The sequence below is a fragment of the Hesperophylax consimilis genome, chromosome 24, assembly GCF_061612785.1.
Source record: "Hesperophylax consimilis isolate HC1 chromosome 24, BYU_Hcon_1.0, whole genome shotgun sequence".
Taxonomy (NCBI): Eukaryota; Metazoa; Arthropoda; class Insecta; order Trichoptera; family Limnephilidae; genus Hesperophylax; species Hesperophylax consimilis.
Window position 1 is genome coordinate 22,026,347 of NC_142859.1, and position 70,029 is coordinate 22,096,375.

The 70,029-nt window shown below is 35.1% G+C and overlaps 2 protein-coding genes and 4 non-coding genes across 6 annotated transcripts; 1 reads left to right on the forward strand and 5 right to left on the reverse strand.

Annotated features, from left to right (window-relative positions):
• Positions 1-2,467: 2,467 nt before the first annotated feature.
• LOC149412085 (GTP-binding protein 10 homolog) lies at positions 2,468-12,082 on the forward strand. The gene is made up of 8 exons (XM_089646305.1): positions 2,468-2,787; positions 5,142-5,305; positions 6,919-7,052; positions 8,007-8,225; positions 8,630-8,734; positions 8,945-9,078; positions 9,884-10,007; positions 10,950-12,082. Exons 1-8 carry the CDS (start codon positions 2,749-2,751, stop codon positions 11,186-11,188), a joined length of 1,158 nt encoding a protein of 385 aa, XP_089502431.1. The 5' UTR covers positions 2,468-2,748; the 3' UTR covers positions 11,189-12,082.
• Positions 12,083-15,978: 3,896 nt separating this feature from the next.
• On the reverse strand, positions 15,979-29,717 carry LOC149412086 (protein cycle-like). The gene is made up of 8 exons (XM_089646296.1): positions 29,662-29,717; positions 22,406-22,736; positions 21,596-21,713; positions 20,525-20,710; positions 19,223-19,511; positions 18,379-18,713; positions 17,401-17,552; positions 15,979-16,170 (listed from the first exon to the last, which is right to left on the reverse strand). Exons 2-8 carry the CDS (start codon positions 22,694-22,696, stop codon positions 15,979-15,981), a joined length of 1,563 nt encoding a protein of 520 aa, XP_089502422.1. The 5' UTR covers positions 22,697-22,736; positions 29,662-29,717.
• A 4,627-nt stretch (positions 29,718-34,344) lies between these two features.
• On the reverse strand, positions 34,345-34,463 carry LOC149412087 (5S ribosomal RNA). The gene has a single exon (XR_016304778.1). It is a non-coding gene; the product is annotated as a 5S ribosomal RNA (ribosomal RNA).
• A 322-nt stretch (positions 34,464-34,785) lies between these two features.
• Positions 34,786-34,904, reverse strand: LOC149412088 (5S ribosomal RNA). The gene has a single exon (XR_016304770.1). It is a non-coding gene; the product is annotated as a 5S ribosomal RNA (ribosomal RNA).
• Positions 34,905-40,920: 6,016 nt separating this feature from the next.
• Positions 40,921-41,039, reverse strand: LOC149412089 (5S ribosomal RNA). Its single transcript, XR_016304779.1, has one exon. It is a non-coding gene; the product is annotated as a 5S ribosomal RNA (ribosomal RNA).
• Positions 41,040-41,361: 322 nt separating this feature from the next.
• LOC149412090 (5S ribosomal RNA) lies at positions 41,362-41,480 on the reverse strand. Its single transcript, XR_016304771.1, has one exon. It is a non-coding gene; the product is annotated as a 5S ribosomal RNA (ribosomal RNA).
• Between the last annotated feature and the right edge of the window lie 28,549 nt (positions 41,481-70,029).

The following is a 70,029-nucleotide window of genomic DNA, read 5'->3' on the forward strand; positions in this document are numbered from 1 at the left end:
ATTTAACTAGACAGGGCTAATCTAGTATAATACATCAATGGTGTTCGGCCATGATCAGAGACTATCAGTCTATTGCTTTTTGTCGAGTGTGCAAAATTTCATTAAGAACTACTATCAAAAAAGAGGGTGTGGTGGTTTTTCGAAATATCTCATAGACCTTCATCCTGTTTAGAAGGTCATGTGTGCAAAATTTCATCAATCTCGAAATAAAACTGTTGATTTTTAAGAAACAAACCCACACCGGGAAATTCTCTTTTCATATACAGATACATTTATAGATACTAATATGCTTATACACATTACATTACATTATCAATGAAAGTAACTCCACACAGGAGAAGGTTTTCTTTAGAGGCTGTCATTTTCAGAAATGTCGTGGAAGATCTTGACAAGCGAAGTGAGTAAAGAAAATAGGTTTCATGAAACCAATATAACATATTATAAGGTTGAAGAAGCAGGCAGCAAATCATTCTAAACTCATTATCATAGAATAAACCGTGAACAATTTTGAGCAACCATTTTGCATTTCTCCTTGTTGTTCGTCTTAGCACTTTTCATTGATGTCTTTGTTCTAATTTTAAAGATTGTAGGTACTTAAACAGTTCGTTGACGAGTCTGCAGCTCGAAACTATGCAGCGGAACTGCACTCGTACCGGTCACGAAGATTTCGAAGCCAGGAGTTTTGGCTTCTTCCTCTGCATATATAATATCTATCTTTCATCAATCTTCTTGCTGGGTTGGTTTAATCTTTTACGTAGGTACTTTTTATGATATGACCAAGATATTTCTAGATTTTGTCTAGATTCTTTTAGACTTTGGGGTGACCCTCATTCAACAACGGATATAGAACGGCCGATGATGAGTGATGACTAGAGACCTGAAAATAAAGCGAATTTCATTTTTCGTTTTTGAAAAAAAAAACGCGATGTACATGGTGTTCGGAAACTAGTGGTACAAGCGAGAAACTGATGAATCTACATCACATTTGGAGTCGAGTTTGAAGTTGAATTTTTTGGCAAAGAACGTTCGTTTGAGGGTTATTATCAGCTATTGTCTTTCAAAATTCGTCAAACCGTAGATATGGCTTTAAAAGTTTTTTTTAACCCTTTAGTTGCAGAAAAAAAACGAGCAAAATATGTTCCATGTTATGTAGATTCACCAGTTTCTCGCATGTGCCACCAATTTCCCGACACCGTGTATACACATAAATAATCAGGTCCCTAGTGAAAACCACAATATTATATGATTCTTACTAAAACTCAGAACGCAAACCACAAGCAGTAACCGTGATTGGTTTATTTATGCAGTAACCCACGCCACTGGAGTGAAGCAGTGCGTGTGATTTATAATTTATTTTTATACTGTTTTCTAACCTTGAATGAAGAATTCGCGAGGCCTTCCATTGAGATAACTTATTATTTATACCATAACTACAAAGCGTACCTTAAAGCCGTTAGCCACGACGAAAGTCGTTATTAAGAAACATAACAATAAAACCAATTATTGTTAAATCAATTTGTAACGTGGCGCGTCGGTTTTTAATCATCTACTAAAGTAGGTACCTAGTACTTGTTTTTTCAAACCACGAGAATTTCATAGTAGAGCGCGTCAGACAGGAAAGCTGGGCTCCGAAGAACTTGTGTTATTGAACGTTTTGCGTCAGTGGACAGTCGGGAAACACAAACGCGTGCCCAACATCTGTGCACGGTTGACATTTACCCCAAAAGAAAAAGTCATTTTCGAAACTAATAACTAAATACTCGACTGAGTAATGATTCTCTGGTTTTTGGATTTCCTCTCTCCGAGGACTAAAAAGACATTCTTTTTTTTCTATATTTTAACTAAATTGTATTATTGTTACAGTAGGTATAGCCAACACGTGTACCTACACGTGTATTGTATATAAAAAGTTCATTCAATGAGTGGCTCTTGAAAAGAATATTACAAAATTTCTATTAGCCTTGACCGAACGGAGCACCAGTAGTATTGCAGCCACTTATTTATTTATTTATATATATATATATATACGCCTAAAAAGGCTTTTACATTGTTTTGTTGTTTTCAAAGACGTTGTTTTCTTTCCAAATTTGCCTTCCAAAAGATGAAATAGACCCAAAGGAAAGCCTTAAGGATTCTTTTGTGGAGTTATAAAGAGTAAAATGTAATAAATTGAAATAATAACTTTGAGTTTGATGACATAGCATAGCTAACATTATTGTGGAATACCTAAAAGTTAAGTTCCTTAGCTGATAATTTGACAAAAAGCATAGTTCTGTTCATCACAATAGGAAGGAATACGTAACATTCAAGATGAGAGATAAAATAAATATTTCAACCCGTTTTAATATTACGGCACTGTTATGTTTTTTGTGTTAGTACCTACTTATGCAAATATAATAATAAAAACACCAACTTCCTCTCTTCGTAAAATGTAAATCCAGATATCTATGCACATCGCAGTGTACGATATCTATGGTTGTCAAAAACATTTTCAATAACATAACCTATAATTCTAGTTCCTTTATTTCCATTGCGACGAAGTTCAATAAAATATTTTATGCATTATTAAAACTGTTTCTTAAAATTATCGCGTAAATTTAATACAGTTTTTCATAGGTTTTAGCAAGTTTTAGAATCAACCAACCAATGCGATGAAATTCACAAAACTTTTTAGCTATAACCTAAAATGCTAGTTAGGTGTAAATATTTAAATTTTGGGTGTTTTACGTGAAAAGCTATTCTAAAAACATGGTTTTGCTAGGCAAATCACTATGGGCGGGGAAAAAGGTAAATATGAATTTTTTTAAATAGTTATTTCATGTCTTTTATGATCAGTTCTGTGCAATATTGGTTAAAAAATATATTGAGTATTATGAGTTCAGGATCAACTCTTGTACCTACATATTAATGTTATGATAATTATTTAAGCACAGATTATGGAAATTACACCTCGTTTCAACAGTTCTTACAAGAAACTATTAAATGCACAAAATAGGTTATGAGATTCTTATTATGGGTAAATTAGGTGATTTATGCGTATTTAGATTGAAACGAAACTTTCGCAAATGTCACTCCATTCTAAAAAAATTTCCAAAATGGCGGTAAAGGGATAATTTTATAAGGGAAATTTTGAACTTTAAATAAAAATGGAACTTTTAATTCATCTTTTACCATCTCTCTAAACAGAATTAGCTGTTTCTTGTAGTTTCAGAGTGGAAGATACTCTCAGTATCGCCCTGGTGTAAGACCACCTTTCAGAGTTGAAAAGTTACTTGAAATGGCTTTCGCCGTGTTTGGTGACCAGATCTGAATAGCCAGGTACTTCCCCATCTTCCTCTTCCCCTCCCCACTACCTTCAGCCTCACAACATACCTCACTAGGGGATGACAAAGTCTCATTGGCTCCAGACGGTTGGGAGCAGTTGGGACTCTTGTGCAGTTTCACATAAAATTTTAAAAAGGAAGTAATTATGTTTAATTGAAGTGTAATTGTATATATATCTGTGCCCATTTAAAGTGCGGTGGTTAGGTAAATATTTACTCGTAAATAAACAATCTAAAAATTAACTAACATACATGTGTCATCATAGCTACAACTTTACGACAGTCTTGGCTGCCTTCACTTCTGCTGGTCTTCCAATCCTTCCCTCTAGTTCCTCATGTCGAATTGAAGTCTTGCATTATTATTTACGGATATCTCACCGATTTGTTTTATTAAATGACTCCTTTTTTTGGTTTTGATTGATTCAGAGTTGTGGACAGTGAAGTAGTGTATCTTTCTTATTATTCAGGCTACTGGAGACGTAGTAAAAAGTCCCAAAGAATATTGCTTCTGACTCTTCCTGTGTTAGCAATGGGTAGAGTTGCATAAATGGTGAGATAATCTCTTTTCCACGTGGCGAGCAGTCTAAGAAAGGCTTCATAGGATTAATAACTATACAGACTTTTAATGTTTATTCCAAAAAAATAATGTACACAAAATATAAACATTATTTCCCATATTTTTATACGTAAGATGTACCACCATAATAAAGCTAGGCTTGTGTGTATGGGGATGTGTCATTTTGTTCATTATTTTTCATGTAATATGCCAAAGTATTCAGTTTATATTTTCTGTGTGTTTTTAACGTGAAGTTTGAAATCTTTGTTGTTATTTAAATTTCAGATACTTTCTGGTAATGAATTATAAAATTTTACTCCAATATATTTATAGTTGAATTGCCCCATTGTTTCTTTACATTTTGGTGTATTATTGACATTTGTCTGAGTAATCTATTGTTTTTGAAAGGTGCATTTTTATTGAATGGAATATTATCTTTGTAAATTTGTAATGTTGCATGATAGAATAATGTATTTAGTTTTCTTACTATAAACAGAAGTTCTGATGAATATGTATATGGCTTAAATAGAATTGTTTTCAACATTTATTTTCATGCTATATATCGGTTGTGTGGGTGTTTTAAAAGGCCCACCCCATCCTATAACGCCATACTGTAGTATTGATTGGCAGAAAGCAAAGTATGTCATTCTGAGTAAATCTTTATTTAGTATATGTCTTAGACATCTAAAGGTGTATGTTTGTTTCCTCACTTTGAGTATGTTTATGTGTGTGGACCATTTTAGGCACTGGTAGTGCCTAGGTATTTTATTTCGGTTTTGCTTTCTATTACTAAACACAAAACACTAGTTATTGCAGTTATGATTTTTTGTGCTAAATGGTATATAATAAGTTTTTTCGAATTTTGTGTCAATAAATTTATATCAAACAATTTTTTTTGTTTGTTCATATTCGCATTACCGATGTTGTCGACTTCAGTCCAAATATTAGCTTTTATTAGCAATACTGTCTCGTAAATAGATTGTTAACATATATGATAAATAGCAAAGGGCCTAATACTGTACCTTGAGGTATTGAGAATTCACTATATTCAGAGTCAGTAGAGTCTGTAACTTGATCAATTACTTCTAGGGGTCTTTTTTTTAGATAACTAATTTTCCATTTATTCCAATGGCTTTTAATTTATTTATTAGTCTTTAAGTGATATACTATAGAAATTTCAAGTTCAATAGACAATCATAGGTCAATATGTTCATTACAATAAATTTATTTGCTGGGTTAACAAGTGTGTTTATGTTGTTTAGATGCGCAACTTTCTTCGCGTGGGTTTCATGGACTCCCTGCGAGTGCACGTGGTTGGGGGAAACGGGGGTTCGGGTCTGCCGATGTACGGGGGTCAGGGAGGCCTTGGAGGTTCCGTGGCCTGCGTCGGGGTGCAGGGGGCCAGTCTGGCCAGCATCAGGAGACAGTGAGTTCCTTAAACATTTTATTTAAAAAAATAATAATATATTTTTTATTTTTTTTTATTAATTTTAGGGAAATTGACAGTTTACATTTATTTCAGTTTTATACGTAAGTATTATATAGCCAAAATAAACCAATTATGGATTTCCTCCTTTTGACTTGACCTCTATAAGACAGGATAATAAGGAATAATTAAATTAAATTTGAAAGAAAGGAATATGAATTCAAAAATTTATACAAAACAAAAGATTATATAAAACGAAAAATTTACAAACCAAAACATTTATCAATACAGTTATAGCCATGGAGAGAGGTTGTAGATATAAATCAAATCATAATAGAAATATAAACAATAGAGACTTTATTCACAAACCATCAGAGAAATATTCTTTGTATTTGGTAAGTTCGCAACTGAAAATATCCACCTTGGATAATATGCTATTGTAATTATTGCATAGTCTGTTCAGGCAAGAATTCTGCTTAGAGTTCTTTTTGCATCGATCCACCCTGAACAGGACAGAAGAGAGTGAACACGCAGGTACATTGAATTGAATCTTATTTAGCAACTCTGGGCATTGAATATTATTGTTAACTACTTTATACAGGAATAGTACATCCTTATGATGCATCCGTACACTCAGTGAATCAATTTTAAAGTATGAAGCTGCCTCTGCTTAATTATTAAATCTTACAAATGACTTGTAACAAAGATATTTTAGGAATTTTCATTAAACATTTCCGGGTTACTGATAACTGGACAATATTTAAAACTGTTGTAATAGATGGAGTACTTAGTTAACATATGAATTGAACGCACGACGCCTGGATAACTCGGGCACTAACCGGTTTAACATTGTTTATCATATCCAGATATTACCAAATGATTTTTTTTGGACTCAGATTGATTGAAATTTGCGTAGTTTTCTATTTTACTTTTCCTATCCTTATTCATTTAATGACCTCCGGGGGTCTAGCAGTTGAGATCCTCGGGAACGAATCCAGAAGTCGCAGTTTCTAATCCTGTTGTGCAGATAAATAATATGATAATATTAATAATATGACATGTCATTTCGCCTATTAGTATAATGTAGTATTAGTTTCAGAATGGTAGTTACTCACAATATCGGCTTGGTGAAATTCCACCATTTAAAATCTATATGTTAACTAACTAACTAACTAACCAAGAATCAAGCTGTTTCCTCGCAGGGTAGGCAGAGAGGATGGACCGCCAAACAACTCGGTCTTGGCACAAACTTCTTGCCTCATTCACATTCATACATCGTCTTATTCATACTCTTCTATTATTCTGACTCTTGACATGGTCCGACTCGAGTATCTGATTCACTTGATCGTGCCATGTCTTCCTCGGGCGTCCCCGACTTCTGCTACCATTTGCATTTGCATCATATATCCTCCTTACACTCCTGTCTTCGCTCATTTGCTCTACATGCCCAAACCATCTAAGCGTCCATGTTAAGTACTTAAAATAGCTTTATCTGTGTATTTATTGAATAGCCAGTATTACAACATATCCAAATCCGAGGCTTTCTGCAATCGGGAGTTTTATGCAGTATTCACATAGTTAAAAGAATATATAATGTTTATTATCTCTTCCAGGTATCCCGAGAAGGCGATCAGAGCTGGTCACGGGGCGAACAGTCTCCACAAGATGATCCTGGGACCCCCTGGTCAGGATGTGATCCTCGAGGTTCCCGTGGGGCTGACGCTCATTCACAATACCACGGCTCTGGGTTTGTATGCATTATATTATTTGCTGATTTTGTGATGATCTAAGAAATACCCCACCCAGAGGCAGAATGAAGAAGAGGTGGAGAATTTGTGTAGAAGAGGATTGAAGAACGGAGGACTGGAGGCGGATGACGAGGAACCACAGCTGGTGAAGAACATTTATGGAGTAGGCCAAATTCCACCTTGGAATGCAGCTCTGTGATGATGGATGGTGAATTGGAAAAGAATCCTTGTGGTAGTTTTATTGAGTTTACATGCCCAGCATTGTTTTCACTTGAGAATGGAGATTTATATGGTTGCGTCTGCAACCTTTTTATGCTTCAAGTAATCTTTTAATTTAATTTATTCATTTTTCATGGTCTCCTTAAAACAATTATCCACCAATATATTATTACAAATAGAATGCATACAGTAAATGAGATATGGTAAAATGGGTTAAAAATATAACATAAACAAGTAGCAGCAACATTAAATAGTAGAATTAAGCAAATAACATGTGTACATTGTAGTAGAAGTAAGTAAATAACATGTGCACATTGAAGTAGAAGTAAGTAAATAACATGTGTACGTAAAGTAAATAACATGTGTAAGTAAGTAAATAACATCTTTACATTGAAGTAGAAGTAAGTAAATGACATGTGTACGTAAAGTAAATAACATGTGTAAGTAAGTAAATAACATGTGTACATTGAAGTAAAAGTAAGTACATAAATAACTTGTGTACTTTGATGATTTAAAAATACTAAAGACCACAATATCAAATAAACACTCAAGAGGTGACATTATTGTGATATTTCACATTGGTACAATTTGATCAAAAGCTGAAACAGACCGAAAACCGGCATTTAATGGGACCATTCAAATGTCAAAATTTGTATATTTAGCTGATCTTCGTTTTGATGAATGAATGTGTTCAATCATATTGTTTTTAGAACATGCTAAATTTACTTTTCCAGGTGAAATTAACGAAGTGGGCGAACAGATCATCGTGGCACGCGGCGGCGAGGGTGGCGGGCCTAAGAATGGCTGGATGGGCCAACTTGGGGAGGCCCGCTCCCTGGAACTGGAGCTGCGCCTCATCGCAGATGTGGGCCTGCTGGGGTTCCCCAATGCGGGGAAGAGCACCCTCCTGCGTGCTGTTTCGAGAGCCAGGCCTAAGGTTGCCAGCTACCCCTGTAAGTATTACCTTGTAATTGTTTTTATCTCGTTATGTCTTTATGTCTCGTGCTGAAAAAGATTCGCCAACCGAGAACTCCAACCTAGAGAAGCTCTTGTGTCAGGCAGAGGAAGACCAACGATACTTTAAACTGATTAAGTATCACAGATAACAGGGTGGTATTCTGGAATGTTGGTATCTGTAGCTCTCCGTGCAGCACTGTACCGAGAGTAGTGAAGGATTCTGGTTCATCAGGGTGGATGGAAGAGGTGTCACAATCCTCAGTAATGAGGCAATGATTCAAGAAGAAGTGAGGCTAGCGGTCCACAAAGGAGTGCCGATACCATGGAGGTCTTCCAGTAATTTTTTTTTGTAATGTCTCGATATCATTTACAGTGACAGTATTCTTTCTTTGTTTTTCAGTCACAACGGTACGCCCACACATCGGCACCTTGGAATATGATGACCTTCGTCAGATCACCATGGCCGATCTTCCTGGTCTCGTAGAAGGGGCGCATCTTAATATAGGTAACAAAATTTCCAACATAAACTCTTGTTAGGCTTTCTGTTAATTTCATGAGATAGTTATGACCATAGAAGGTGTATTCTGTTTATTTGGTGAATTATAATTACTTACGTATGTGTTAAAAACGTGTGTCAAGTTGCTGTGTATAAAAACATATCTTTTTAATTTTTCTTTCTGTTTGAAAATTCAGTTTGAGTGTATTGTGTTTAAAGGAATGGGCCACAAGTTCCTCCGTCACGTTGAGCGCACCAAGCTGCTACTGATGCTGGTGGATATCAATGGATTTTCCCTCAGCGCCCACCACAAGCACAGGTCCTGCCTGGAGAACATACTGCTCCTCAACAAGGTAGAATTAATAAACTAATACCATGCACACCATTTAGTAGCAGCATTATGACCAAAAAATATATACGGGGGAAAGTCAAAAATTATCTACAATTTATTTACACAAAGGTAATTCAACATGTACTGACATAGTAGTGCGCTTGGTCCAGCTGTCTGCAAGCTAGCATACTCCTTCCAAGAAGAGGGTTTTCGGTTGGTCGCAAACTCGCTTTTGCACCGATTCCTGCACGTACAAATCTGTGGAAAATCCACGACCTCGCAAAGCATCCTTGAGCAGCCCAAACATATGAAAGTTGGAGGGAGCAAGATCTGGGCTATAGGGAAGGTGTTCCGGTATATCAAAATGTCAATTTTGAGTTAATATTATGACTTATTTCAAAGAAGATGCTACATCACCAATGAAAACTCGTCTATTCGCTAAAAACATCTCTCGAGCTTGCTGAATCTTGTCATGCTTCACTCTCGTCCGGCCACTTTCAAACTTCTCGATCCACAAAATAAACAATGAATTTCAGCCCCTTTCACACCCTCCGACCAGAGAAAAGGCATGACTGCTGGCTGTTTCTCCTTGGCGCAAACTGCTAGTGGAGCAGACATGCTTTCACTCTAATAGTTGGAAGGCAAATGTCGTGATCGAGATCAAATTTGGGATAATTGACAGCAGTCGTACCAACTCTAAGCACACATGCGCAGAAGGCAGTATGACAACCTTGTAGGTATGTTATGAAAGTGTAGATAATTTTTGACTTGCCCTTGTACGTACATGAGTAACATATAACTAATAAATGAAAATGATGTGTTCCCAGGAACTGGAGATGTATAACCCAGAGCTGCTGAGCAAACCCACAATATTGGTGGTCAACAAAATGGACACTCCTGATGCTGATAAGAATTTCGCCATCCTCAAGGAAATGCTGGACAACTTGGAAAGTAAGTGGCTAGATTATTTATCTGTCAAATCAACTCCTGCTTTTAGGAAATGCCTCCACTCTTAATGGTATCCCGTTGTTTCTCTCCATTGTGTATGCAGCAATGTCCCAATTTTACAAAAATACACTAATCTGTCCCTCGATGACAACTACTATAATTCATGTATTAAATTCAGTAGTCTGCCGCATGCTTAATCTCGAGCGTAAAGTTTTGTACACCAAAGCGACGGGTTGGGTTAATCTTACTCCAAAACACTCGGTTACTATACCGCCGTCTAGCTTGACGGCCGGCATAGTCCAGTGGTAAAGCATTGGACTGCCATTCCGAAGGTCGCGGGTTCGAACCCGGCGTGCGCAAATAAATTTTATTTGATTAATTTATGTTATTTCACAATTAATTAATTAAAATAATATATAGTATATTTGCGGCACGTTCCAGAGTGGAAGATACTACCAGTATCGCCCTGGTGTAAGACCACCATTCAGAATTGAAACGTTGCTCCAAATGGCTTTAGCCGTGTTTAGTGACTAGATCTGAATAGCCAGGTACTTCCCCACCTTCCTCTTTCCCTTCCTCACTTACCTTCAGCCTCACAACATCCCCCAATTGGGGATGCCATAGTCTCACTGGCTCCAGACGGGAGCAGTTGGGACTCTTGTGAGGTATTCACTATAAAAAAAAAAAAAAAAAGCTTGCTCACAATCTACCAGTCACCAGGGTTAATAATAATTATTATTGTTGTTTTAGGACGTTTCGGTTAATTCACTGTGCGTTCTAGTAACTGTTACATGTGTTCCTGTTTGTTTCGTTCTTTCCCGTTTTTTGTTTGCGTAAGTTAACAAAATAAAGTCTTCTTGCAAGCGTAAACACAGCATCCTAATTGGACCCTTACCCGGTTTTTGAAGTGGCAGATTAGTATATTTTCATCCTTTTTTATTGTAGATATCCGCGACACCATTCCGGCAGGCATGTGGCCCAAGGAGTTGATTTCCTTTGAGGACATTGCCACCATCTCTGCCAAGGAGGCCCAACACGTCCTGCAACTCAAGGACAGGGTCCGTCTGGTCCTGGACCAGCTCGCCGATAGGGAGGCCGAGGAAGCTGCAACTCTCGTTACCGGAGAACAGCTCATTGAGGAACTGCACTCTAAACTTAGGGAAAGGGGGCCCGCTTTGACGTGAAGCGATTAAATAGTTATTGTGATTTATTTTTGGGGTATAATGCCGTGTTTCGATTCTGAATGGTGTTCATTCACCAGGGTAATACTGAAAGTATCTACCACCTTTAGAAATAAGGAAATATTTTTGCTATCTCTTTAAATATCACAAAAAAGGCCCCCCAACAGCTGCCCATAACAATCGACAATAAAATTGCTTCACCACTGATGCTTTTATCTGTTGCTTGAATATTTGATTAATTTTTCTGTTAAACATTTTTCGCTGAACAAAATTCTGCACATTTATTTTTATTTTGATGTGATCTGATAGTATAAATCTGTTATACAGGGTGTCCGGTGGGGAGGTTAAAGGGCACAGATTTCGGCAGGTGATTCTACATGATGATTGAAGTTAATAAGATAAATAACTTTTTTGCAATTCCATCACATTTCTCCATTAAAAATATTCAATTTTTTTAACTGAAAAGTATCATAAAATCATTAGAAATTCGAAAAAAAGTTATTTATCTTTTTTACTTGTACTATCATGTAGAATACCTCCCAAAGCAAGTGCATTTTACCCCCTGACAATATGTATATTGCAAACGGTGGCTTTGCAGCAGATATGTATTTTATATAAGATTGTGGAAGAAAGAAGTCAGAGACGACCGAGACACGGATGTGCAATGATAAAGTGAATTATTGCTGAAGTCACGTCAATGTCCGAATGACAGGAAAATGTGTACATATAAGGTGATGTATGAATGTGAATAGGGAGAGGTATGTGAGCCTGGACGGAGTAGTGTGGTGTTCTATCCTCTCTGGCTACCCCTGTTTGGAATATGTGTGATGATTAATTATTTTACTATGTTATAAGATATGTTATGTACCTATATTTAAATATATTTTTTAATAAAGTTGTTAAATGAAGTAATTGATTTGTTTATTTATAAAGTCCGAGTTTACTATTCAATACTAGAACCTAAGAATAGTGGCTTTATATATCTGATAAGTTAGCCGAGTTTTCTAGCTTTTGCAAATATTTATTTATTATAATGTACAGTTATTGAGAGGATGATGAAATACCCTCTTGATATTTTTTATTTTCCTTAATTTCTATTTAATCTATATTTATCTGAATATCACACAAGAGACCCAATCCTGTCTGATTACGTCTAAAAGGGATCCAAATGATAATCTAGTCTCCTTCAACGGAAGCAATCTTCCGAACAGGCCTTCCATTGATATGCTTGGTATAACTATAAGTGACCAGCTCAGATACGGGGGCTCCAGAGTAAAGTTGGCCTCTCAGAAGCTGGGCGTACTGTACAGGGCCCGCAGATACTTTAATAGTACACAACTGCTGACCCTGTACAAATCGCAAGTGCGCCCTACTGTCGAATTTGGCAGCCATCTCTGGTACGGAGCCCCTAAATACCTGAAAAAAACCCTTGACTCTGCAAAAACGGGCGGTCCGTTTGATAGATTCCCCAATCTTAACAAACGGACTGCAATCTTTAGAGCACAGGTGTCAGGTAGGTATGCTGTCCTTGTTCTATCGGTATTACAATGGAAAATGCTCTGAGGAACTAGCGTCATTGATCCCTTCGGCACCGGTGCGTAGTCGGGATACACGCCAAACGCGCGCCCAACATTTGTACACGGTTGACATTTGTCACATGAGAACGGGTCGCTTCTACGATTCGTTCTTAAGTTCAACAGCTCGGCTGTGGAACGAACTGCCGGCCTCTGTGTTTCCACCCTCCTAGAACATGGGACTCTTCAAGACCCATGTTCACTCCTTCCTCTCCACAAAAAAACCCTCCACACAGCATCCCCAAAGATGACATAGGCCCTGAGGGAAATTATTTTCTTCAGGGCCTCCTGTGTGGAGTTAATATAAAAAAAAAACTGCTCACAACTGTCTGGAGCCTATGAGAATATGGGATCCCCAATTAGAGTATGTTGTGAGTCTGAACGAAAGGAGATTGGGAGACGGTTGGAATGTATGTATTTTGCTAGTCAGATCTGGTCTAAAAACTTACCTTTTTAGACTCTCAGACCCTTAAATTCACCTAACAGAACCATTCTTGTATTGGCTATATATCCTAATAACACGTTTTATGAATTAACAGTATTCGAAACCATACACCCTGACCCAAACGGTGCCTGGCGCTAGTAAAAACCTAAAGATCGCTGTGTTAAGTGTTAGGTATTATCAGCGGCTTGGCTCCTTAGCTCCTTGGCAAGTCAGCACCCGGAGCAGACTGCTCCAATTGCACCTGCACAGGGCCGGCCCTGCTTACACCACAATCTGTTTATTATCGAGGGAATGAATCACATTTAAGAAGATACATTCCAATCAAATCCTTGTACTGCACCGCCATAGAATAAAGATGAAAACCAGAAGTGCCTCACATATTAATTTAAATGCAAACAAATGTGCCACCGGCTTAGTACCTTTTGGTTCTAGACCATTTAGCATGCGGTCTGTCTGTCTTACACTTGTCTGATATTGTACAAGGTGGGGCAAAAGTAATCACCTGATGTTCTTTTGCTGTAATTTTTTTTTTAATGATAAACTTTGGTACTGCTTGTTATTCCGCATTCTTGCGGAGTAAACCGATTTATGTCTTGTCAATTTATATTCTGCGTTTGTTTACTTCACAAATGTCAAAACCGAATTGACATTTGGCGCTATTTGCAAAAGTTATAGCGTTTCCCAATAGGGTGATTACTTTTGCCCCACATGTCTTGTCGATTTATATTCTGCGTTTGTTTACTTCACAAATGTCAAAACCGAATTGACATTTGGCGCCATTTGCAAAAGTTATAGCGTTTTCCAATAGGGTGATTACTTTTGCCCCACTCTGTATATTGCCATCCTATTTGAATTTCCTAATCATGGAGAAACACAGTTTTGTATAAAATGTAGCCTTATATTTGGATCACGAAACACGTCCACAAGGCACTTCTTGTTTTATTCTTCATTTCAAACGAGTCGTGTTTTATTAAATATTTTCACCATTTTCGCTTAATTATTATCGTTTTTTAATATTCTCCCTCTAACATTCGTATTTACATACCTCTTTTTCAAACCATATTTGAATGCTTACTAACGGGCCTTAATACAAACTGAAAGCGCTGTATTCTCTCTTTCTAAAACTGTTTAACCCTTCAACCCTCGGAAGGACATTACTAGCTACAAACATATTCTATTAGAGCCCCTGAAGGACAGATCTGACCGGGGCGTCCATACATTATAAAAGATTTTTTGTTTTTTCTATAATGCGTTGGATAGGTGATTTGTTTGTCTTTGGAAAGATAAATAATCACTATTCTCAGTTTATCTCAAATATTTATACATACTTGATTATAAGGATAAAATCCAAAAAAATTGTTAATTGTACAATTATAAATTGGCAGGATTTTTTCATTGACAGTTGAAAGTTAAAAAAATATTTACTTATTTTTATTGTATAAACGGCATAAAAATTGAAGTGACAATTTTCTTATTAATTCCCCACTCAAAAGTAATGTGTTCTCTAAATACATATCGAATTCTTTCAAAATTATAGACGTTCCGAGTCAAAATGTCTCGGTAAGTTTTTTGTAACAAATTTCATTGTTTATTTAAAATACAAACATTTCAAAGATGATTTTATCTAGTTTCTAAAATGGTATTTATTTTAAGACAACTTACATTTGCTTACAGCACAATTTAGATACTTCGGGAGCATTTCGAAATTCCATGAAAATTCACTGTTTCGTTGGGACCGGTAGGTTTACATATTTTAAGAACTGAAGGGTTAAATCGTATTTCTCACCATAATACAAAATGAGATAACACAACTTTTATGAGACCGTGTCCGGCTGGGAGATATATCTCAACGGCAGTTTGTTGTCTGTGAAGAATATCTCCCAAAATTGCGCAAGGGTTAAAAATTTATATATGTTTGCACGGCACCGTCGAAGTCATTTTTCACAAAAACGGCACTCTACAAATCATCAAATTTATTAGTGAAAAAGGTCCGTACTATAAATCTTAGTGCTTAAAGCTTTATAAAACTATTTATAACTCTAATGGAGTGCGTTTAGCAGAACAAGACTTAATAAAACACACTTCATACAATAATATTGTTTAATAATATTTAAGGTAACCTGCCTTAAATCACATCAATACACAATAATGTTATCAACACTTCCATCAATATACGACTTCTACGATAAGACAACTTACAAAAATAATAGTTGGTTTAAGAATAATTAAAATAAATTGTATTATTTTTTATTCATTTATCACAGTTTTTGCTGGCTCAATCACATGCATTTTTACATTAATTAAATAATGGGCTTAATTACAATAATTAGTTCGTTTTTTTTGGCTTGCATTAGAAAATATATACACAATAATATACCAGTAGTTATTTCTGTGAACAATAGACCTCGAGTGAAATGAATTGTGTTTCTAATTTCTAATTTAATAAATCGGAACCAAAATTTGGCAAATCTCTAAAAATTCTCTGAAATCGTAAGATTTGTAAGTAGGTTATAAATATACATACTTAATAATTTTTTTAATTTATTTTCATAGAAAATGTATGGATCGTAAGTTGTCCGGATATCTTAAAGCATTTCATACGGTGGAACAGAGCACTCTTACCTTAGGTCTCCATGTTTAGAAATACAGGAAACACCTGCACCCGAATCACACTGTTCTGTTTCATAATATGACTAAAACAGACCAAAATAGATACGCATTTTCATAAAATATATGTCTTTTGATGATGATTACTTATTATGCCAATAATTTAGTTAAGGTAATGGCCAGGGCAGGCCCGAGAAGTCCACTGGCCCCCCGAGCCCCCCGTCGGCCTCCAACAGGCTCATGAGGACCGCCATGGCCGCCTCGTCACTGCCGTCAGTCGGGGGTCCCTCCACAGAGGGGGCCATCGCGTTAGGGGGCGGTAAAGGGAGCTGAGGAAGGGAGGAGGATAACTCTGAATCCTGAAATTAAAATGCACAACGAATTAGTCATCAAAATAACAACATTCCAGGAGGGTTTCCACGATACAATGGAACACACCCTATTATTTTATAATGTTCTGTTTTATCCGGTTACCCCTCAGGAGACTGAACTTGTTCGGGTAAGAAACCATTAATAGCTGTACGAAATACGAGTAGGTACCGATGAAGAGGATGATAAAACGTCTATTCGTTTGTGGTACCTGGGGAGTCATGTTGTTTAATCAAGAGACATTGCCAAACATATAATTAAAATGTGATTGGTGGGCAACAATAAACAAATAAAATAAAATGTAGTGATTTATACAGTTGAATGATAGCTACCCATATTTAGGTCCCATCGCTCTAGGCCTCGAGCGATGGCTGCCTAAATTAAAGTAGACAATTTTTTACACAACTTATTTAATTTTTTTTTAAATACCGCAAACAACTCAATTATAAAATCTAGAAATATGTTGTAAAGGTTGAAATATAGGTTGGTTCATTGGCTTTAAACCACAGAAAACAGTTTATATATTTCAATATTAATATTCGGAGTTATGATTTTTTTAATGAGCCCTGCCAAATTCAAAACTTAATCTCCAACGTTTAAGGAATTTATTTTGTAAATACTCCATCGCTTGAGTGGTTAGCTGTGTTAGCACTATAATATAGGTATGAAAGGAAACGAAGGGGGTGAAAAAACACCCTTTCATTTAATCATTTTTGCTTTATGCTGGTACTCGTTTATGGAGCTAATGTCTCGCTTTGTTGGGAAAATGGCTCAGATTCCTGTTGAATCAACAGAGATTGAAAAACACCCAATGGTAACCATAAAAACTTCTTTAGAAGGACTGGGCTATAGTTATAGGAATCATGGCTCACTGACAACTCTGGTGAACTTCTTTAAAATAAGTAGGCTACTGTCAATAGAATAAGGAGAAACATTGAAGATAGCATAATGACAACCTCGGCAAAATTCAAAGACTGAAATAAGTATGATGAAATCGGGTGAAGCGTAAAGCATGTGTGATAGCATAATGACAACTCTAGCGAACTTCTTTAAAATGACTATCCTACTGTAAATAGAATAAAGAGAAACATCGAAGATAGGACAATGACAACCTTGGTGAACTTCTTTGAGGACTAGGCCACTGTCAAGGGAATAAGGTGAAGCAGGAGAAAGCAAAAATAATCACCAGGGTTCAGGTGTAAGACTGCGCGCCAGCTTACCTGCTCAGACTGCAGGCCAGGATTGGGACTACTCTCAGACGACGAGGAATCTCCCCTGCGCTGGGTGGAAAGCACCTGGTGCGCTATTTGGCTGCCGATCTTGCTGGATTCCACGTGGCTGCTGATGTACTTGTACATGTCGCTGCCACTTGCTGCAACATATAAGAAATCAAATGTGTTTATAAATGTGAGCAAATTATGATGTTAGAAAGACAATAACTCTTGTCAAAATAAATATCTGAGCACATTTTGGTCGAGGATGTGACAAATAAACAAAGATATTAAATAGTGAAATATCAGAAGGTAACGGAGAATCTGAAGGAGCATTGATTGATGTGTATAGAGAATCTGGATTGACAGATGAACCCTGTGGTAGAGTTTTTTTTACATTAACTCCTCACAGGAGACCCTGAGGAAAATAATTTCCCTCAGGGCCTATGCCATCTTTGGGTTTGCTGTGTGGAGGGTTTTTTGTGGAAAGGAAAGAGTGAACCTGGGTATTGAAGAGACCCACGTTATAGGAGGGGCGAAACACAGAGGCTGGCAAGTCATTCCAAAACCTTGCTGTTGAACATAAGAACGAATCGTAGAAATGACCTGTTCTCGTGTGAAAAATGTCAACTGTGTACGATTGTTGGGTTTGGCTTTGTTTCCCAACTGCACCTCCAATAGTTCTTCGGAACATCTTCCATTGGAATAACAATAGAACAAAATTTATTTGCTTCATTTGGTGTCCAGATATGAATAGTTCCTGTCTCCTTTTTTCTTTTTCTCCCTCACTTCCTTCAGCCTCAACACATTCTCGAAATGTGTACCAATGCCATAATTCCACTGGCTTTGGACAGTTAATAATCCTGTATAATAAGTCGTCGACATGTTCTGAGGAAACCTACCTAACAAATAGAACATCTTACAATAGCACCACCAAGTTCAGAACAAATAACTTTCCGAAATAATATAAATAATGCAAAAACTTACATTGTCCCAAGAAATCAAATGTAGTCGGCGTTTTGTTCCGAAGCAGTTGGCCGGTATTAAAGAGCACATCTTCCGATAGCACCACCGAGTTCTTGGCAACTAGATAGTCCAGTTCCTTGGTCCAGGGATTGCGGAAGGCTTTCCACTCGCTCTGCAAGTGAGCGAAAGAGCCGTCCTTGGTGCGGACTCGGTAAGGCGGGGTAAGGGCTCGAGTGGCACCCAGGAGGGCCAGCTTGTGAGCTTCCGCCAGCCCGGGGATGTCCTCGCGATGGAAGTATTCATACATGCTGGTGCCTAACAACTCTTGGGGGAGGAAACCCATCACAAGTGTTGACCTGGAATTTGAACAAATATTGAAGGTATAAATCACATGCCAGTGAAAAGCGTGCTTTTGGCGAGTAACTGGTATGGTAACTACTCGCCTACTTATAGGTCAGTAGAACTGGCTGAGATGGAGGTCACGGAAAAAATTAGAAACAAACTGCAATTTCATTTTTGTAAAGTAGTGAATCTGTATTCCACAAGAATTAATAGCTGCGATAGTGCATCATGAATTGCAGAGTCTTTTCACCACCCCACCGAGCCATTTTGATCGCGAAAATATCAATTTGATAAAAGCAACAAAACAGCGAACGCAAGTGTTCACCTTCATGCCTGGACGTCCTGGAGTTGGTATGTATTAAGAATGAAAAGTAGATATGTAGGTAGATATTATCTTTCTAAATCTTTCAGGAATCTTTATGGAGATACGTAAGAGAGACCAAGAGACTGATATGGAAGAGGAGGATTCACATCGTGGAAGAATAATTTAGCAAGACGGGAAGGCCAAGAGAAAGGTGCATACCTTTGATCCACGAACAAGAACTTCCCATCCATGGCATGTCTGGATATGAAGTGCAGCGGGCGGCAGGGGGGCGGCGGGTTGCCGAGCGGTGCAGGGGGCTCTGGGCGGGGGCGGCCCACCGCTACCAGGCATGACAGATTGCCATCCCCGCTGCACTCTGCCTCCCCTTCAGTTCCCCCCTCACCGCCCGCTCCGCCGACTCCGCCCGCTCCGCCGACTCCGCCCGCTCCGCCCTCGCCCGCCCAACTCTTCAAGTAGCCGCTGCATTGAATCACGAGGTAGCGTTTATCTGAAAGCAAATATTGGAATATCAGTCATTTTATGTAATATTTTATTTATTAAAGCGGAGAGTGAAGACGGTATACCTAGTTCCCGTGAGGCCATCTCCCATTTCACCTCATTCTTTTTAGTTTGTTTACAAGCCCCCTTTTCTGGAGGATCCTGTAGCAGTAAGTCTCCCTTTGTTTAGGTTCTCCGAAGGCCCCACGAGGGAGAAGTCCACCGAGATGGCCTCAACTCTCCTCTCTCCTAGGTTCCCCAAAGGCCCCTCGTTTTTTGTTGTTGTTCTTGTTTGAATGGTTCATTTTTGGTTTTTATATGTGTATATACTATATTAAATTGCACTAAAAAATAGGCTTCTGATGTGTGAATGGCGTCCAAAATCGACACATTTGATAGTCTTATTTTAAAAACTAAATCTAGTATAACTAAACTAGTTATAGTAGATATAGTCAATAGAATTGCCACCGGAGTGCTAATAGCTCGGTTTGAAGGTAATTATACATCTATCCTAAATCACTTCATCAGATTTTTATTTTTCCGATCTGTTTTCAACAATTTAACAACACTGCTCTTCAAAACTGACTTATTACTGTCAATTAGTGACGGTCAAACGAAAAAAAAATCCACATATGAGGTGATCAAAGGCTCGGTGTTTAGTAAACTCGACTAGCGGGAGACGGACCGAGTTCAAAAACAGCGTTTCTCATTCTATTTCAACAGAAGTTTTTACGGCAAAGGTCTCATAATCGTTTATTTAAATAAATAAATACTTCATCCCTGACATTCATAATAAATTGTATACTTGATTATTAAATGTATACATGGATAATAATTGTATGCAAATATTGAAAGGTATGAGCTTGAAGAATGTTAACAGTAAGTGATGCTGTGATTGTTATGGTATATTAACAGTATGGAAGATCTACACAGTCACTTTTGTCACATCTAGTATGAATGAAGGATGTATATTATGTAAGCAAAATGATTTAACTATATGATGGTTGTTATGATGTTAGTTACCTGATCCCGTTTGCTTTCTCTTTCGATGGCACGAAGTCGATGGGATGGTGGACATGGAGTCGGACTCCTCCTTGAGCGAGATCGGGTGCGAGGATCGGCACTTCATGCGACAGAAGAAAGAGCGTCGTGCTCCAGGGCACAGCTTGCTAGCGCCCGCGGGCAGGTCTGTTTTCACAGGTAGCATTGCTGCCGAGGAAGGAAAGCCAGTTAAAACAACAACAGTTAAACCTTCCTGTAACCAGGATTAACGATAGTCTACCACACTCTTAAAATCTTCCATATTTTAATATCATATCAATATTTATTCAGGTAGGTTATCCTAGACCAGATATTTTAGCATCTACAAATGATATGAACTAATTAAGATCAACATGTCAATATAGAAATTGTAATCAAATTTTTCAGACTTTATATCTTGTTTAAATCTTCCCCACAGGAAAAACTAAACCTTTCCTCACACATTTCCACAAAATGATCATCTAATCAATCCACATTATATAAACAAAATAAATACAAAACAATACAAGAACAACACGTCAAATCACCAGAGATCAAATGGGAAAATAATTCACCGACTCCAGATATTTTCGGTGACCGGATAAATCATCACAATGATAATTCATAACATCTTTAAAAAGTTACATAAAGTCATGGAAAGTGATGAAACAAAAACTTTATTAACTGGGTTAAGTAGGTTAGGTTAGGTTAGGTTAAAAAAAATTTTTTTGATGAATTGTCACTGTGTTGAGTTATCATGGAACCAAAACAGGTGCATAATACTAAAATTTTATTTTAGAATGATCTTTGTTTAGAAAAATATTAAAAATGAAAACTAGTACTAAAATTTTGGAGGAAAATGCGAAGTTGCACTAATCATGTTAAAAATGCATGTTTTACGATAAACGATGAAAAAATGAAAAAAAATGCACATTACACTTTTTCCAGTCTCTAAAAATATGATTTAAAACTCGCATGGTTACATCTCGGGAATACAAAGGTATTTTTTTTGCACGGTAAGGGGGAGGTTAATTAAAATGTAGAAATATTTAATAATTTATTATCACAACATACTTTTGGCATCTATGAGCCTATCCCTTGGGTTGAGATCGGACGATGATAGTTGTTCCTTGACCTTGGCGACGTCTTTCGGGTGGAGAATATCAAACCAGCTCTGGCCCAGGAGATCTCCCTGGAAAAGACTGCTCATGTTAATTTGTCAATGCAGGCAGTTAATGCAGACAAGCACTCTAGTTTGTGGAAATAATTATATGAGCTGGAAAAGGAAAGGAAATTTTAAGTTGACTAAAGATAATCCCTATAAGGAAAATACCCAACATTTGATGACAGTTTTAAAAACGCAAATTTAGAAATACATTAATTTGGTATTTGATACTGCAGAAGGATCTAAACTGCCCTACTATTGGACTACGGCATCCACGAATTGGAGATGAAGAAAACAAATTGAATTAATGTCTGGCTTTCAAAACTGGTCACCTAACACAGCTAAAGCCAAAACAGGCAACACAAAACGAAAGTATCTAGTAAATTCTGGTAGATTCATCCGCTCTATTTCGGGATTTAAAAATATCACTTTTAAGGGAGGCAATTTCCGAATCCAGAGCCAAATTGCTACCGCGTCTGCCACATAGATGGCACTAAACTAAATTAATCTAATCCTTACCGTGAGTGATTTATTTATCTCCTTACCGGAGATTAGTTCAGAATATGCTCCACAGAATTCGAGACATACAGCAGCCTTCCCTGATGACACCCAACAGAAATTAGTAACCCATCCTCCCTCTGCAAGACCAGGGCTTTAAACCTCGCATCAGATAATTGTATGGGCTTGTAGCTGACCTCAGTGAATCCAACAATCCTTACCGGAGAGTAGTTCAGAATCTGCTCCACAGAATCCGAGACATACAGGAGTCTTCCTCGATCACATCCAACAGCAAATAGAAACCCATCCGCCCTCTGCAAGATCAGAGCTTTGAGCTCCGCATCAGACAAGAAGCTGGGTTTGTAGCGGCCCTCTGTGTAGCTATGGACAGCACCCCGCACGCTGCGGAGATGTTGAACTGCGAGTCGAAGGACTGTCAACTTGTCCAGTTTTCGAGACATGGCGTGGCACATTGGTACCATGGCCGATAGTTCTTGAATGTAGGTGTTCATCTTGTCGCGGCGGCGCTTTTCAATCTCGCTGTGATTCTGCCTGGAATACAATACAATTTTTTGTTATAAATAATAATAATAAATGCTTTATTACCTTCCTTTTTTATTTCAAGTAGATAAAATATAAATATATATTGTTTATAAATAATCAAATTTAATTATACAAATAATAATTTGGTGTCAGTATGTTTTCTATTCCTGAAATCCTTACAGTTTGTATCGAGCTTTTTTATTTGAGTTTTAAATGTTATAGGTAATGTTGTGTTTTTGAACGAGAGTGGAATTGTGTTGCAGAGTTGAATACGTTAGTATTAGAATGCTTTATATATCCATGTGAAAAACATATTATCATACATGAATGCCATGTTAACATTGGGTGTCGCAAAGTTTCCGCTATCTTTTTGTGGTGTTTATGTTAATGTGTATTAGTGCAAGCGAGATAGTAAAGTTGCGAGATTATATAAAAGGCGATGCATGCAAGTAAAGTGTCTCTTTTGTTACAAACAGCTCCCTTATAAATACCAATTACCAAATACTTGATCACGTATATTCTTTACTGAATTAGGTACTACCTGACACGCCACAATGAAGGCACGACAAGTTCATCAGTATCACATACATCAAACTTTTTCTAGCCAACGACGGTCTCAGCAGAGGCATAATCTGACTACGTGGAAGAAGTTTAAAGCTGGATGAAATGGAGACATCATGAATTTATTTCTGTGTTTTATCAATGGCACTGCAACCGTGGGATAGTATGTGCCACCTCTAACAAACGTTTCCACTCCTTCTGGTCTGATTCTGTCATTTCCTAGATTCTTATGTTAGGTTAAGGATGCGATGTTCACCTACACGCCATCTTTCTACCTAAATTTAGATATCCTAACACTTTTTCGTCCTGCAGGCTTATTACAAACAAGTCTCTTTGATTGTCGACTACATTTGCTGTACTCGCTGCTGGCGGATCTTTTACAGCTTTATTCGTCTTCTTTTTAACAAATCTTCTAATAGCTCTTGGTTGTACGTCTTTCGCAATCACCATTTTAATTTATACTAGCTGATGTAGTAAAGTTGTTAGGTTGTGAATTCTAGTGTACCTTCCCAAAAACTGGGTGCATTTTTAAGGTGGAAATAATATTATTGTAGAGAAATGAAAAGTTACCTTTTTGAAATTATTTTTTCCATGTATTCCTTGCTTATTTTTCATACACCCCTTTCTTCATTCATTACATACGCCACATTTTATCACAAGTAATTATTTCATATAATTTGATCGTGCCATGTCCTCCTCATGTCCGTCTCTAACACTTTGTGCCATTCTCTACTGAATACCATCTGGTTACAGTTAAAAAGCCACAATACACCGACTTTAATTTGACTATTCCAGTGGAGAGATAATTCGAAGTCTTCCTCGGGCGTCCTTGACTTCTTTTACTATTCAAACCTCTCTCTAAATACTCCTGGCACGAATAAGAATGAACTTTGAAATTTTCTGCAAAATTGGTCCATTAGTTTTTGTGCCTATAGGATAAACACATACGGACATTGTATTTTATTTACACAGAAGTTGTTCTTCAGTCACCAATATCTCGTTTGTCCTACAAGCCTTCGGATTTTCACTCCGCCTTATTTCAATTACATGTCATTTAATCCTACCAAAGCAGGCAACCCCTATTTAAAATGCTTACTTAACATGCTTAGTGTAGAGAATGTCACAGTCTGATAACATTCTTGTGGGTGATGTAAGGGTGAGTAAGTCGACATTACATAAGATTTAGTTGTCACCTTCCGTGACCACTGGTGACCTTGCATACTGTCCTGTGTTGGAGCGTGTGTCTTTTTTCTGAATATTTTGTGCTATGGATGACTCTTTTTCTTGTTTTTGTTACATTCTACTATTTTATTAAATATTTCAGTTTATTAATCGTAAGTGTTACATCCGATAGCAGTAAAGTGTCGTAAAATATAAAGTGAAGTTTTCGTTTTTGTAGGTTTTTGTAGGTACCAGCACTCTATTGTAGACTGTTAGCTTCGCTTCTTTGGACATTTTTTGTTATCGCCAACTGCGTTCAGTCCTCCATTAATGGAGTTACCTGCATTTGCACTTCTTTCAAAATCTCTGTCAGCCTTCCCATTTCTCGTAAACATACCCCCTAAATACACAAACTAATCCACTTGCTTTAAGTATTCCTCATTCACAACTACATTGCACACTGTTATTGTAGAGAACTCTCGTTTGTACTCTCTCTTTCAAACACCATGACTTTAGACTTACTTACATTCATCATTAACTCATTCTTCATAGATACTTTGTTCATCCTACACACGAGAGACTGTAGATCTTCTATTCTGTTAGCAATCAGAACTGCATCATTAGCATACAACAGGCAACATACTTTCAGATTACTCAAATTCGCGCCCAATCCCACCTTTTTCAATTCTCGCGTACAATTATCCATGTATAGATTGAATAACCGTGGTGACATTACGCAGTCTTGTTTAACACCTTTTGTGATATCAAACCAACTCGTAAAACCACCGTTCATCCTAACACATGCAACACTTCCCTCATACAGAGACGCAATTGCCTGTGTGAGATTCGTTTTCACTCCATACTTGGACAACACCTTCCATAGCTTTTTCCTGTCGACTCGGTTGTATGCTTTTTGCAGATCTACAAAGGCACACTTTTTTGCCTGTAAAGTTACAGGCAGAAAAATTTCTGGTTTTTTGCCAGAAACTTCTCAGTGAGCATCCGCAATGAAAAGATCTGGTCCATGCACCCCTATCCACTCATAAAAGCACCTTATTGTTTTATTTTATCTTTATATTTATTCTTGTCACCCAGCAAATGATTAAACAGGTTTGGATATCTGGTGTTTTTTTTCTCCTTACTAATGAAAATTAGTGATCTAACCTAACCTAACCCTTTGAGGCCTAAAATAATTAAACGGAAAAAAATTGTACTTACACTAAATTTTTTTTAAGGTGTTAAGAAAAGCACTAAAACACTAAATATGCTCTGGAAACAGAAATGCTAGGCTGAAAGGGTTAAGCGGTGATCTCTGGCATCATGCAAATTGAAATTCAATTGAAATTTTCTATAGTTTTGACGTACCAAATATACATCAAATGTATGCCAAAAATATACTATTGAAACTATTCAAAAATATTAAATACTCTACTAGGCCGCGTATCCATCACTCTAGATCGAATCAAAATGACATAAAGTACATTCCGAGTTATAAAACCACATTGGGACAAAGAAGCGAATCGAAATGACATAAAAGACATTCCAAGTTATAAAACCACATTCGGACAAAGAAACGAATCAAAATGACATAAAAGACATTTCAAGTTATAAAACCACATTCGGACAAAGAAACTACATACATTGTAAGAAAACTCCACTACACCCTTCCTCCAGATATAAAACGGATAGAAAAGTTTAATGCTTGTAAACCACGAATAAAAATCTGCTGTGAGAGATCAATGAAAAAAAAACACTAAAACCGACAGAAGATAAATAAAAAATAATTAAATACTTTTGTCTGCACAGGACATCCTAGAAAAGAGGATTAATAAATACCATTACAATACTTAAATTCACTACAACATTTTGAATGTACAAAGTTTTATATAGTCGATAAAATAAAAATAAATTGATTGCACAACTTTTTTTTCGGGAATTTCTGGATCAGCAACCATTCTATGAAATATCATTTTAACAATACAAATACGAGAGGACGCCATAATATTCGTTACAAATCTATAAAACATATTCCCTAATGACCGGTTAGTATCCGAGTTCACAATTGCGTCAGGTTTCGACCATGACATCGTGAGTTCAATTCCTCCATCCATAGCAACATTTTCCGCTAATTATGTTAGTACCACCCTAAACAAATTATTCAATTACGCATTATTATCATTTATTAGTTGGAGTTTTTCAAATATTGTAATATTCGTTATTTATTTCTGTCTCACTCCAATTTATTGTGTCTTCTGTTCCGGTGTTTGCCTCCACACCGTCCAGCCTGCTACGTCTAGGTTTTCCAATACATCTTCGTCCTGCAGGCTTTTGAAGGAGAAACCTCTTCCTGCCCAGCAGAGCTGTCTCAGTTTTATAAGAGACTAGCGTGCTGACAATTTTTCTGCGTTCAAACCATCTATCCAATTTCTTCGACTAGTTGTTGAAATTATCTTTATCCAGTGTACAGAAAGTTCTTTTGGTATCCTTGACCGTTCATTAATCCGGAAGCCCCTCGCAGCCGCTATACCACTGACCTCGTTATTTCATAATCTTCACATGTATGGCTTAAGTCTTACCTGCCAGATACTCCTGACAGCTGCTGAAATAGCAAATGAAATAGAAATAGTCGGTAATACAAATGATACCCAATTTTGAAGGGTAGATCTTTTTTTTCGTATGGTGGAGGTCATAGAGAGATGCTGGAGTTGTTGGAAAAAATGGAGCACTTGACGAGCATTCCAAGGAACATAAATAAATCAATGTTCATATTTTACAGCAACATGTAGAAAAACAACATTATCACGAATTTCTCTTCAAAATCAGCCATCGTAAACCACGACGGGAAAACACTGCGTCGGTAATACGAATGATACCCAATTTTGAAGGGTAGATCTTCTTTTTCGTATGGTGGAGGTCACAGGGAGATGCTGGAGTTTTTGGAAAAAATGGAGCACTTGACGAGCATTCCAAAGAACATAAGTAAATCAATGTTCATATTTTACTGCAACATGTAGAAAAACTACATTATCGCGAGTTTCTCTTCGAAATCAGCCATCGTAAACTATAAGTAATACTAAAGTCTGCTTGGTGATACAGAAGAATTCTAAAAACATTCGCATTGTAGTTTTAAAATTCTATTAGAAAAGGGAAGATTTTTTTAATGTGAAACCGCACAAGAATCTCAACTCCTTCCATCCGTCTGGAGCCAGTGAGACTATGGCATCCCCAATTGGGGTAAGTCATGAGGCTGAAGGTAGTGGGGAGGAGAAGGATATGGGGAAGAGAAAGGTAGGGGGAAGTACCTGACTATTCAGATCTGGTAAGCAAACACGGCCAAAGCCGTTTCTAACAAAGTTACAATTCTGAATGGTGGTCTTACACCAGCTCGATATTGAGAGTATTTTCCACTCTGATGATAATTCTAGACAACTATTAAGAGCCAAATTCCGCATGACACGAAAAACATCTGTTTTCGGTGCAAAGTTTTGTATTTTGATTTCTATTTTGTTTATCACAAAATAAAATAATGTTTTAAAAAAACAATATCTTTTTCTATACATATGCTAGGGGATTGTGTTAAAATGTTTAAATAATTGCTTAAAAAATATATTAACAAAACGTGAAAAATAGCTTAAAGTTCTATTATATCGTCTAATTCTAAATACAGAAGAATTAGAAATATATTCTTTGTTACAAAATCAATGATGTCTAAACCGTTTGTTAGTCAGATTATTTTAAAAGACACTCCTTAAATAAATAAAACAGTATTTTAATACGTAAAAAACATCTCAAATAATTTCCAACCTGTAGGTGAGCGAATGTCGTGGCGACGGGACGTTCATTCTTAATATGGGCATGAGTTCCGGGGCACCCTCAGGCCGGGTACCGTAAGGCTCCTGTCCCGCATGCTCATAGGGTAAATACAGAACTGCTGGGAGGGGCCAGAGGGGCCAAGCAGGGGGGCCTAGTCAGCATTTGCAAAAATGCTGACCGTTAGATCCACTCCTGCTTTAAGGTAAGGTAAGACTGGGACCACGTAAGCAACGTATGCAACGCATCAAGATATCTGGACAACTTACGGTCTATGCATTTCATATGAAAATATTTGCTTTAGAAACACACTTGTCACACACAACACATTCATACGCTCCCCACGCAACGCCGATCTGCGCTGTCCAGAACCGCGTTGGATGTGTGAAAGGAAGATGGTAATGGTGGAAGGCCTTCCATCGAGATGAATTGATGTTTAAGGTTGTATTTTTTTATTTTATTTTTATTTAACGGCAGTATAAAGTAAAGTAAAAAAGATACAATTTTAAGTAACATAAAGATATAAAGTGATGTAGTTTGTTTTCAGTCCTCCTCACTAGGTATTCCTGTTCCGAGGCGGACTGTAGGTTGTTGCATGTGTGTTGATAATGATTTCCTCATCTACTAATTTGTTAGTTCCCGCAAAATATAAAATAAATTAAGCAAAAAGTATTTATGTTTGTTGTCTGTAGGTTGCGTTGGGGTTACTTCATAAATTTAATGATTTCCTCATCTTCATGTTTAGTAAGCCATAATTTGATGTCTTTTTTAAACTTTTCTATATCTATGGTGTTTTTAATTTTAATAGGAAGGGCATTATATAATTTTATAACATGGAAATAGTGGTTTTTCTGGCCGAAAGATGTATTTAATTTTGGAATGTTTAGTAGATTTGAGGATTTCATCCTTGTAGTGTAGGTGTGTTGTTCAGCAAGGTACTCATATTTTTCTTTAAAATTGAGTAGTGTATTTTTTTAGTACAGTTTCAGCGTTTGGCATTAATGACTTTAATTGCTCGGTTTGTTGTTAAAATTAAATGGGACATAAATCACGTAAGATCCATTGAACACCGCGATACTATGATTCAAATTTGCAAGTGTGCAGGTCGGCCGGTACCCTAGTACCCCTAGTGGGTAATGCATGCATTGCGTACGTGGGCCCAGTGTATACTTACCTACCTTTACATCACTCATTCATAAAATTAGAAAATTATAACGATATTCGAGTGTGTGACTGTATGGGTGCCCCAGTAGAAGCCACCCAGAGCTGGAGCAATGAACTATGTGGAAGAGGATTGGAACAGGACAACTGAGGACTGCCTGGAGGGAAATGGCGAGAATGTGGAGGAGGTCAAATCCCATCCTGGGATGTACCGCTGTGATAATGATTTATAAAAACTCACTTTTTATTGTCATCCGTGGTCCTGACAGACTTGTCATCTCCTGTATCGTCCTCGTAATCCTCGCTGCCTGCACTGCAACATACAAATACCGTGCTTAGTCAATTGATAAAGGACCTTAAAAGGACTAAATCTTATTTATTTACTGATTTTTTTCAAGCCCAGCTTTCACATGATAACGAACATCCAATGCACAACAACATATATTTTTTTACTTTGCAATGCAAGATGGGAATATAGTACATAAGATAATATATACATTGTGAAAAATTGCAGAAAAAAATTATTAAATAAATAAGGCGATAGTAAATTCTTAGTTTACTAAAATACTTCAGTGTTTGTATCTACATATGGTAAAGGTATCAATCGCACAATAAATAATTAAAATAAGTCAAAGGAGAGCTAGGCAGTTGGTTCGACTAGATTTTTTGTTCACTTTAGTAGCTGTTTATATTTAGTAATTGGTACGTTCGTGCGGCGAAACGGAGTATGCAATTGTGATTCCGTGTTGGAGTTGTTGCAATAATACGGTATGTAATCTCTCTTGATATTGTTTTTCGAGGTATATGGAAAAAAAATCAAATATAATAGTCCAGGGCTGTCAATTATTAAATTTATGTAAACAAGTTATATAATTAATTTTTCTACGTTCTGATAATTTTAGTAAAAGTTGACACAGTAGATAATCATAATTGATACGTTCTCGTGTGATACCTACTATGAAGGTAATAAATCTTAAGAATTTATTTAAAATCTTTCTATCAAGAGTGAATGAATAACATAACTTCGTGCCCACACTGTACACTGTACATACGCCGAAAGTCAATAATTCTTCGTCTACATTAATTTTGGGAGATGGATATCAGAAATTCTTCTCTTTTCTTTCCTTATAAAAAAACCCTCCACACAGCATTCCCGAAGATGACATAGACGCTGAGGGAAATCATTTTCCTATATGCCTTATCCATTACATTAACTTATCATTAAATCGTTGATAATTTCAAACTGAAAGTTTTTTGAGAATATCTGAATGATTATTATTACTTTTTAATGTTCCGTATTTATTTTACCTAGTTTTGACAAAAAAATTTACATAAGTGTAATTTTTAAATGATTAGTGTATGTAGTTTTGAACTTTAATTGCTACATTTCATTCTACTTTGATATGCAACCATTATACAGGATTTTCCAATAAGAGGTGTTATTTTGATATTCAATCGTAAAAGATCAGTGGTTTCGTTGCTTGTGTGCCACATAGCGCCATCTTTTCGAAAGTAAACGTTGTCCAGATCAATACCATCCAATTCCGACAGTAAAAAATCATTAATCATCTCTCGATAGCGCAATCCATTCACCGTAACTGTTGCTCCAGCCTCATTTTCGAAAAAGTAAGGTCCAATGACTCCACCGGACCATAAACCGCACCAAACAGTCATACGTTGAGGATAGAGAGGCTTTTCAACAATAACTCTTGGGTTTTCCGAGCCCCACATGCGACAATTTTGCTTGTTGACGAAGCCACCGAGATGAAAATGGGCCTCATCACTCAAGATGATTTTCATTTGATTCACTCAAGTGAATTTTAATAATTTCACTGCATTGTTAAAGCGTGTATCGTTCCATTTTTATTAATGGCGTAGTTTTTACTTGTCAAATGTCAAAAAATGACATCTTCAAAAGTAACATCTACCGAAATAGCGTGCTAATCAAAATAACACCTCTTATTGGAAAATCTTGTACATATATATATATATATATGTACTATTTTAGGTTAGATAAAAAAAATACAAACTAGAGGTACATTACCTTGTAAATTATTTATACTGGTAGATGTGTAGAGGTAATTTTTTTAACAATAATTACAGGAGATTTAGCGAGGCTCAAATTTTGAATTAAAAAACTTTTATAGTTTTTTTTACTAATACGCAAAATTTTGTAGTCTTCCCGTAGGAATTAATTTTTATCACAAAAGCACGCGTAAAATAAAAATTCATAACCTAAGGTCAGATTAGTCAAAAGCATTTATATTCTTTGTGGCTTTCCAAAAACTAAAATACCTACACTAATAACACCTTTTATCACTGTATTCATAAATAAAAATTTTAAACAAAGTTTTAAGAAAAAATATTTTTATTATCTTTCCCAAAGGCTTGCTGCCAAGGTTGCATTATAAATACAGGATGCAGCAAAACAGACAGTGGAGTTTTGAAGGGTCTGTGACGATAGGAATCTGAGAGTTGTCTCATTGTGTCTAGAGGGTCGTGTCATTTTCTGACGTTACCACGTCCGCACGTTTTTTTTAAATGGCCGTTCTTTCGTCACCACCGTCATGATACCGTCCCTCACCGCAATTTAATCGCAGGAAAACTCCCTAAAAGTGACCGTGGAAGTGCAATTTACAAATTTGGGGTGATTGGGAATTATTTTTTTGAGTACAGTGGACAAATCACGACTGTCGGTTATTAACGCTCAACGTTATGTTTCCATGTTGGAAATTTTTTTGAACCTCAATTGGAAGAACTAACGGAGGAAACAGATCTGGGAGACATATGAATTTGGTCGCCCAACTATTGAATTTGGGAGCCACCTTTGGGCTGGTACCCCAAAATACTTAATAAACCTGCTTGAATCTGTGCAAAGGAGAGCGATCCGTCTGATTGACAATCCGTTGTTAACAGACCGATTGCCTTCTCTAATGCATAGACGCAATGTAGGCATGCTGTGTCTGTTCTACAGGTATTTCAATAGAGCCTGCTCCAAGGAGCTAGCAGCATTGATTCCTGATGCACCGGTGCACGTGCGCGAAACTCGACGGACACGAACTGAACACCCGTTCACGGTTGACGTTGGCTTCATGAGAACGGGCCGTTTTTACGACTCGTTTTTATGTAAGTCGGCTCGTATGTGGAACGAGCTACCGGCATCTGTTTTTCCTCCCTCCTATGATCCGAGCCTCTTCAAGGCCCGCATTAACAAATTCCTTCCTACAGCCCCTACCTTATTCCGCCTCACAACGCCGCCCAACCGGGTGGTGACATAGTTCCCCTGTCTGTACACTGCACAGGCAGGGACACTCTTGTGAGGTGTCACATAAAAAAAAAATTTGGTTTCAACAAGACGGTGCTACGGCCCATACCGCTCGAGTGACAGATTCTTTTCTCTGATGGGTGACGTGGTGTGCGCTAACCTGATTTGAGCATTTGCGACTTCTAAGGACGGGTTGTTTCGGAGAATTTGAACAATTCATCATATTTCAACGTTGATTTCCGGGTTCTCTGAAACTCCTATTCAAGTTCTGTTAATATTTCAGCATAGGTTAGTTGCTTGACAGAACTGAAATAAAAACAGAACTTGGAAAAATCTTTCACAGAACCTGCAAATTAACTTTGAAATTTGAAGAATTGTTCAAATTCTCCGAAACAACCCGTCCTTAATGTTGAGCTACTTGAAGGAAAATGTTTTTAATATCGGCCTCACACCTTGGAAGAACTCAAGGATTGAATTCGGAAGGAACCGAAATGTGTTAAAATGCGATTGAAAACTTCAGAAATCACCTTCATCAATGTATCGCTGCTGGGGGCCACGATCTTCCCGATGTCATCTTCAGAAATTTATGCATAAAACGGCATAATTTTATTTTATTATTTATTCATTTATTTAACGCCCAGAGGGCTTTTACATGTAGGTGGTACAATTTTAATGACAGTTTTGAAACATGAGATAGAAATAATAAAAATAAAATTACATTTAAAAATAATACATCCAAGTAACAAAATTAAAAATAACAAGAACATTAATTAAAAAATACAGCGATTTGACTGGTTTACAAAAATATAACTTCCATTTAGGAATAGTGTTGAAATAAATCTTTTACGTAATCCACAAAATTCGCAAAGTTAATATTAAATATATCGACATCACCTAAGTATTGGTTTCCCATAGTGTGAAACCGTTGTATTGGGGAGTTCGCAATGTAATTGCGCTTATGTGTGTTGCAGTGGAATAGTGTATTTTGTGCGTGTTGTTATTGTAGGTATTCGTAAGTTTATGAGTTGCAGAAGTTCGCAACAGTCGAATTTAGAGTTTAGAATCTTGAATAAAAAAGTTAAGTCGTTTATTAGAATGAGGGTAAGGATAAGAAGCTCTGGAAATATCCTCACTATGGAAGCCCGCCTCACTCCATCCTCCAGCATTGACGCAAACTGGAGAAAAATACTAGCGCCTAATATAGTCACGGCTCCCTAAAGGCTTCAACTTTCTATTATTCTATTTATTTTATCATTTTATTGAAGTGAAACTTCTTTACGCGCGTCATGCAATTTCGAGGAGTAAAACCAACTCATGACCGAAACGAAAATGCGGGACCGATTAAAGTTCATTTGATGTAGTAAAAGTTTTGAAGTAAAATATAAATGCTTCTTAGCTCATCTCGACAACTGGCGTTGGTGGTGTAATGGTCAGCATAGTTGCTTTCGAAGCAGTTGATCCGAGTTCGATTCTCGGCCATGGAATATTATTTTTTTGTTTTTAAGGAATTTTTTTTTTTTAATGGTTGACCATAATATCAATCCACTAAGTAATATTTTAGGCCTGTAGCATAATTGAAAAGTTAAAGAATGATATAAAATTTTTTATGATGTTAACGATAAAAAAATGAAAAAAAACATAAAATTAAAATAAAAAATGGGCCAACGGCACGCGGTGTTCCCAAGCGGTCACCCATCCAAGTACTGACCGCGCCCAATGTTGCTTAACTTCGGTGATCGGACGAGAACCGGTGTGTTCAAAATGGTATGGTCGTTGGCAAAAGTTAAACAATATTAATTTCTATTCTACCTGCCAATAAATATATGAAAATTAGTATAAAAAAGCCCTAATAATATTGAAAAAATTAGCAAGGTGTGTGCGAGGTTGATAAAAATAATCATTACATACGCGCTTGAAAAAGATCGTAATTACATTAATAAGTTTGTAGGAATTTTTTTTTTCAATGGTTGACCATAATATCAATCCACTAAGTAATATTTTAGGCCTGTAGCATACTTGAAAAGTTAAAGAATTTTATGATATTATTAATTATAGTAATGATAAAAAAATAAAAAAAACATGAAATTAAAATAAAAAATAGGCCAACGGCACGCGGTGTTCCCAAGCGGTCACCCATCCAAGTACTGACCGCGCCCAATGTTGCTTAACTTCGGTGATCGGACGAGAACCGGTGTGTTCAACATGGTATGGTCGTTGGCAAACGCTAAACAATATTAATTTCTACTCTACCTGCCAATAAATATATGAAAATTAGTATAAAAAAGCCCTAATAATACTGAAAACATTAGCAAGGTGTAAATATTATATACCTAGTTTAACTCACTCTCCTAACTCATCTTCGCTGTCTACAGGCAGAGCGCACGACTGTGGTCGTGAAGAACCGAGGTTCGATCCCCGCTTTAACTAATTTTTTTTTCTTTTTTTATAACTTTTAATTTTTTTTATCACATGCTACTTATAAATATGTCAATAGACAGAAACAAAGAGAGAATGAAATGAAAAGAGAGAGAGAGAAGAATACTAGAAGTTTCACTTCTGTCTTGCGTAGGCTTGACACACCCATTTTTTTCTATTTTATTTTCAATTTATTCCGTTTTCTTTTCTTTGTTTTTCTGTTCTATCTTTTTGTTTTTGATCATATTTTTTTGTATCTCTATATGGAATGTGTGGGACTGCACTAACCTCCCCACATACCGGAATAAACAGTTTATTATTATTATTATTTATTTTACGCCTGTATTCCAATGTGTGTATTTTTAGAGTATTTAATAAGAAATGATATTGTAAGTCTTCTAGTGGGATATTTAATTTAAAATTTATAAAACGTTAATAAGGTTCCGCATAGGATAAAATAAACCCCATTTTTGTAAGTTGCGTAGTTTTAATAGCCCTTCAAAAAGGCGCTGTCTGTTTTGCTGCACCCTGTACTTATAAAGAATAACGGTGTGCAAATTGATACAGACCTGTTAACTGTGAATATCAAGCCTGATTCAGTTGGGGTGTTTTGCCCCCACGCCAATTGCAAGAGTTATAACTTTTCCAATTTGTGAAGTATTTTTAAGGATTCCTATATTGTCGTTCGGCTTGATTAATTAACTTGTCGCGCATTTGTCTCCGACTGTACACAGGTAACAATAACACCTAACCTGCTACTAGGTACTGAAATATTTCAACTGCTAAAGGATTGAAAATAATGGTTAAAGTGACCCTAAAAGATGTAGGGGTGCGAATGTTTCTCTCATTGAAAACATGTGGCATTTAATACCTTACAATTTTTATGATTTAAATTGAGCGGAGATTTTAAAAACAATTATTTATTTATTTTAATATCAACGGTATAAACAGTGACATCAGAAAATATAGGTACAATTAACAGAAACTCTAGATGGATATAAAAAGTTAGAGATACAAGTACATGCAAAACTTGTAGGTAGACTAGGTTAGATTAGTATTGATTGAAATATATGATAGTATAGATACATGATATAATATATTACAATAGCTAAAATGTATGCACTTATTTTCAGGTTTTGGTTGAAAGTAGTTAAGTGCCAATCAAGCTGTTGGTTCACAGTATTGAATATTATTATTGACCCAAGTTTCCTCAGTTGCCCCAGGCAGTTCATTTTATATACATATTTATTTGACTTTTTACGTAAGTATGAGTAGACTTACATTTTATTGGTCATGATTTAAAAGATATGATATTAAAGCATTTTTGTACCTAGCTTCTGTGCAGTTAAAAAGATCGGCCACATCTGCGTACCTATTACTAATTTCATGTAATCAAGGTACAAGCGAGTGTTTGAAATGTTCAGTCTTAGAATTGTTACAATTAAAGAGGGTTTTAGAACGAATAGCTCTTATGGGTACTTGAAATTCAATGAGGTTAATTAAATCAAGGCTGTCTACACTACCATTTACAATTTTGAACAAAAATATTATTATTTATATTATCGAATCCAATGAAAACCGAGTCACCGATCAACAATATATACTTACTTGTTGCGACGAACTAAAACTGATTTTCTTCAAGAGATTAACAATATCGGCAAAATCTATTATGGGAGTATTTTTTTGTGATGCGGCACAAAATTCAACTGCTTAGAGCCAGTGGAACATCGACACCCCCCTTCGTAGAACTTTGTGAGACTGACGGAATCGGAAAATGGGAAGAAGATGAGATTTGTTGAACCTACCCTCTCACCTATTATGATCGCCTGTTACCTTACAAAGCAAAAGCTATTTCAAAATGCGTTTTTGTTATATGCGCATTACTGAAAGAATATGAAATTGCAAACAAGACATGCTGTTTTGAAATGGCTTTAGCTATATTTAGCGACCAGTTTTATAAAGCCATGTTTTCATTTCTCCACTTCTCTCAGAGCATTTCTCAAGTGGAAAGAATTTATCCCATTGCCTATAATATAAAAAAAATGTTACACAAATTAGAAATAAACTAACTGCGGTGTATGATAATATTTAGAAATAATATGTTTAAGCCACTTTTGCGACATGGGAAGACCCAAAACGCACCAAGCATCCCTAATGAGGGGAGAAAATTGACGGGGCTAAGCTTAACTTCTTGATTTTTCTCGTTTAGATTTGTTAGTATTATTTGATACATTGTTGTTGAATATAACCGTGAAAAGAAAAGTTGTTCCAATAAAAAATGGGTCAAACGGTTAAATGTAGGTGGATTCATTCGATTTAAACCACTCTGTTTTAGTATTAACTTTCGGAGATATGATTGGAATGAGCCCTATGAATGAGTTACATCACTCGACAAAATAATTGTCAGTTTACAAGCATATTCCACTTGGGAAGAAAATTTCCTTTTGGGTTGGATAATATTCATTGGAAAGGTGAGGGGGGTTATTATCACCCCGGGTGATTCATAACACCCCCCATTTCCCGCCCTTCCCTTGCAAGTATTGGTAGTAACATCGCACTTCTTGCATAATGTTCTTACGGAGAGATTGACGTCAAGGTTTGAGAATCGATATTATTTTTTTGAAATATTTAAGTAACCATTTGCTGAATGACGGCATGACTCCATAATCACCTTTCCAGCCATGAATTTGAGTATTTATAATATTTTTTTGTTTTTTTAAACTTTCACCACCCTAATTCAAATTCAGGAAATTATATTGCATGACTATTTCATACTAAAATATTAATCATTCAGAATACATCTGAATACGCGTTCACGCATATGGCCTTGTCTGAATAAATATAATGGACAAGAACACGTGTTCCAACTTCCTCATAACATATTCATGCTCTACTGATAGTTTCTTATGAAATTTGTCAAAACATTCGTTATAGGCCTCCAATCTCGTTTTTAACAGGAAAATTAATAATTTGACCAGATTGCATTTTTATAAATAAATTCTTTGACAGATCTAATACGCCTAAATTTTTAATGAGAGAATAGCAATAATTAACAATATTAATATATTTGTAATAAGCATTTACTTTGTGGCTCGTCATAATTTACAATAAAATATATAAATTTGTTTTAGACCACTTTAAAGTGGTTTAAAGTGGTCTTAAAGTGGTCTAAAACAATTTTATATCTTTAATTGTAACAATATTAAACTTCCGATTTTATGTCCGGGTTAAATCTTCCCCATAGGAAAAACTAAACCCTTCCACACACTTTTCCACAAATGATCATCTAGTCAATCAACATTATGCAAGTGCATTATATAAGCAAATTAATACAAAACAATACAAGAACAACACGTCAACTCACCAGAGATCAAATGGGAAAATAATTCACCGACTCCAGATATTTTCATATCAGAGGGTTCGGTTCGGTAGAACTCCTAAAAGGACCTATAAATCCTACTGATCCCTCAACATAAATATTTAAAAAAATCCTTCGTTATCCTATATGTATTCAAAATGGCCGACTTTTGCATCTTTATATATAAATTTTTTGATAGATCTAATACGCCTAAATTTTTAATGAGAGAGCTATAATAATAATAATATTATTATTATTTTTATTTCGGCCACTGGCATTGTACCTAGCTCTCTCATTCAAAATTCAAAAATCAGTCATTTTAATTACATGTAGGATTACGAAAGATTTTTTAAATGTTTATATTGAGGGATCAGTAGGATTTATAGGTCCAGTTTGAAGTTCTACCGAGCCGAACCCTCTGATATGAAAATATCTGGAGTCGGTGAATTATTTTCCCATTTGACGTGTTGTTCTTTATTGTTTTGTATTTATTATGCTTATATAATGCACTTGCATAATGTGGTTTGACTAGATGATCATTGGTGGAAAAGTTTGTGGAAGGGTTTACTTTTTCCTATGGGGAAGATTTAACCCGGACCTAAAGTCGGAAAATTTATTAAAAAAAGAAGAACTGTATTTATCAACAAGTTCTGCTGTGTAGTTATTATTAAGTGTGGCAGCTGGTTTGCCTTCTGACGGCACTTTCTGTAGGGGAGACCGAGGGGTTTTGAAACAAAGGTGAGTTGAAACAGTACCGATTTTTCCGAACTTAAAACCGTTGGCTAATTGGCAACCTCGCTTTTCAACCGTTTACCTCCGCCTGCTGGCTCGTCAGTTCGCTTCGGTGCCGCGAGTCGAGCGGTTGTGGAGTTGTGCGTGCCGTGTCTCAAAAATCGTCAAAAGTAAGTTTTTAACGTTTTTTTACGATGCCTATATTTTGATAATGGTTTTGTATTTTGGTTTAAGTTATATGTGTTTCGAAAGCTCATTAACTAACGATTTATTACATATGTTTGGTACAATTGATTTTTGTGTATTTGCTTCTTGATTGTGGATTAAATAAAAAATGGGAGGTTTTTTCGTACTGAGGAGATTTGAAACAGACTGTTTCAACTCTCCTCTTTTTCAATTTTATTTGTTTATTATTTTACGGGCACAAAATAAAATGTTTTTTTTGTTGATTTAATTTGTTTATTTTGTTTCAGAATGCCTACTTTTTATAAAAGAAAGACTGACAGAGGTATGACGAGTCTCGAAATATATGATCTCGCAGCAGAAGAAGTAACTTTGCGACAGAAAAGTCTCCGTGACGCGGCTTCGAGTTACAACCTGAACGATACCTCCCTCTACAGGTATATTAAAAAAAACTGCTTATGAAGCTAAGGAAATGGCGACTGCTCCAACGATTGGATATCCCGAAAAGACCGTTTTTTAAATCTTCAATTTACCGGCTACTCCTCCTCAAATCAGCTACGAATCAGAAGACGTACCCAAGTCTGCAGAAAACCCTGATAAGAATTCACCTGATCTGGCAATATCTGAAGTAATGCTTAATACTATCACGATGCCTTCAACCACTGAAGATATAATACCTGTAGCATCTACATCACGAGATACTTCAGTTACTGTGACAGCAATTCCATTCTCACCTGAAACTCTTAGACCCTTGCCAAAAGCTCCACCAAGGAAAGGAAATCAAACAAACAGACGCAAAGTGAAATTCGCTGTCTTAACCGACACTCCCGTAAAGGATGAACTAGCTGCAATCGAAGCAGCTAGAACAGCTAAGAAAAAGGTGAAAAAACCTAGCTTTAAAGAAACAAAAAGATCAAAACCAGGCACTGAAATTAAAAAGGTCAAGTTTGTCAAGAAACGAAGAGGAAACGAAGACAGTGCAGAAGAAGAAGAATCCCTTTGCCTTTGTTGTTTAGAGCCATATTCAAATAGCAGAGCCAAAGAAAAGTGGGTGCAATGTCTGGAATGCAGCAACTGGGCTCATGAAGCTTGCACTAGTGGGGAACTTTCTTATGTTTGCCACAACTGCTTTTCAGACTGACGTTTTTTGAAGTGAAACTTCTTTACGCGCGTCATGCAATTTCGAGGAGTAAAACCAACTCATGACCGAAACGAAAATGCGGGACCGATTAAAGTTCATTTGATGTAGTAAAAGTTTTGAAGTAAAATATAAATGCTTCTTAGCTCATCTCGACAACTGGCGTTGGTGGTGTAATGGTCAGCATAGTTGCTTTCGAAGCAGTTGATCCGAGTTCGATTCTCGGCCATGGAATATTATTTTTTTGTTTTTAAGGAATTTTTTTTTTTTAATGGTTGACCATAATATCAATCCACTAAGTAATATTTTAGGCCTGTAGCATAATTGAAAAGTTAAAGAATGATATAAAATTTTTTATGATGTTAACGATAAAAAAATGAAAAAAAACATAAAATTAAAATAAAAAATGGGCCAACGGCACGCGGTGTTCCCAAGCGGTCACCCATCCAAGTACTGACCGCGCCCAATGTTGCTTAACTTCGGTGATCGGACGAGAACCGGTGTGTTCAAAATGGTATGGTCGTTGGCAAAAGTTAAACAATATTAATTTCTATTCTACCTGCCAATAAATATATGAAAATTAGTATAAAAAAGCCCTAATAATATTGAAAAAATTAGCAAGGTGTGTGCGAGGTTGATAAAAATAATCATTACATACGCGCTTGAAAAAGATCGTAATTACATTAATAAGTTTGTAGGAATTTTTTTTTTCAATGGTTGACCATAATATCAATCCACTAAGTAATATTTTAGGCCTGTAGCATACTTGAAAAGTTAAAGAATTTTATGATATTATTAATTATAGTAATGATAAAAAAATAAAAAAAACATGAAATTAAAATAAAAAATAGGCCAACGGCACGCGGTGTTCCCAAGCGGTCACCCATCCAAGTACTGACCGCGCCCAATGTTGCTTAACTTCGGTGATCGGACGAGAACCGGTGTGTTCAACATGGTATGGTCGTTGGCAAACGCTAAACAATATTAATTTCTACTCTACCTGCCAATAAATATATGAAAATTAGTATAAAAAAGCCCTAATAATACTGAAAACATTAGCAAGGTGTAAATATTATATACCTAGTTTAACTCACTCTCCTAACTCATCTTCGCTGTCTACAGGCAGAGCGCACGACTGTGGTCGTGAAGAACCGAGGTTCGATCCCCGCTTTAACTAATTTTTTTTTCTTTTTTTATAACTTTTAATTTTTTTTATCACATGCTACTTATAAATATGTCAATAGACAGAAACAAAGAGAGAATGAAATGAAAAGAGAGAGAGAGAAGAATACTAGAAGTTTCACTTCTGTCTTGCGTAGGCTTGACACACCCATTTTTTTTTATTTTCATAATATTTTTATTTCTGTTAGTTTGTTTTGTACTTGAAAAGTTTAATTTTTATTAGTAGGAATGAGGAACTTTCTTATGTTTGCCACAACTGTTTTTCAGATTGACCTTTTTTATTTTCATAATATTTTTTATTTTTGTCAGTTTGTTTTGTACCTACTTGAAAAGTTTAATTTTAATAAATACCTTTAAATTATATCATCATTTTTATTTTACAGCCTTTAATACTTCTCAAAAATCACATGTTTCAACTCTCCTCGACCCCTATTTCATCATACCTCGGTATGAGGGGAGTTGAAACAAGTTGACTTGTTACGGTTAAGTCGATTTTTAACCACAATATTTAACGCTTACTATTTCTTTATGTTAGTCATTCGCAAGTTTAAAGAATGACCTATCGACTGGTACTAATATCATACGATTTCTGTCTATAGTATTTGGTGTATGAAACAAATGTGAAAATTGTTTCAACTCCCCTCGGTCTCACCTACTTTAAACTGGTTTTTATTATCCCTTTGACCACTAGTTAAGGGAAAGAAGTTGCCTACAGTACCATGAATCCTGAAATCAATTTAAATAATGAAAATCTCATGAATAACTTTTCTTCCAATTGACATTTGCACAAATAGACGAAACAATTTGACTAACTTCTGTTATTTTAATTAGTATTTTTTAATTGGTCGTGAAGATTTTCAAGATCTTGGTAGACAATTTTACCTCGCAAAGTTTAAAGTTTACAAAAATATAATTAAAAAGTTCTTAAAGCGACATTACACTCTAATAAAGGGGGTTTGCTCGACGCTCACATTTTAATTATTTCTGATGAACGTATTACTAAATTCTCAAATGTTTCTCGAGGGATCCCTACGGATGTAAGTTATTTATATTTAAGATTAATAAAAACAGGACTTTACAAATGAAATATTTTATCTAAAACGGTTTTAAAAATTTATAAAACGTTTTTCAACTATAAAATTAGCGGTAAGCACCAGAATATATTTTTCTAGAAAATGAATTAGTAACTTTCCAAGGGATGTCTTTAGAAACATTTGAGATTTTAGTATTACATTCATCAGAAAAAAATTAAATAATCCCCATGGAAAGATCGATTTTCTAGACCTGCCAGGACAAAGTCGACCTTAGGTCCGTACATTACGCCCGGCCGCACGTCGAATATTGTTTTTACACGACTTCATCCCCTACGTCGGTAAAATTGCCTTATTATTTTTCAGATTTGCTAGGGCAAAATCAACCGCGAGTCTGTCCAATACACTAGAGCCGCGCGTCGCATATTCTTGTGCACGGCTGATTGACTTACGTCGTTTAGATTCTGGATTTATTTTAGGGTATTGTCTTTTCTAAATTAGGTAGGACTGTTTGGAACAGTTTTAGTTGATTGTACTAATTTGTCAAGAAAACTGCTTGACCTTTAAATAATGTAAATTTAAAAAATATATTATGTTAATGCACGAATTACCAATAACTTCTGGAATGTTCTCTATAACTCTACAGAATCTGAGTTTTCTCTCAATAATATTGTATGTACCTGGATGAAAGGGTTAAATCTTCATTAGAATCAATCGCCCGTGTAATTTGAATCGGCTATTTTGTGACTAACCCTTCAATCGCCACGGGTAATTATAATTCCACTAACGAAGTAATAAGTGGCTACATCTGCCTTATAAGATCATAACACTTAATTCTCCAAGGAGTTTATCCTCCAAGGACTTTGTCCATCCAAACGCATCATGCAGGATTCGATCATTTGCAAATAATATCATAAGATCAAAAGTGAACCAAAATGATATATGTTTCCGATAGTAGATAGTTACCTACTTCTGTTTGAAATTTTAGCTTCTAATTATCGAATAGTACGGAGGCGTCGCCAGCTTCAAGCTAGGGGAAGCAGCTTCATTTTTTTTATACAGGGTTTTCCAATAAGAGGTATTATTTTGAATAGCCCGCTATTTCGGTAGATGTTACTTTTGAAGCTGTCATTTTTTATCATTTAACAAGTAGAAACTACGCCATTAATAAAAATGGAACGATACACGCTTCAACAACGCATTGAAATTATTAAAATTCACTTGTGTGAATCAAATGCAAATCATCTTCAGTGATGAGGCCCATTTCGTCAACAAGCAAAATTGTCGTATCTGGGGCTCGGAAAACCCAAGAGTTATTGTTGAAAAGCCTCTCTATCCTCAACGTGTGACTGTTTGGTGCGGTTTATGGTCCGGCGGAGTCATTGGACTTTGCTTTTTAGAAAATGAGGCTGGTGCAAAAGTTACGGTGAATGGATCGCTATCGAGAGATGATTAATGATTTTTTATGGCCGGAATTGGATGGTATTGATCTGGACAACGTTTACTTTCAACAAGACAAGCAACAAAACCATTGATCTTTTACGATTGAATATAAAAATAACACCTCTTATTGGAAAACCCTGTATAATGTTCATGGGAGGAACAAGGAGGTAGTAAAAATAAACTACAAATATTTACATAGAAGCTGACGTGCACCCGGTGTTACTATGGGTTGTGAACAGGGTCCTCTTAATCCGAGAAGGGGCCCGTGGGTATACTATGTTTAGGGGTCCCTTTTGACAATCACATTTTTTGACAAAAACACCAAACCACATTTTTCTGTAATTTTATTGAAGAGGGTCATGCAATACCGTACTATACCACCTAATCGTGATTTTGAGATTTATGAGCTTATTTAAAAGTTTAAAATAATTGAAAAAGGTTCTAAATATGTACAAGCCGCTATTATTATTTCAAATTGTGTATTACACAATAAATTAACATATGAAAATATTATTTTGAATTTGCAAAGATCGAACAAAAATGAAAGGTATTAATTTTGTTTAATGTGTAAATTATCTGCATATTAATCAATAAGAATATTCGAAAATAATTTCGAATGCCACACATAAGTTTCAATTCCTGAATAAACTCGGAGCCTGTGGAACTATGTCATCCCTAACTGGAGTAATATTTTTTTAATTGTTTTCCATGGTATCCACAATTAGGATAGGTATGTGGTGTTGGTAAAGAGATTGGAATATGAATTTTTTTTTAAGTCGAATGGCTAACCAAGAAATGCTTTCAATTTCTATTTTTCGGAGAGTCTGTATCCCAACAATAATTAGATGATAACGGAAATATTTTAGTATTGTTTAAAATAATGCATTTTAAAAGCTACTTCGTAAAAAAACGATAATTTGACGTCTTTAAGATGATATCAATTAAATTGTTTTTTAGGCTAGTTGTTCATTTAATTTATTTATTTTAACCAAGGGAACAATCAGTTTTAATTATTGCGTTACCAATAACCTGACAATAATTTTAAAATCTCCTACAACCATCACATTAAGGCGAAGCTTAATGCCAAATCACTATTTTGATTAATCTTTATAACGAATTGGTGTACATAATGAATACCAAAAAATATATTTTAGATATATTTAAGGTTTTCCTATCACTTCGCTTGATTATATTACAAATAAAAAAACAAATTTCTGAATAAAAAATATAAATGCCAACTACATGAAAAAAAAATTTCAATAGAAATGTATGAACGCATAATTGAAACAACTTTTTAAAAATACAGTATTATCTGTGACATTTTCACTTGATAAACTTTTTTTTTCTTATAAAATTATTTACAAAATAAATAAAAACCAGTTTTTTGCTTGAAATCGACCGTTTCTAGACTCCGTTGGTCAAGCGATTTTAATGCCTATTACCTACGATATAAGGTATACCAAGAATATACACATTTTTAGTTTGTATCTTCCTCTTAAGCGGAAAATGTTGCTTGAGGAATTAGCCAGCCGAAGAATTCAAAACACGACCATTGGGTGGGACCCAGACACGACGCCAACTCAGCCACCGAACACTTATTATTATTATCTAAAAATGAACAATCAAACTTACTGGAAAGATGATTTTCTTTTCCTCGACGGCAGTTCCGTCAGCTGCGTGTCCATGCTGTAGGGGGAAGCCCCGGACGGTCCGGCCACCGCAACCGGCCCCGTCAACTCCGGGCACTGTCCGGTCATGTCCGGACACTGCACCGCTAGGTCCGGACACCCGAGGGTCAGGTTGGAGCAGGGGCCCGGGTTCTGCGAATACTGTCCGGACATACCGGTACATTGGCCGACCTGGGGACAGCCGGGTAGGCCTAGGTACACGGAGTTGCTGAAAATATTAAATAACAATAATTTAACTAAATAGTACCATAGTTTAAGGCGATGCAATACGTCGTGTAATATTTTGAATCGAGCCGCCATCAATAACACTCCTTACGTAGATGGCGATAAGGCTTAAATTCGCTTAGGCGAGAAAAAAACATGGCCAAAAAGTGCCTTTTTTATTTTGTGGGTGTTCAGGCATAAATATTTAAATGTTTTCCAAATGTTGCCACATTATACAGTAAAACCATAACCGAAAATGGGTTCGTAAGTAGGAAATTTTGAACTTTAAAGCAGTTTTCATAGGCCTTATAAATTATTTTTTTCTGGGCTTATAAAAAGACTTATGTAAAAAAATACTCGATTATTTCAAAGGCCAAGATGTATTATAATCGCGGTATTTATTTAAAGCATCTGAGCATTTCTAGGCGACCAAATTTTCAAACCAAAAACACATGATTTTGCATTGCTATGTAGTGCATTGCCTTAAGGAAAAATTGTACCAGTCTGGAGATGCCCGTGGTAGGCTGAAACCGGTAACGGTAAAAAATAAATAAAAGTGTTAAATTGTATCATGAAATAATTATAATGGAATTTCACCACGTATTGTCAGTATCATAAATATATGTCGATGCCAGAAAGGCAAAAAGGCGTAAGCGACGATTTAGACGAAAACGAGCTAAACATACCTACTTGATTAGAATTTTTGTCTGATCAAAAATGTATATTTAAGTCATTTTTTTAATAAATTGTTGCCTACGCCGTTTTGACTTTCCAGTTTCGATTTATATATTATTATATATGGATTCACCAGTTTACCGCTTGTACTACGTGTTTCCAAACACTGTGCATGTTATATATACAGGGTCATCGAAAAAGGTGTCGAAAAATGAAATAACTAAGTTTGTATTGAATTTATACGTACTATTTATTTATACACCAAAATATACAGATTTTTTCCGTTGAAAGTTTTGATATATTTGAACAGTTAGACAAATACGAATAGAGTGTAGGTAGTACGTAGCAAAAAAAAAACAAAGCAAAAGCCTGTGCGTAAGTATATAGTAGTTATTATAACACATTTATGTGTTTATCGTTTTTGATTGTTCTGATATTTTCCGGTAGGCAGTTGAAGTATTTTTTCCCTAGATATATGTAATGAGTTGAACAAAAGTGGTGTCGCATTTTTGTGTTGGAAATATATGTTTTTGCCAAGTACGACTTTCAGTTAAAAAGGTGTGATTTTTTAAAATTTTATTATATAAATTTTAATGTTTTTTTTGGAGAAGATTAATAAATTTTAATACTTTAAATTCTTCAAAAATTAGGTTCGTTGGATAATCTCTTAGTTTTTTCAATATTATTTTTAAAATTAGACGTTGTACAATTTCAACAGGGAGTAGATTTGTTTTGTATGCATCTCCCCAGCTGATTACAGCGTATTGGAGATTTGATTGTACTAAAGCGTTGTAGACTGATGTTAGAATTTCCAATGAGAGAAAATTTAGAATTTTCAAAAATATATAAATTAATTTTCTTATTTTGTTTACGGTTTGGTTGATTTGATCTTTCCAGCTTAGGTTTTTGTCTATTTTTATTTCTGGGTATTTAATTTTATTTGAAATTTTCAATATGCAATAGTTTAATGTACAGTTTTTTTATTATGTTTTTTTAAATTGTCATGTATAATTATGTCAAAATTTTGTGGAACGTCATTTGCTTTTATTGCAAATGGTATAACGTGAGTTTTTTCGCTATTTAGAGATAGTAAGTTTATGTCAAATCAGTTTTTAAGAGTGTGGTTTGGTGTTTTTGTCAAAAAATGTGGTTGTCAAAGAGGGCCACTAAACTTAGTTAGTCCTTCACGGCCTAAGACGGCCCTGTTCATAAAATATGTAAAAATGGAACAGTTGGGACTCTAAATAGGTGTAAAATAACATAAAATGTGACAATTTCAGTGGATAAGTTTTAAACTAAATATAAAAAGATAGTACCTTTAAAACTTGAGCAGCCGTGCATTTTGTGCACGGCTCGGCTGCTCAAGTTTTAGTACCTACTAATTTCTTGGTAATTTAAAAAAAGTATATAATTATTATGCAATCAAAAACAAAAACAGGGGCACGAATGTATGGCATTGCACAACCGAAGTAAGTAAAAATAACTGTTGATTTAAAGCCAAGATTTGATGTGTTTTTAAAATACTTATTGTTTTGACGCAACACATTTTTTATTTTTTTAAGTATTATATATTATAGAAACAAACCGTACATGATTTATAGAGATGAAACAATATACAGGAATAAGATTCTTCATGCTGTGTACCTATGATATGTTTCCTTGTAATGTCTGCTAAGTGGTATGTTTATTCCTTAATTACCAGGTGACTAGTGTAGTTTATAGGTGTGTGTGTGACGTGTGTAATGTATGTGTGAATGTTTGTGTGTGTCTGTATGTATGCGCATTGAATAGTTTAAATTATTAACATGATGCCACGTTTGAATTTGGGCGGTGAATCCGAAAAAATGTCAATGTTAGAGTTAAGACAAATATTATTTAGAGTATGAAGAGCTTGGTTAATTGTCGAATTAGATGCTACATTTATTTTATAATTTAGCTTGTGGAATAGCACAGTATGTCGTGTACGTCTATGTTAAAGTTATGTTAAGGTAGGTTAAAGTTAATAAGGGACAGAAGTTTAGTACAGTCAATGTCATTGTTTAAAATTCTGTGTATAAATATTGAGTCAGCTACTGCTCGTCTTCGCTGCAAAGTTTCAAATGTAATGTAATGTAACACATTATCATCAAAAGTTGTAATTAGTGTGTTGTAAATTTTAGGGGAAAAATTTTTTTATTCAGACAACTTTGATACGAGTTCCTCCTGTTGCACACCAAAGATCTGAGCGTCAGTCGACCTCTCTCCAGTTACGCTGAATCATATCAGAAGTTACAGTCGCAATTCTAGGATTCTTGTTGATCCTGGATTTTTTCTACGTAAATAATGGCACAAGAAAAAGTCTATATGAGTTAGATCAAGGCTTTTACACGGCCACAGATGGTGACGCGTGATAGAAAAGTATATTTTTTTAATATCAAAAAGATATGTACATGTTTTCTGGTTAAAATCTTTCGGGTACGTACTGTTACACCCCGAATAATATAGGTGAATAGAATCCGTTGGTCAGGCTTTAGATACGAGGAAGTACTACGAAGTACCACCGGAGGTGTCCGGTGTCACCCTTGATTGCTTATTACAATGCCTACAGCACCGACTCTGGATTCTTATATTTCATCTTATTACAACAGCATTATTGTATTGTTTTAATAAAACACGGTTTAGCACGGTCAGATCAGTATCGGATCGATTGGCTATATCCTGAGCACGGTTGTATTGTCGATAGCCAAACCGATAATGACTCAAAATTTATATTTTTTCAATCATTCTACAATTGATACACTGGTACATCTGTCTATGGATTGATATCCTAAACGATAATCAAACGGCTACGTAGAAATACCAATAAATTGACAACTATTATATAATTGATAATAAAAAGGGAGTTCATTAGTTAAGAGGAAGCTACAAGCCAAAGGTGTGTATATTCTTGGTATACCTTATATTGTAGGTAATAAACATCAAAATCGCTTGACAAATGGTGTCTAGAAACGTTCGATTTCTAGCACAAAACTGGTTTTTATTTATTTTGTAAATAATTTTATAAGAAAGTAAAAAAGTTAATCAAGTGAAACTGTCACAGATAATCTTAGCTATAATACTGTATTTTAAAAAAGTTGTTTCCTTTTCGCTTTCATACATTTCTATTGAAAAAATATTTTTTTTAGTAGTTTACATTTATAGTTTTTATTAATTTATTTTTTATTTGTATTCTACTCAAACGAAACGATAGGAAAACCTTCAATTTATCTGAAACATATTTTTTGGTTTTCATAATGTACACCAATTCGTTATAAAGTTTAATCAAAGTAGTGATTTAGCATTGAACTTCGCCTTGATGATGTATTTATCCATAGCTTGTGGTATTTGAACAACTTTAGTTTCTCTAATCTCGAACGGATTCAATTAACCGCGTATACGACTTCTTTCAATTCTAAGAACTTCATTAAATCCAATAATATTCCATAATGCACGACTTTATTAAAAAAAGTTATTGACACTTGGCTGCGCTAAAGGCGGCGGCTTTTGTCTACCACAATCGGAATTACATGTAGACCGACTGACAGTGCTCGCAAATATCGCCAACTGACCATAAATGACGGATTTAGTCTATAATGTATTGATATAGGGTTTTATCCATTGATGTATTATACTAGATTAGCCCTGTCTAGTTAAATTCATTTTAAAAATAACGCCACGTAGCGTACGTCACAAATATAGAGATGAACTTAACAACCCAACTCTGTTTAAACTCCTTGTACAAGCGTTCAAATTCGTAAGCGAAACCACGGAGAATTTGTTGTCAGAGGTGTTGTAATATGGACATAATTAAAATTTAAATATTTAGAACTCGGTTATTTTTGTGATTGAAAAAAGGAACTTGCCCAGCATCTCTGAGAAGCGAAATAGACCAACAAAAGGTAAAACGCAATGCACAGTGCCCATTTCGCATTGCGACATAATGCGTGGGCCTTTTCATAAATGTGCATGTGAACCAAACCAAAATTGTGTTGGGGTTATTTTTAAATGAATATGCCGTGTCTAGTTTAATTTAGTCTATGGTTTTATCGATCGAACGTGCTAGATAACCAAAACGACAAACATTAATGAAAATAATTATATTTATCGCTCAATGCCACTCAATAATAAAATAACAATAATAATATAATCAATTCAACAAATTGTACAATGTTTACTAATGATTTTAGTAACAACATAACATTTCAGATTCATTCGATAATTAAAACTGTTAATTAATTTCTCTTTTTGGTTCAATTCTGGAAAATTTTCAGTTTGGTCCACGTGTGTTTGTGTGATTGTTGGGGAAATAATCGGCAAAACTATTTCCCCAACAATCACACAAACACACGTGGACCAAACTGAAAATTTTCCAGAATTGAACAAAAAGAGAAATTTATTAACAGTTTTAATTATCGAATGAATCTGAAATGTTATGTTGTTACTAAAATCATTAGTAAACATTGTACAATTTGTTGAATTGATTATATTATTATTGTTATTTTATTATTGAGTGGCATTGAGCGATAAATATAATTATTTTCATTAATACATTTCCTAGCAACGGATCGGCGCGTGTATCGTGTACTTGCTGTGTACCGGCGACCAGCGACCACACTGATGACGAAGGATCGGGTTCATTACGTAACGTAATGTTGTATTACGTATTTTATCACTTATAGTATTATAGATGGATGGTCACTGCGTTAGGGTGTGTGAATCTAGGGTCGCGGTCAATAAACATTTTTTAAATATGATTATTATTTATTTGAATGAAAATATTATTATTTTAGGTTTTGTTTAACCTCAGATTGTTTTTTCACCAAACGATGAGATTGCATTTGGTATTTACAGGGTGGGGCAAAAGTAATCACCCTATTGGAAAACGCTATAACTTTTGCAAATGGCGTCAAATGTCAATTCGGTTTTGACATTTGTGAAGTTAACAAACGCAGAATACAAATCAACAAGACATGTGGTGCAAAAGTAATCACCCTATTGGAAAACGCTATAACTTTTGCAAATGGCGTCAAATATCAATTCTATTTTGACATTTGTGAAGTAAACAAACGTAGAATACAAATCAACAAGACATGAATCGATTGTGGATTAAATAAACAAATTTCACAAGCAGTACCAAAGTTTATCATAAAAAAAATATTACAGTAAATGAACACCGAGTGATTACTTTTGCCCCACCCTGTATGTACGTATCTTGAAAAAACTGCTAGAAAACCCCCAAGCAAATCATGGCGCATCCAACCCTAAAATTTTGTCAGTTAACGATATTTGCGAACACGGTCAACAAATGATAAGAAATGTTCCGACGGCGGATAGACACATTTTAGCGCGGCCTAACTGTCAATACATACATATTTTTGAATCATTACGCAAAATTACTGACTTATTAATGAACGAAGGTGAACTAACGAGCTCTTAGAATTTAAAAATGTCATATACGCGATCGATTGAATTTTTTCGGGCTTGGAGAGACGAAAGTTGTAGCTAACGACCAGAGATGTGCAAAATGGGTACCCAAAACCATTTGAAATGCAAAATGGAAATGGGTCAAAATTTTTCAATTTGAAAATGCAAAATGTAAAATGGTTTTTAGAAAAGCATTTCAAATGCAAAATGCAAAATACCTATTTTCAAAATGCATTGAAAATGCAAAATGGTTTCTCAGGTTAAACGATAAAAATAATTATAGAACTTTTAAACAATTTTGTCATTTAATAATGGACATCCGCCATAGCGCCCTTGAGGTGATTTTGCACAATAACGGCGCTATACAAGTCATCCAATTATTATTATCAATGTGGAAAAAACATATTACATGATGGTAAATCCAAAAACACCACGACTACAGATTATGAAACCACAAAAAATTTGCGCGGGACTAATGTTGCCAATGTAAAAACATAGAAACTGCTATCTAAAATTTAATATGACAGCGTCATGGCCCCATGTTCAGTATTTGAATCAGTATTTTTTTAATGGTATCACTCAATTGCCAAGGCTCCTACCAGAGAGCAACTTGACAAATGTAAATTATCTCTCATAGCGAGGTTGAGGACCGACTGATATTTGGGGCTTATGAAAAAAATATCAGTGGAGATAGTAGGAAGAATGTTGCAAAAAAGCATTTAAAATGAAAAATGCATTGAGAAAAGCATTTAAAATGCAAAATGCAAAATGGTGGATGGATGAGGCATCATCGGTTCATTTTACGAAATAACACGGCAAAATGTTGACTTGTACTATGAAAACTTGTAAAAATAGATGTGAAAAAGAGAATAAACCCAATTGTCGTATTACATTCCATATATAAGCATTATTTTACTTTATTTTAAGCATATTCACATCGTATAATATAGATCAGTTTTAGAAACATATACTATCACATCGAGAAACGTCTGGACGCGAAACTCAAAGCTGGTTGGTTGCTGGGAAGTAAATTATGAACATTTATAAAAGTGTCTTAACTAAATACTTAAACGAAATATTTGACTCTGAAAATACAACCGAATTTTTTTGCCGAATTTGGACTCCGCAAATTTGTTCATAACGTGGCGAGTAATTTGCGCTCCCATGTAAAAATGACTATTCATTCAAAAGCAGGTTTTACTTTTAAGAAGTAAATGGTGATATTATAATGCGAGATGCCTATTTACTGTCAGATTGATTTATTGACGAATCACAGTCAGCCTTACTCCCTTCGTTCTTCAACAGTTGATTTTACCCCTCGCCATTATCTTCTCGTCTATTAATTCCTATGTCTGTGGAAAATACCCATTTTGCATTTTGCATTTCCATTTGAAATGGATTTATTTGAAATAAAGCACATCTCTGCTAACGACATTATTAATTAATTAATACCCTTTTCCTGTCACCTTATATCACGACTTTTTGGCTTGACTTACGCAGCTGATGGAAATACCCGCCTCCCAAATTCCACAACTATTGGATCAGCTGTCACAAATATTAAAATTGCAACAGCCCTGCTTGCATCATGATGGTAACAGCCATAAACAAATGCATGCACTGCGCACGGGTGTAAGTGTGCCTTGCGCATGGTATGCAAGTTATTGTAGTGTGTTGTACAGTGGTGTGCGTGCAACCTTGCGCGGGATCACAGTCAAGGTGGCCGCATATTACTTTGTGTTGGGCCGCATGGTGCATGCACCGCTAAATGCACTTTACTGCAATACTAGAGGAGGGTGACCGTTCATTTGTCAAGTGTTCTGGGATTTTCTGATAGTATGTATGATGCACTATCAATTTACAAGTAATATCCAGGTTCAAGATTTGTCCCTTGATACTGGATACTGGGACTTTTCGAAACCAGGCTGATATTATTTTATTAAAAAAAATCTTAAGAGTTGCTAAAAAAGATTCCATTTAATGTACTTGCACGTTCAACACGCTCTTGTGTCCTGTTCAGGGTTGATCAAAGCAAAACGAAATCTAAGAATTCTTGCCTGAATATGACTATGCAATAATTACAGTAGCGTATTATTTATGGTTGATATTTTCAGTTGCGAACTTACCACATACAAGAGGTCCATAAAAGAATATTTCTCTGATGGTTTGTGAATAATGTTTATGTCTCTATTGTTTATATCTCTATTATGATTTGATTTATACCTACAACCTCTCTCCATGGCTATAAATGTATTGTTTTGTAAATTTTTCGTTTTATATAATATTTTGTTTTGTATAAATTTTTTAATTCATATTCCTTTTAAAAAAAATTAAATAACTTATTCCATTTTATGCTGTCTCAATTAAAGTCACAAGGAGGAAATCCATAATTGGTTTTATTTTACTATACAGGGTGTATCGGCACGTACCCGACAAACTTTAACCAGCTATTCCTTAGCACATTTGGAGTAAAAAATGTTATGGGCACTTTGCTGTCCGGTAACATTTTTTTTCAATTAAAAACAAAAAATTATTAAAAAAATCCACACTCCGTCACTGTCATAGGCATTGTCAACATATGTGTTCTCGTGTTCAACAGCTGTTATTAGCAAGTGTGTCAAAAAGCGTCTTCGCTCTTTCATACACACTAAATAATAATAGTTAAAAAATGAGACAATGGTGCCATCCCATTTCGTTGTGATTGTAAAAGCGCGCCAATGTAGGTACGTTCGTACATTATTCAACGAAACTCGAATAAAATATGGCCAGATGGGTTTTCAAACTTTGACAAATGATAAAACATTGGTGACATGTGGTGAATATATGAATGATAATTTTTTTATTAAAAAAAAATGTTACCGGACAGCAAAGTGCTCATAACATTTTTTACTCCAAATGTGCTAAGGAATAGCTGGTTAAAGTTTGTCGGGTACATGCCGATACATCCTGTATAATACTTATGTACAAACTGATTAAATGTAAACTGTCGATTTCCCGAAAATAAATAAATACCTAAATAAATAATTAATTAAATCGTGTTATGTACCTTTAATTTTGATCCTTCAGGTTATATGTTTTTTCTTTCAACAACACGTAATATTCCTTAGCAATGGGAATGCTATTTATTCCAGCGAGACTCAGGCGTGAGTTACAACTTCAACAGTATTCAGCATTAACGAGCGTACCCCAAGGATTCCCTTATGGTCACTTTATAAACTTTATGGACTTCCCAGTCAATGGAAACGTTTACACGAGCAGAGATTGACGACATGCCTGTGTGAAGGTACTGAGCATTGTATTAGTATTAATACAAGTATAGTCAAAGACATGCGCACATCACTCTAAGTACCTACGAGTATTATCAACAACACTTATTTGCTTACCTACAAGCATGCCTCAGATTACATATGTTATTATCTTAGAAGATGCAAACATTTTTGATTTATTTATTTTAATAAATTTACAAAATATAAAACAAATTTATTTTTCCTTTACTACATCTAATTTTATTAATAGATGTATTTATTATGAGTGAACTGCGCTATCACTTAGGCCAAATCCTTATCGGATGGTATCGAGATTTATTTCTTTTATTGACTGCAATTTTTTATAATTTAATCCAATTTCAGAGAAATGCGTGTGTGTGGGAGTGCTTGTGCCTGAGAACTACCAAAATTTGATGTAATGCATTGTCATCGACAACGGGTCGCACTGCCGAGTTTCAACTCGATCGGATGTCGGGAAGTGGGTTAATTTACACTTTCAATGTTCCACTGCGTTCATTAATTTATGTATTCATTAAAAAGTCTCGATTAATTAGTAATTTGATTAACGGACTATTTTATTTATAAATGTTGTCAGGTAGATAATATATGGTTCGGATTCGATTAAGCGCCTATTTAACTATTGAATTTGGGAGCCACCTTTGGGCTAGTGCCCCAAAATACTTGATAAACCTGCTTGAATCTGTGCAAAGGAGAGCGATCCGTCTGATTGACAATCCGTTCTTAACAGACCGATTGCCTTATCTAATGCATAGACGCAATGTAGGCATGCTGTGTCTGTTCTACAGGTATTTCAATGGAGCCTGCTCCAAGGAGCTAGCAGCATTGATTCCTGATGCACCGGTGCACGTGCGCGAAACTCGACGGACACGAGCTGAACACCCGTTCACGGTTGACGTTTGCTTCATGAGAACGGGCCGTTTTTACGACTCGTTTTTGTGTAAGTCGGCTCGTATGTGGAACGAGCTACCGGCATTTGTTTTTCCTCCCTCCTATAATCTGAGCCTCTTCAAGGCATTAACAAATCCCTTCCTACAGCCCCTACCTTATTCCGCCTCACAACGCCGCCCAACCGGGTGGTGACATAGTTCCCCTGTCTGTACACTGCACAGGCAGGGACACTCTTGTGAGGTGTCACATAAAAAAATAAAAAAAATTCTACTTGTGTGCATATATGGCAATGCATGTATATCATGTTATTATGCTGCTATTTTGATGCAATCGTTTTTTTTAATAATTATAACTTAATAATTTGTACATTTATAATTATAACTTATTAGTTGACGTGAAAAATATTATTGTTTTGTAATAAGTATTTGTGTCACTTGATCGTGCCACGTCCTTCCTCCACCTCTTCAACCATTAACTTCCAAGTCATTCATTCTCCTTAGACTTCTTTCTTCATTCATACGTCTCATTTTACCAGGAACCATTATTTGATTCTTGTCTTCCTCGTGCATACCCGACTACCATACGCTTCACACATGAAATTCACATTGTTACTGTTAAAAAACTATATTACATAAACTTTAATTCGACTCCGTATCTCATTCCAGTGCATAGATATTGCGTTAAGTCTTTTGCTAGCGTCCCCAACTTCTACCATTCAAGCCACTATCTAAATCAGAGGTTCCCAAAGTGGTCTATATGGACCCCCAGGGGTCGATATCGGCATGCTGGGGGTCTATGTCAACGAGAAAAAAATTTGGGGGTCCACGATATTCAAATGGGGGTACATACGAGAGGATCCCCATTTACCCCAACTCAACATTTAGGAGTTCCGGAAATGACACAATACACCTAACTGTAAAGTTTTTAATTGAGGTATATAAATAGAATCTACGTTTCTCGTCAGAATTAATATATTCAAGCAAAACATTGCACATTGGAAGCCGCAAATTTTCCTAGTTCCCCAACTTGTTTTTGAAAAACATCCGGGGTAATAATGATGTTCAACATTTAAAAGCACTTCACACAGACTTCAAAACTAAGTTTGAGGACATTTTGATTATGGAAATGCAACGTTGAAGAATCGGATATCATGTGACAAGAAGAACTGACCGGAATAAGCACTGACGAAGAACTTAAGGGGCAGTTCTGTAGGGCTAGATACAGAAAGAAATTCCCGTTGCTTATCCTGCTTCATTTTGATTTGGATACCTCACAAGGGTGCCCCTTTCTGCTCAATGTAAAGACAGAGCAACTATACCGCCATCCGGTTGTTGGGCAGGCAAGGGAAGGGAATATTTTTAATAAAAAAATAAATGATTATCACATGCGACGTTAATAGTTTTAGGAAAATTCAATATTATAAAAAAATATTTGGCTAGTGGTCTACGGGGCAAAAAAGTTTGGGAACCTCTGATCTAAACACTCATTGCAATAATAAGAACAAATTTCTATTCGAAATTCGGATAGATATTCGGATAGATTGTAATAAATTGTAACGCGTACGGGTCAAATAAGGAAGATTAGCTGGAAGAAATAGGATGTAACCTATAAGCTATACCCTTTGTACTCTGTATTTTTGTGCAGTAAATATTTTTTTGAATGTTGAAGCATTCATTTAAATATATGTAATAGAAGATTAGTGTTACATAATTACATTTATATATATAATAGAAGATTAGTGTATAATATCAATTATACTACAAAAAGACTCCGCAAATTATGATACATTTTCAGATCTCTCAGATCTATCCTTAACCTAAAAATATTAAAATGTGTCTACTTTGCACTCTTTCAAGCAATTGCAACATAAGGAATTGTGGGATGGGGAGGTTGTGGATCTTCAATTCTCCGTCCCTTGATTTTAACTCAAAAACCATTGCTAAGGATAATATTCAAATGTCACCCGTCACACCCATCAGAGCCACTTTTCAAAAAAATTATATACATAGATGTTCATCAATTATACATTAAGACTATTCTTATATACATATGGAAAAAAATGTCATCAAAAAACACAACATAATATTCATACCGTTACTCGTCACACCTAAAATGTGTAATTCCTCCAACAAAAACAGCATTTGCCCTGCGACAATTTTCCTATATTGCTCCCAAGATATTCAATTCACACAATATAGATACCAGAATATCGGAAACTGAACATCTTTATATAAAAAAAAATTCAGAATTGGCTATTGGTAAAGGGAAGGAACTATTGCAAAGAATGTCTCGTGTCATTAAATTAAATTAATTGCTCTTTAATTCCATTATATTCATATGTTTTCTTCTTATTTTTATATTTTTTTTTTCTCTTTCTTATTTATGTATATCCTAATATCTTAACATTGTAATCTATAGAAATATGTCTACCATAATAGGTACGGGCATGTGCCTAGTATAGTGGTTGTAGAAAACAAAAAACTGTAATCATTTAAATATGTATGAATAAAGAAAAAACAAAAAAGTGTTACATAATTACAAATTACAACAAAGTGCCATTAACCTTCTTAATGGTAATAAAAGGTTCAATGTATCTTAATCAACTTATATTTTATCATTTAGGATCGGTGCATCGGTAAGAATGCTTATATTTATTTGCCATCAACCTTGTCTGGTTATACTAAGATATGCATATTCATTTGATATTGTTTTCTTTGGTATTATTTTAAATATGCAATATACACGTGTTATTTATTGAATTCTATTAATTTTTATTGCTGCTTCTTGTTATTTTTAAATGTTTTTCTTATTTGTAATCTTCTCTGTAATATATTGGTGAATAACAAACTATTTTAAGGAGACAATGAAAAATAAATAAATGTATTAGGTATGCACATTGTACTTAGAATATAGAAGAAAATAGTAGTGCATTACAAACAAATTTGAATGGAAACATATTTTACATTTAGCCCAGTACCCCAGCGCTCTGCCCACGAAACACGTAAACGAGGCATTTCTTGGGTTCTTCTTTATTCTATGGGTGTGTAAATTATTATTTTTACCATAGACACAAGATATAGGGAACGTACAAATAAACAATTTTTTGATCAATAAATACCTGAAGAATTTAGACATTAGTAAGGGTGCTGGCAGTGATGGTATATCGCCATACTTTATCTCAAAATGTGCAAAAAATCTTTCATACCCCCTAACTAATATATTTAGAATGTCACTAAAAGCAGGAAAATTTCCTAAAAAGTTTAAAGAAGCAACTATAATCCCTATTCATAAAACAGGTTCTAAAAGCAACATTGTAAACTACCGCCCAATCTCAATTCTAACTGTATTTAGTAAACTCTTTGAAAAAATTGTCTACGATCAAATTTATACAACAATTGTTCGCAACATACAAAACCAACAACACGGATTTCTACAAAAAAGATCGGTACTAACAAATTTGGTAAATTTCACGGAATATTTAACGAGCAATATGGACAATAGAAACCAAGTAGATGTAATCTACACTGATTACTCTAAGGCCTTCGATAAAGTAAACCATTTCATTTTAATTAAAAAATTAAGTCAAATAGGCATCCATGGTGATTTACTTCGGTGGCTCACTTCATACCTTCGGAGCAGACTTCAATGTGTATCAGTTGCGGGAACTAAGTCCAGTTTCTTTTCCGTGCCCTCCGGTGTACCTCAAGGTTCTCATTTAGGGCCATTATTATTTAATGTGTATATTTATGATATTCACAAATGTTTTTTACATGCCAATTACCTAGCATATGCAGACGATAAAAAAATCTACTTAGTTATCAAATCAATCGAAGATTGCATTAAACTTCAAGAGGATCTCAATCGTTTTTTTAACTACTGTGAATCAAATAAACTTGTAGTAAATACCTCAAAGTGCAAAAAATTATCATTTACACGTAACAAAAATAAAATTTCCTTTGATTATACATTAAACGGGACACAAATCAAAGAAGTAGATTCTATCAGAGACCTTGGGGTAATACTGGATGTGAAATTAAACTTCATTCAACACACTGATGCAATCATCAACAAAGCCAACAAAATGCTAGGATTTATAATACGTTTAACGAAACCTTTCCGCAACCTTAAGACTCTATATTCCCTTTACACAGCGTTCATCCGTCCCCACCTAGAACACTGCACACCGATCTGGACTCCTTTTTACCAAGCCCACATTGAAAGAATCGAAAGAATTCAAAAAAAATTTTTTAAACACATTAATTATAAACAAAACTTACATTTCTCAAATTACGCCGATTCTATTAATTACCACAAATTCAACTCACTTCATACACGACGTTTGGTTTTTGACCAAATTTTATTATTTAAAATTCTTAGCAATGGCCTCGACTCACCAGAGCTAATGAATTTAATAAATATTCATATTCCAACAAGATCAACACGGCAATCCCATTTGTTTCATTTACCTACATGTAGAACTAACTTTAGAAAAAATTCACCAATTCCACGTATATGTGCCCAATATAATACTAAATTTCAAAACATAGATATTTTTAGCAATACACTTCACAAATATCGAATAGAAGTAACTCGTACGATCGAAAATTAATACTATAGTATGGAATGTATCCAGAGCATCTCCTATCCTCATCCTAAATTCCTATTCCTCCCCTCCTCACCTAAAATATATATATATATATATATTTTTTTATTTTTATTTTTTTTTATGCAATAAAACTCCATCTCCAATCAATATTAATATAGGAGACTTTTTTGGCTTGACTGTTTTTAACATGTATATATTTATATTTGTATTTTATGTATAAGCTGTTTGTCTCTTACCTTTACCAATAAATAATAAATAATATTTATGGAAAAAACAACAGAAACTGAATTTCAGAGATAAATAATGTACAAAACATAAAGAGAAAATCAGAGTTGTCTTTAGAATATTGTTGAAAGAAACTCCTACTGACAAGGTACTTGAAATAGCTTAGCAGGTACAAATTACCTATTTTTATTTTATTTTTTTATTTTGGTACAATATTTTTTTACATTTCATAGTTATCCAGTAATGTTGGCCTCACTGGGTGGCTTAAAAATAATATACATAATACCTTTAAAGAGAAATTTACATAATCTTGTGTGGTTGTGAGTGATGTGTGTTTTATATTGGTTTTGTATGTTAAGTGTAGGTTGTATTATTCTAAATCCATTTTGTGTCTGAATTTAATTTTGTTTTTCTCAATTTTATTGACTGTTGAATGCTCTTATAGCGTGGTATTGATAGTGTCTTTGTCCAAAGCTTGTATTTACTGTCGGAGTTTTCATGTTTTCTTTGTACGGTTGTCTAACTGGTCAGTTAGTGATATTTTGTGTATGTTGAAATTTGTTTTTTTGGTCAAAAATGTAGTTTAGTAGTGTTTTAATGTATAATTGGCGTATATCTAGTACGTCACAACTGTGTGAGATTAGTGTTAACTGTACAATAAAAAATCAATCAATCAAAAATTTTTTTTTTACCATAATACATTTTTAAACTTTTTAAAAATGGTTTAATTGAGGATCAAACCTTCCTACACAGGAACTGGAGTCAATAACTCTGCCAACCTCGCCAAATGTCGGTCGGGTGGGACCGATATTTATTTCGTATATTACTTTCTCTAATGTCAATAATACATATTGATAGAAGTAAGTAAGAACATCAGTAAGTGTACAGCAGGTAAAGGTTAATATTATGTGAAAATAAAGTATATTTGCTCCTTTGTGGTGAGATTCTCACGAAAACGGCGCTACACGAATATTCATTATTATTTATTAATATTATTGTATATACCAACCGTCCAATGAAGGTGAACAACAGTATGTTATTTCAAATGATCTGCATAAGGGTAAGTATGTGATATATGTTCCAAGCTGTTAATTAACACTACCATACATATAAACATTAAAATTATGAACATAATATGTGTTCAGAATAACAGATGTCTGTACGTTAAATATTGCCAAAATAAAAATACATGTTTTAGGAAATCATTTTTGTTTAATTCCTATATTTTTAACACTGTTCCAAAATATACCAAATAACCAAATTAGTCTGAGGTGAACTTTATTTTTAGTTTATTCGCGATTATTTCAGAGAGAGAAATGAGTATATGCGCGTGTGTTTACGCAATCGCCACCACAAGTTGATAGAATGCATTGTCATCAACTACGAATCCATCTGCCTAGCTCGTCCATCGTTCCCGAAAAAAATTATATTTAAATAGATACATTTAATAAATAGACAACAAATAAACCTGAACCGTGTTGATAATTTTGAGGGTTTAGGATTACAGGGGCCTATCTACAAAAACAAATCTCTAATTAAAACCGTAGTTGTAAGTAATTTTATAGCAGTATTGTGTAAATTTATTTATTTTATTTATATAATTTGTACATTTATTTATAACAATTACAGGTAATATAGCCTAAGACGTTATAATTGTACCATTTATGCAGTGTATATGCAATGCCAAAAATCTCGCAAATGCGCTATAGGACACAAAAAATAAATCTATTTTTTTATCTACCCCATTCAAAAAGCACGTAGCTCTCCCCACAGGTGAGTTCATAAATGCCCACTTGGTCGTAAAAAAACATGTACAGTTTTAAGTCACTGGTTAAAAGACTTATTTGTACATCACTGGACATTAATCTTAGTTATAAGCCAGTAGTTATAAGTCTTAGTTGTAAGTTACTGGCTATTAAACGTATTTATAAGCCACTAGTTATGAGTCTTAGTTGTTAGTTACTGGCTATTAAACGTATTTATAAGCCACTGGTTATAAGTTTTAGTTGTAAGTTACTGGCTATTAAACGTATTTATAAGCCACTAGTTATAAGTTTTAGTTGTAAGTTACTGGATATTAAACGTATTCATAAGCCACTAGTTATAAGTCTTAGTTGTAAGTTACTGGCTATTAAACGTATTTATAAGCCACTAGTTATAAGTCTTAGTTGTAAGTTACTGGCTATTAAACGTATTTATAAGCCACTAGTTACAAGTCTTAGTTGTAAGTTACTGGATATTAAATGTATTTATAAGCCACTAGTTATAAGTCTAAGTGAAAGGAATAGATTAAATGCATACATTAAGTTGTTGACCGCCCTTGGCGTGTTTTATTATAGTTTTTAGTATAGTAATCCAATCATTATTATAGTTTTATAACACAAATAAAGATTGTAATGCTCATTTGCCCAACTGTATGTCTAACTGATGTACACAACCGTATATCTTGAACTTGTGATACTAAGCCACCAGTTTTTAATATTGGTTTGAAGTTTATTATTTCTATTCAAGTAATAAAATTAAAATATTCATAAAATCTAATGTAGTTAGGTACTCAAATATCACGACATAATAATCGATATAATTTTAGTAGATCATCTCGTATACTTCTTTTTTGTGATTTATATCTAAGGGTACATTTCCCGTCAAAGTTATTTTATAATATAAGGGTAGGTGGGGAAATCAGAACGCCGGACATCACTGTTCTTATAAAACACGTTGTCCGGAAAATGGTAGAACAAACAGGATAATCGACTTCGTTTTTGCGGTCGATTTATTGAATGACTTTTTTTGATTCAAGCCTTTATTTTCGCGTCCGAAGTTGGAATTTTTATATCAAATTTGAAAATAATCGCTCTCTTAAAACCGTCTTTAAAAGTTTTTTAACCGATCACTTACCGGACACACACCGAGTTTCCGGACACCGTGTATAAAACAATTTACTAATTGATCGATCCAGTATCATAGGCTTTAGATTACATACTTGTTGCAGACCTGTATAATATAATATTTTACGATAAAACATAAAAATAAAAATATAAAAATTGTTTATTTTATTTTGAAAAGGTGCCAAGTTGTCAATATTCTTAAATATGTAGATGACCATTTTTTTATATAATTATTTTTTGTTTTTAATGATCATAACATCTTTTCAATGATAATTTCTTTCCGGAATACCTTCCATAGAAATACTGGTAGAACAGACGCAATCTTCCCAACTGATGTCTAAGTTCTAAAGAATGCAATGGAGCGTGCTGAGAGACGGGAATCAACAAACTGATTGATTGTTATTTATATTTAAAATTAATAACTTTATCATTAAAATATTTTATGTAAATAGGTTGGAAAAATTTATAAAATGTTTTTCAACTATAAAATTTGCTGTAACCACCAGATTTTATTTTTATAGACGATGAATTAGTAACTTACCGAGGTATTGCTCTAGAAATATCTGAGATTTTATTACTATTAGCAATAATTAAAATATACCAAACGGAACGATCAATTTTCTAGGCCTGCTATTGCAAATTCAACCATAGGTCCGTACAGTACGCTGGGTCGCGCGTCAAATATATTTTTACACGACTTCTACACTTATGTCGTTAAGATGCCCACTTATTTTAGAGATTTGTTATGGAAAATTCAACCTTAGGTCTGTCCAATACACAAGGACCGCGTGTCGTTTATTTTGTGCACGGCTTCTTCACTTATGTCGTTAAGATTCCGACTTTATTTTAAAGTATAGTCTAGTCGAAACAATATACATCACAATTCTAGGATAGTTCAGTGTGATATTCTAAATATGAAATAAATTTTTAGTGACTACACACTTGAATTTCAGTAGGTTACACAGCATTATGATAATAAAAATGACGTTAAAAATCACGGAATATTATGATTGTACAGGATTTGCGGAGCTTAAAGTATGTATAAACAAAATATTTGTCAGTCAACAGAAGAAATTTACCTTTCGAACTTTAGAAAACTTAAAAAATTACGATATAATTTATCGCTTCAAAAATTATTATTTATTTCTATACATACATCGCAGTGTTTACCAAATTATTTACAAACTTACTCGCACACATGTAGCTGCTGCGGTAGGTCCGGCAATAAGGCCGGGTCCAGCGGGCCCAGGTACTCATCTTCCTGCAGCAGCCGCGAGTAGCTCAGCTCCCCGAACTCGCGCGATACCATGGCAACCCTGGCACGTGCTAACTTCACCCTGACATAAACCTGACTTCAACGTCACATAAGCCGATAAAATACAGCCATTTTAGCTTCCCGCTGGCTTTAATCACTTCACCGTTTCGCCTACTTTACCATGATGTAAACTTATTTAAGCCTCCGGTTCGCTTTTATTACTGGTGAGTTTGGTTCACCATGACATCAACCCGACTTTAACGTAACGTAAAATGTCCATTTTAGCTTATCGCTAGTTTTAATCACTCTGCCTTTAGAATTCGTTTATTTTATTTCACTTCACCCCGACATAACTTTCACTTCAACCTAACGTGAGCCACGATATCATAGCTACCCTAAACACCTTCTAGCTTAAATGATTTCACTTTAGAATGCGTTCGTTTTTAATTCACTTCACCGTTAGATAAACTTGACTTCCGTTTAAGGTTAATCGTATTAGCATTGTCACTTTCGTCTCCTACGAGCTTCATATATCTCAGCATAGCTCAGATCTCGCTTCACAATAGCATAAACCGCACTTCAACCAAACACAAAATACTTCCACCTCCTACTAGCGTAAATTCCTAGAGTTTGTCAGCACTTAACTTTGAAATAAACTTCACAAGCAATACCGGCGTTTTACACTGTAAATAATTTGAAGATTAAAGTTCATTGGCATTTGTGGGAACTTATTTGTATGCTTCGTTTTCACATAAACATCCAACGCAGGCTTAGAAAAGTGTGAAAATACATTTTTTTACGAATAGTTGAGATTTATTATTCTTGTTATGAATTTTATGAATGGTGTGATTGCTCTTTTATACACTCAATTTACCAACTGTTTAAAATGAACTAACATATTTTCTTTTCCATCGCAGCCTGGCATCCTTTCAGTAGGATTACCAGTTACCGAAGAAAAAATTATTACCTACGTTATTACCGAATACCTCACCACTGATTAAAAAAAATCTGATACGTTTGACCACTGACGTACTACGTAAGTACTGATTTTGAAGAAGTTCCTGATAGTGACAATCAACAAGCAGACCTTATGCACGCAGAAGAGAGCAGAGAAATATATCAGAAATCACATCAGCAGCCACATAACACTTATCACAGTTTATCTCATCACCGACAGAATTATTTTTGAGAAAATTGACCACTGAGATTCACATGACTTCGTTGATTTCGTTGAAGCTTCTGAATACGATAATCAACTATCAGAACTTGTCCCCTCAGAAGATAGGAGATAAACTACATCACAGATCACACAAGCAGCTATGGAACATTATTATCACTGTCTAACTCGACACTAACATAATATATTAACGTGAAAAAATTCAGAGCAGATCACAGCAGCCTTTATAGAACTATCTGTCTATCACAGATCTGTTAGTCGACTAGTTGTATCTGTCGCAATCCACGGTTCACAGTCCTGCTCGGAGCGATGCATCGCAAAGACTGGTAGTGATTGCAGATTGCAACTCGGGCGGGAGTGACAACAGAATACCTCACCCAACAGGTGGGAGGTGAATTTCCCACCCGCTTGGCAGGAGGTTTTGTGGGATGGTTCTAACAGCGAGGGGCGCGAAATTTTCCTTGATTTTCCAGAAAATTTCTCTATTTTATTGTTTTTACCTTTTTGTAATGTAATAAATAACATATCAGTTTTGCTGGGTATTAATTACGTAGTATTTTATATATTTATTAGTTTTCAGATAACTTATGTACCTACTGATACTGGGGAACACCGTCGAAGGCCAAATTGTACATTGTGTTGTTATAGTGTACCTAAACATCATTTAAGTTATCGAAGAAATCAAATTTTTGAAAAGAAACGCAAACGCTTCTTATATAAATGAAATTTGAGGTTGTCACGGCCAAAAGAGGGACAGCGTTACAGTGTTCATCATCAGGGCAGATAAGGATAATAAAGAAGGTAAGATTAATACCATAAAAATAAATTACAACGCCCATTATGTAAAAGTATTTGCCATTGTTAATAATTTAAATGATTTTCTTCTCATCCAAAGAGAATTAGCCAGGTTCGAAGCATTTTGCAATGAAAACAAAATTTACGTAAGTGACAACAAATAAGCAGCACTAAAAATCACAACGCTGTTATACACAATTATTATATTGGAAACTATTCATTCGAACGCGTGTACAGTATAATAGAGACCTAGGAGTAAGTTTTTATTCTAAACTTCATTTCGATGCGCACATAGAGAATATTATGAATAAAGTTTATAGCATTCTAGGCTTTGTTATCAGAAACAGCCGTGTATTTTGAAATCCTGAAACCTACCTTCTCCTTTACTTAACGCTGGTCCATGCTCAACTTAAATATTGCTCCTCCACATGGAGGAAAGCATCTAAAAGAAATATCTGCAGTGCCTCAATTTCAGAATGAACGCACTTAAACGGGGATACATAAATATGCTATTAAAATATAACGTAACCACACTCAATATAACTACTGTATTAAGTCCTCACTTACTCAAACTAATAAACTTTAAAAATACCACCCAGAACAGCTGGGTTTAACGACTTATTCCACATTAGCACAAATGCTGGTGTCAGTATCCAATCAAAAGAATGTGTGAATTTTTTAATCAAAATAAAAACCTGAAGGATTCTGATATATCTTTTGATACATGCAGTACCTTTAATAGAAAATTGAAAGCTGCTTTCCTATAAAAACAACAACTTTGACATCTTTAGGGTGAATTGCCTAATACAAAAAAAAAAAAAAACTTTGACATACTTCCTTTATACATAATGTACTCATTACATATCTTATTTTTCCGTTTAATATCATTTTATAATTAATTGATTTTCCCTCTATCCTCTAACAATTATTTGTAAACATTTATTAATAGATATTGTGCACTTTTTCCTATTGTTAAGTTTATTGTTGTTATTATAAATAGGCTGTCTTGTTAATCTGTGAGAAATAGTTAGAATGCAGGCGAATTTTCCATTTAATGTTTTTTACTCTCTGTACCTGGGTTTTATCCAGTAAAAAAAAACAGTTCCGGTAAACTAGAGAGAACCTGGGTTCGAGTCCCAGTTGCGACTGTTAATTTTTATCAAATACATCCTTTTAATTTCACTTTCGATTTCTTGAGTATGATTGAAGAGGAATCTTGAAAGTTGGAATTAATCGACTTCCCGATATCCGATCAAGATGAAATTAGGCAGATTGACTCGTTGTCGAAGGCAATGACTTTTATCATATATGTTGGTGGAAATCACGCTAACGCATGCGGACGTATTAATCAAGAATGAACATAATATTTGTTTGTTATTTGATTAATAAGTGTGAATCAAATAAGATATTCTTAAATTATAAGTAATTTATTTTGCATGCAGTGCTGTACGATACGTAGTATGAGATATTTAGATAATTAATATTCAAGAAGAATTATATCTGTCGGCATGCAGTAAGTGTAGCCCTTCTATAATAGTAAATGGAGTATAATTTATAATATAACATAGGGATTAAATTTCTAACATGTACCGGTGTACGATATACGATTAGGTCATTATATAGTGAAATACTTCCATACAGGATTCTCAGGAGTGTCATGGCGTGTATCATTACGCAACCAGATTTGACAAGAACATAATACGTACACAGATGCATTGCTTGCATACAACATGTTTAAAAATTATTATTCTACCAGGCACCTACATAAAATATATATTTTTTAAATGTTAAAGTTTTTTTTTTAAATAATAAAAAAAACACATTCAACTAATTTTAAAAATATTAAAAACGTTTTCGAATAGGTACTCTTCTTGAAAATTTATATACAGGATGTTAAAGAACGTTCTTGACTTGTTTTAACCAGTAATACCTGACAATTTGAATGGTTCTTCGTTGCGGACGTGTTTTAGCCGCTCCGGCTTGTTTGATCCTTTCAGAAGGTTTCCCTTGCTAAGAGATCGCTGAAAGTTGTTCAGCATCCGTGTTTTATATAGTGCTTACCTTCTTATTTCACGAAATGTGCGTAACTTCTACCGTTTAGCCGGAATTTGCAATTATTATAGCATTTTAAACCGATTAATTTTTAAAAGTGAAGCTAGAACGAAGATTTCTCAATGCAGTCGAAGATTTTATACCTGACTCAAGTGTCAAGTGGTGTTGGGATTTACGGGACCTTTTCAACCGAGGATGTCTGCATGGAGGACAGATAAGCCATATTTTGTTTAAAGTTTTTGTCTTTGTTTTTATTTTCTGTTTTTGTTTATGTATTTTGTTACAGATGACACTAATAAACTTCACTTTGACTTTGGTTCAAGATTTTGCTTATAAGATTTTGATAGCCTGCGATAAGCGAGCCCTTAGGGTCTGAGACAGAGGTGTGAAATCGTCGGATCACGACAATAGAAAGAATGTATTGGAGCCAGGAAGGAGTCTGAAAGGGTCGAGAGGATGCACTAGGTGGCATGAAAGGCTGGGAGGTGACTGGAGAGACTAAGGTAAACTAGGATGAGGTGATTTTGCACAGCGGTGCTGCCAAGGTCTGTTATCTATGTGAGGATATTGTGTCGGCGCTCTTTATTGGCAGCAGACACATGTCAGCGCTATATTAGCGGCGGACACATGCCTGAACGGATGACGAGCCTCGTGCTGGCACAGTTGGTAGACGGGGTAGTCTC

Excerpts from the sequence above, each read along its gene's own strand:
- LOC149412085 (XM_089646305.1), top strand. The coding sequence starts at position 2,749 with ATGGTTTTGCTAGGCAAATCACTATGGGCGGGGAAAAAG. Across the intron at positions 5,306-6,918 it reads CTGGCCAGCATCAGGAGACA|GTATCCCGAGAAGGCGATCA; the intron begins GTGAGTTCCTTA and ends TATCTCTTCCAG. Across the intron at positions 8,226-8,629 it reads TAAGGTTGCCAGCTACCCCT|TCACAACGGTACGCCCACAC; the intron begins GTAAGTATTACC and ends TTTGTTTTTCAG.
- LOC149412086 (XM_089646296.1), bottom strand. The coding sequence starts at position 22,696 with ATGAACACCTACATTCAAGAACTATCGGCCATGGTACCAATGTGCCAC. Across the intron at positions 20,711-21,595 it reads TAGGCTCATAGATGCCAAAA|CAATGCTACCTGTGAAAACA; the intron begins GTATGTTGTGAT and ends CTTCCTCGGCAG. Across the intron at positions 19,512-20,524 it reads GAGAAAGCAAACGGGATCAG|ATAAACGCTACCTCGTGATT; the intron begins GTAACTAACATC and ends ATTTGCTTTCAG.